General features: G+C 39.5%; 2 protein-coding genes across 6 annotated transcripts in view; one reads left to right on the top strand and one right to left on the bottom strand.

The window, feature by feature from the left end:
• Positions 1-22,951: 22,951 nt before the first annotated feature.
• Positions 22,952-53,037, bottom strand: HTR7 (5-hydroxytryptamine receptor 7). 5 transcript variants are annotated; one of them, XR_004418535.1, is made up of 4 exons: positions 52,422-53,037; positions 30,021-31,453; positions 28,328-28,421; positions 22,952-24,607 (listed from the first exon to the last, which is right to left on the bottom strand). XR_004418535.1 is itself a non-coding variant. In XM_033065527.1 (3 exons), exons 1-2 carry the CDS (start codon positions 52,946-52,948, stop codon positions 30,703-30,705), a joined length of 1,278 nt encoding a protein of 425 aa, XP_032921418.1. In that variant the 5' UTR covers positions 52,949-53,037; the 3' UTR covers positions 22,952-24,607; position 30,702. The 5 variants fall into 5 exon arrangements, 2 of the variants coding, with proteins under 2 accessions (XP_032921418.1, XP_032921416.1); XR_004418534.1 differs by having other exon boundaries at positions 30,707-31,453; XR_004418536.1 differs by lacking the exon at positions 28,328-28,421.
• A 6,851-nt stretch (positions 53,038-59,888) lies between these two features.
• The window catches only part of RPP30 (ribonuclease P/MRP subunit p30), a 17,835-nt gene continuing 5,634 nt past the window's right edge, over positions 59,889-72,089 (top strand). Inside the window, exons 1-7 of the mRNA XM_033065528.2 lie at positions 59,889-60,005; positions 60,973-61,028; positions 61,330-61,386; positions 62,068-62,142; positions 62,671-62,742; positions 67,323-67,412; positions 69,488-69,604. Of these exons, the coding sequence (XP_032921419.1) occupies positions 59,924-60,005; positions 60,973-61,028; positions 61,330-61,386; positions 62,068-62,142; positions 62,671-62,742; positions 67,323-67,412; positions 69,488-69,604 (549 nt within the window). The 5' untranslated portion in view covers positions 59,889-59,923. The remainder of the gene's footprint in view (positions 60,006-60,972; positions 61,029-61,329; positions 61,387-62,067; positions 62,143-62,670; positions 62,743-67,322; positions 67,413-69,487; positions 69,605-72,089) is intronic.

The raw sequence follows: 72,089 nt of genomic DNA, 5'->3' as shown, positions 1-72,089 counted from the left end.
ACTGTCCTTTTTCTTTAATGCTTATTTCCTCAAATCCACACTTGTGCTCATGTTCCAGCACTAGGACATGCTTTTCCCTCCTGTGAAATAAAACTTCCCTCCTAGAACCACTGGAAAGGAGCTGGTTCTGATTGAGCCCAGCTGCCCAGCCCTGTCAAGGCTGAAACATTTCTAGACACCCCCAGAAATAAAGTTTTAGTAAAGTGCAAATGAATATGCTAAAAGTTTAAAAGTCTTGCCTGAATCTGATAAAAATAAAATCGACATTTTCAGGTTTGCCATGTTGAAGTGGCTTGACTTGAATACATCTTCTGGATGGTAAAATTTCTTATGGCTTCATGTCCTAACTGCTGCTTGAAAAGTTGGAAATTAAGATTTAATCAGCCTATTCATTATTCTGCCTTTCCATCATTTCAGGTGGCTTTCAACGTATGGTGTAGCTGCAGTGTTTAAATTATCTTCATCATTTCCCTTCACTGTGTAAAACCATGGCTATTTCCCTTTCCACACACAGCAGGGTGTCATTATTTTTGACTGCAGTTTGCGTGCTCCTATGCTGCCTTTTTAATTCCTGGCTGAACTTATTTCTCTCCTGATTTATATTTGGCCTCTTCTTCCAAACAACAAGCAACAGGACAAGTGGAAATGATCCCAAGTTGCACCAGGGAGGTTTAGATTGGATACTACGAAGCATTTCTTCACCAAGGGGTTGTCAAGCACTGGAACATGGAAGCAGCTGATTCACTATCCCTGGAGGAATTTAAAAGCTCTGGAGCTGTGGACTTAGGGACAAGGTCTAGTGGTGGACATGGGGGTTTTAGGGTAGTGTTTGAACTCTTGGAGGTCTTCTCCAATTTAAATGATTCTGAGGACATGGAACTGTTGGGAAAAGTCCAGACCAAGGCCACAAGGTTGGCAAGATGACTGAAGCAGCTTCTGACAAAGACAGGCTGAGAAGGTTGGAGCTGCTCAGCCTGGAGAAGGAAAGGTTGCACAGAGACCTCACAGCACCTGCCAGTATCTGAAGGGCTCACAGGGAAGCCAGAGGGGGATTCTTCATCAGGAACTGCAGTGGCAGGACAAGGAGTAATGGGTACTCATTGAAAGAGGGGGAATTTAGATGCTAGGAAGAGATTCTTTACTGTGAGGGTGCTGAGGCTGGAAAAGGCTGCCCAGGGAGGTGGTGGATGCCCCAACCCTGTCAGTGCACGAGGCCTTGAGCACTCTGGTGTGGTGGGAGGTGTCCCTGCCTGTGCTGGGGGAAGGATGGGGCTGGATGACCTTTAAGGTCCATTCCAAACCCTTGACACTCTATGATGCTATGAACTTGGCAGAAATAATGCCATTACAATTTAGGGTTTCTCAGCTATTCTCAAAAGTCATGGATTAACAAAAATGAAAGCTTTGTTAGGCTAGTCTTCAGGTCTTAGATGAATTTTGACTTTACAAGGAAGCTGTTTTGATCCCTCTGAGACCACAGTATTTTCCAAGCATGCTTCTATGAAACTGCACAGTGCCACCTCAGGCATGTCACTGCTTTATAGGATATTGCTCCAAGCTCTTTGGATAAAAGAATCAATTGAGCAGTGGATTTTGAACAGGGAAAACTGTACTGCATGGGAGATTGAACAAGGTCTGTATGATAGTTCTTCTGGCTTTAAAGTCTTTAGAGCTATAGAATCTATTTGAATGTGTGGTACAACTTAAATGTAATACTTAAAACTGCAATTTAACTCTCTTATGGGTACCATGCATAAAACCATTGAGTGAAATATTCACTAATGTTACAGTATATAATAACAGCATAACAGGGTACGTGCTCTATGGGCTTGTTTGAATGCTTTGTGCTACTGAAGCACAGCAAAAAGGATCCATTCTCTGCCAGGTGATACCAGGAGGAAACAGCACCTCTCTGGTCATGTTGAAACTGTTTCAGGATAATGTAGTATGTGACCTACAGCTTCATTTCACTGAGACAATTCACAGTGATAAAATAGGAAAGTAGCTAGTGTAATGATTTTTTGTCTTGGGGCCTGTGATAGTCATATGAATCTAGATCTGTGTAGTACTTAATTTAAGTAGATAATTAAGGGGTGAAGTATTATGGAAGCCATTAAAAAAACCCTGAATACTAGATTTGAATGTGAACAGGCTTGTTTCTGCCAAGATAGAAATTAGTAAGTATTTTAGGAAGATCCTGTAATGGTGAAAGAATTGGTTTCTGACTATCAAGTTTCAGGCACGTGACCAGCTAGTCAAGCTCTGACTTTTCTTGCCTTGTTCCCTGCTCTGTTGGTTTCTCACAGCTTTTCTTAAAGTATTGGTTTATTTACTTCATAACCAGGATAGCAAAAATTATCATAATTGTGTTTTCTGCACCCAGAAATGCTCATTTTTCAGTGAAGAATGAGCAGTCATATAGCAAGTACATTCTTGATATTTTCAATGTCAGATGCTGTTCTAAGATGACTTGGGAAAGGTGTATTCCGAACTACTTTATTCCAGCTCATAAAATGTCATTAGGAGAACAATATGCTCATGTTACTGCTAGGTTTCCTGGGAATTCTATTCCAATAATGAATACTTAAAAATATATTAAGAGTTACTGAACAAATGTGTTTGACTATTCAACTAAGTGGAATACTGATTTCTAATTACTGAATGCAGATTGGGAAAAGAATGCCTTTGTTTTACTGATTACCAAACAATGTTTGCTGCTTCCAGTTAGCCTGGTGGTTTGTGAGCTCCTTGCACAGGAAAGCAATGAAATAACATAGTGCAAGAGTTTGGTGTATCTCCTGAGTTGTCTACTGTGATGTTTATTTTTGGTCATGTGGGTGGTGGCCTTGTGTAGGTAAAATGTATGCATGCAATACTTGAGAGGAAAACAGGTAGGATTTAATGTGTGCCTTTGTTTGCACCTCTCTTAGGTGAAGCAGGCTCTTGTCTCTCACATCTGCAGGATTCATCCCTGTGTGGATCTAGAGCTGTGGAATGGCCTAGCCTGGCCCTTACAGCAAGGGTTTTCCTTCAGAGGAAATTCCATTCCAGGGGCAGAAACACTGGCGTTGGTACAGATGTACAGACCTAGGGAGGTGGATGTGCCCAGCATGGAAAACCTCTAGCTCTCTGCCCAGAGAAGGAATTTTGGCTGCTCCTCCTCACTATGTGGAGTATTCAGAGTATTCAGAAGAACCATGTGTCTGAGAACTCAAAAATTTAAACACAAAAACCTTACCAAGAAAGATATTAATGTTTCTCAGTATAGCCTAAAATTTTAATTTTATTTAATATCAGAGAGGTAACAACATTTTCTAGGGACAGTGGATTACTTGCTGCTGTGGAAATATGTTAGTGACATAAGTATTTAACACAATTTCTAAAGAGGTATTCCCTAAAACCAAAAAAGCCCTCTGAATAATTATTTTTATCCTTTACCTGCTAAATAACAAAAAGCTCAGATATAATTTATAACTATAGAGGGGGAAAATAAAATTAAATTTGAAGACCCCTTTTCCATTAAAAAAAAAAAAAATAGTTTTGACTAATTTGGGACCATCCCATGACATGTAGTAGGTAATATCTAGAAGGGTTATTTTTTTGCCCAGAGTACAGTCAGAATTCAATAGTCCAACTTCCTGATCCTTTAGAGATATGAACCTGCTCTTGCCAGTTTCCCATAAAAGAAATGTCTGTGCCTCAAAATGATTTGTGGTCAATTCATGTCAGGAAATTGTCATGAATGCATGAAGAGACTGTTAATCTGTAGCACACTTTTAAATTTTACACTACTCTAAGGTTGTTTTTACAGATGATATGCTAAGTTCAGAAAGCTGTAAAACAAATACTTCTGCAGAGCATATCACTGCTACTGAAACTGAACTGAAGGAGGGGAAATGCTTGCTTATTTGAAAACTTGCATCGTTTTCCAAGTACAGTAATTTCACAATTATAAGCCGCACCATTTGGACTAAAATTTTGGTCCAAACCCAAAGTCCGGCTTATACTCAGGTGCGGCTTATATACGGACAAAGAACAAAAAGTTGCTGTTTTAGTTTGGAGGACAGGTGTCTGCTGAGAAAGGCAGGAGCTTCTCTTTGAAATGGAGAATGTAAACCCCTTCCCTCCAAATTATTATAATTTTGAAATCAAGGGGCTTTCAGGCAAAGATATGGGAATTAGGAATAACAGTTCTTTACTAGGGAAATTAAAATAGAAATACAGTGCTACAAAGAAACAAACTCCAAACCCTGACAAAGTCAGAGTACAACCTGACACCCTGTCAGGCAGGGTGTTGGCAGCAGTCCCATTAAATGGTGGCTGCATCCTCTTTCAGTGACAGATGTGGCTCAGTTGAAGCAGTGCTCCTGTAGAAGGTGACGTTTCCCTCTGGAGGTCCAGTGGTGATGTGGAGAAATCCAGTTTTCCTCTGGAGTCCAGTGGAGAAAGGGGCTCTCTTAGTGTCCCAAAACCTCTGTTTTTATCTTGGTAAGAAATATTGGGCTCTTCCCCCTGGCTGGAGCAACTTCCAATGGGATGCAGTAATTTTATCCGTCACACAGTGGGACTCAATGGGCCATTAGCAGAAAATGACTGGCTGGAGGAAGGATGGGTTGTGAAAAGATAAAGAACAATGCCCTGCCTGGTTTCAATGGATGGCCCATTAGCAGAATATCTACCACGGAGATAAGGATCAGTGCCCCCACCCTCAACAGATGGTGATAGAATAGATACCTTTTATCACACTCTGTATTGTAACATGTGGTTTATAATCAGGTGCGGCTTATAATCGTGAAATTACTGTAAATGAATACTGACACTGTTCAATATCTGCTTCAGCTAGGGTAACGATTCAGTAAAGCTTTCTAATTGGTAGGGAAATTCTAACTTCATTTTAGAATCTAGGGATATTTATTTTTTTAATCAACATTTATATAATTTTTCAACTGACCAATATTTTGGTCAAGTATTTCTAGTAGGAATTGGGAACCTGATATAAAGAGGTTGATTAGAAACGAATGGTGCATTGGCAGATGCATTGGTATCTGCAACAGCGGGCAAATAAGATCTCCAATTCAATTCCTTTAAAAGATTTGCTGTTTTAATCTCACTGCTGAAGGAATAATCTGAGTGAGCTGTTCAGGTGTGTTAAATCAATGTGTGCTTCTGAGCTCGAGTGAATTCTGTTACCCTGGAGTTCTGTTTAATTATGCACTTCCTTGATTTATGCTCTTGACTCCTGTAAATACCTGCTAGATAGCTACACTGCTATTTAGCAACTTGCCCATGTTTATGAAACCCAGCTTGGTTGCAGTTAGCTTGTTTCTTGCAAATTGTGTAATGGTAAAACTTATCACTTTGGCAATAAGAGGGGTTTTGTTTCTTAGGAGAGAAACAAACTGATTACCTGATTTTTTTGAGACCAGATTATTTGTAGTAATCCTCACCTTGTTGTACAACTGATGAAAGGAACCAGACAGAAATGACAGTGTAAACAATACCTGTTGTTTCTATGACTCTGGTGCAATTAAGCATAGGGATACCTTGCCTAAGAGAGATGGAGAAACCTCAAAATTAGGCGCTTTAAAAAACAAGAAGAACAAAAATCTGTAGGGAACAAGGCAAGCAGAATTCATGCAACGCTTTAGTACTTTTGCCTGCAATTTTGTAATTCTGTGATTAAATGACTAATAGATCAATGGGAGCAACTGGAAACATAGCTCTTCAATAAAAGTAAAAGCAGTTTTTGCTTTACACAAAGATAAGGATACATTTCTTCTATAAATTGCAGTGAAATGAACTATACTTTACTTGCAATATTAATAACTAGCTTTTTTTCCTTCTTACAGCAGAGAGTACTGTAGTTCTTCCTTCCTTCAAAGGCTGAGCCCTAGGTTTCACACTCTAATCAGAAGTAATACAGGCATTTGCAATTTCCTGTGAAGGAAAAAATCTCTTCTGTAATAGTTTGTTCTGCTGACATTTTGGTGGAAAATGTTCTGGCCTCATCAGATTTGTAATGCACGAACGACATGAATTGGTGCAGCTCATAACAGAGAGCACAGAAAACTGCAGGGAAGAGCAGTGTCTGACACAGTTAATGAGAGCCTTTCTGGGAGGGTGTCCTCAAGGGATTGTTTTCTCCCTTCCCTTTTGGCATCGTGCATAACTGTCCTGGTGTCCTGCTCTGCACCTAGACCAGCTCACTCAGGAGCACCTGTGGATCTGGGCTGCTCCACCGTGCCCCACTGCCTGGACTGCTGGCCAAAAGCAGGAGAGTTTCAGGGGTGGATGCAGAAGGTCTGAGTAATGTGCTTGTTCAGCAGTTAAACTCTGCCCTTCAGTGTCCCTGTGCAGTGCTAAATGCTGGGACTCCTGCTATGCAAAAACTAGAAATGGTCAGTCAGAAATGGTCTCCTTCAGTGTGTTTCTTACGTGAGAAAATCAGCAACTCTACTTGTTAGTGCACTGAACAGCTCATTCAGAACAGCTTAAACTGAAAATCTGCTTGAGTCATACCTTAATACCCTTTAATTAATGTATGAAACCAAAGGTATTGTTAGCAACCATAAGAAAATAGCTCAGTTGTTATGTAGGAATTGAGAAGAACTGCACCAAAGCAGGAACCTTGTAATATATAACCTTATTGTAATCCAGAGGTGACAGGGAGATACATATCTCTCTATTATATGTAACGTGAACTCTATGGAAGAAGGAAGGAAATGGCTTCTACTGTCTTTTAAAATACAATAGGCAGTAAACCTGGATGCTGGGAATGATTCAGTGCATGTTTTACAGAGTGTGTGTGGGAAGTCTGAAATTATGAGCAGATTGACAGTTGTATGCACAGTAATTCCCTTCTGACAGATAGCCAGAATGCTAATAGTGGCAGGCATGCACGAAGAAATACATGAAGAATGGGCCAAGAAAATGTTCTTTTCCTGGAGCTGATCCCTGTAACCAGGCAAGCTTTGTGAGTTACTTCCTATAATTAAAGCATTCATCGATTCAAATTTTCTCCAATGGCTCTGGAATATTTTCATTTCTTTTAAAATTAGTCTTTTTCAACATCAATTCTATGATTAATTTTTAATATATACCCTATAAAATATATGTGGGTATGAACTTTCAAGGCTCGTGAATTGCTGGGCCAGAATTGGCAACGCTGAAATTCTGTTCTTTCACTTGGCCACAAAATCTTTATATCCTAGTTGTCACCAGTTTAAAGAGATGATTTAAAAGCAGTCAATTGGCCTTTAAATGCCTTCAGAGATCCCACATAATTACATAGATGCCAAGCTCTACCCACAGGCAATCTGCAAAATTTCCTAGCACTCATAAATTGCCTTCATCTAGGCTAAAAAAGAAACTATTATCCTTGTTAATGGATCTGTTTTCATAATGACCTGTATCTCATGATAAATAAGTATTAACTTCCCTTCTTTGCTAATATTTAAAATGAGAAAATTTTGGAAGTATTTAAGATCTTAATATAATTTATCTGCTAAGGTAGTTTATTTGAAATGGACGCCAACTTTACATTATAAATGGCTCTTTATCATTTGAGAAGGAATTCTTGGGCAATGAGGAGGGCAGTAAAAACGCATTATGCCAAGTGATTTCATTAGCTTTGTATGGAGCAGATGGGCTTTTCTATTACAGGAATATCTGTGGAGAATGTTTTGAAACCTCCTGCAAGAGCATTTGCTCTAAATTTCCTATTTCTTCTTGCTTGCTTTTTCAGATCCATGGGTGAGGTGTTGCCAGTTTTACTGTTATTTTAGAAATCCTTTATCTGCAGGCTGAATGAATGATGGTTATCACTAACAGTTTAAAGGATGCAAGTCTATTGCTGATTAGTAAAGAGTAAAGCTCAGCCCTCATTCCCAAAGGGAGCAGGAGTGAAAAATGGAGCAGAGAAGGTATTTGGCACAGTGCCTAAGGCATGCAGAAAAGTCTTCTGCACTTATTTGTCAGTATAGAGACACTTACACTTGTCTGCATTTGTAAAACCTAAATATTTTAAATCATGGCTATGGAAGGAAAGACTCCTATAGGTACATTTTCCACATGTTAGTGTATCTGGCTTGCTAAGAAACTGTTGTGTAGAAAAAGCACAAATCATACAACACCTCTCTGATTTGTCACTGCTGAACAAAAGCATTAGAGGACTACACATTGCCAACTGTGCCTTGAGGTTTGAGTTTTTGTTTCCTAATGATGTGGGCATTCTGGGTGGTTGGTTGGGGTTTTTTTACTAAAAAAAGTAAGAACAGAAAGGGAAAATAGTCACTATGTGTTGGTTTAGTTGAAAGTTTCAAGTTATTAAAAGGAATGATACAGCTATTATATTTTTTCATAAAGTTAAACAAAGACAAATTTTTTTCAGCGCTTCAGAATTTTTAAAAAATAATTTCCTAATAATATCTAAACATTCTCTTGTATCTACTTCCACACTGTGGGATTTATTTAGTCACCTATTTATATGTAGGGTTACAAGATCTGTGATTACATAGTCAAGCTAACTCTCAGTAGCACCTGAATTGTGACTTTTATGGTAACCTTTTTTCCAAGAGCTGGATTCCCTTTGGATGTAGAGCTGTCAAACAGGAACTTCAGATTGGTGAACATGTTTTGGTTGGTTCTCAAGGGCTGTGTTAGGGCTCTGCTGGTTCACGGGTCTTTGATGAATTCAGAGCCTGGGAAAAGCCAGAGCTGTTCCCAGGATTTCATTTGTTTGGGTGGTGTTTTGTTTTTTATGAATATGTGCTCGTTCCTTTCCAATAAGCAGATAACAATATCTAATTCAACCATGTGGCACATCCCAGAGCAAGACTTTATTCTGTTTGCTCACCTCAAATTACCCAAACTCATCTTGGCATTAAGCTAAAGGAATTTTCTCTGGTTGACCCTTTCACATGAGAGCAGGATTTGAGACTCATGATTAACCATGATTTCAGCTATGAGTCTCCAAGCCCTGTGTTACCAGGCCAAAAAATAAACTAATAAAAATAAACTGGTTTTTTTTCTTTTCCTTATTGACTCTCTGAATAAGCCTTTGTCTGGGGGTTGACATAACTTGTGGATGTGGAAGAAATACAAATAATTTGATTGCAACATTTCTGTAGTTTGTAGAAAGTTAACCTGGGTATGTAAGCTACTTTCCACACCCCCACACACATATCCCCAACCACAGAATAAATAGAGACAATAAAACATATTGTGTCTTCTGAAACTCAAGGCTACTAATCTCCATTCCTCCAGAAACAGAGGCATCCAAGACACACAAATAAACTCCAAATCTTTTTCTGAGTTCATGAGGTCTCATTAGTTGCTGTTATAGCACAGTGCATATGGAATTTAAGCAGGTTAAATTGTCTGCTTCTGGAGTAGCTCAGTTTGGTTCCTGAGCTGCTCTGGCATGAAGGCACTCCTGTTTTCTGCTCCTATGGATGCTCAGGTGTGGAGGCTGCGGGCTCCAGGCACCCCAGGGACTGACTTGCCTTACCTGGAGCCACAGGGAACATAGGGCAACTGATAAAACTTGTAAGAGTTTTGGGTGAATTACACAGGAAACAGAGAGAATTGTGTGATTTCAGATTGTTTTGAAGGACTTGGATGTGGATGATGTGTAATATGGATACAGATTAGCTTTTCTGCATTTGTCTCCCACGTGGATTGATTGCTTGAGCTTATTCTTGTAAATATTCTTTAAGTTCAGCTTAAAATAACATTTTTGTCGTTTCTTACATAAATGTATAGTTTTCTCTTTGGTTGCTACCCCCAAGAACATCTGATTACCAGTGTTCACTGCAATCTCTGTGGGAATAAAATCACAACCAGCATTGTGCTCTGACTGAGCTCATTCTCTTGATTGCCGTCTTTGACTCCTGATTGCAAATGAGCTTTTAACAATAAAACCATACAAAAGAAATTAGAAAAATGTCAGGGCCAGACCTACTAGTCCCCCCCTGAGGACTGCAGGATTGAAAGAAATACTCAGTACAGCTGATGAAATGAGAAAAATAATAGCTCATCTTTGAGCTCTGAGCTATAAACCTTCCCATTTATAGAGCTCACATTTACTAGAGTTGTTTGTTAAAGCATCTCTTATCTCTGATCTGTCTCTCAAATGCAGTTTAATCACATTTATCTACTTAATATTTTAGGAAGAGAAGTTCTGAACCTTAGGGAAAAGTGATGCATTGACTTTTATTTGACAGTTCAGTATATTGCAAAGGACATTGCATTTCATGGGAAGCTGACCCAGGGACATCAACAAGTGCCTCTGAGTGCTAATTTAATGCTTGGAAGCTTCTCTGTAAGTGGAACTTTTCTAGCAGTGTTTTGATTCATTAACAGCAATTCCATGCATGTCTCATCGAACTCCCCCTTCCCAAATCAAATTGCCTTACAAGTCATTAACATTTTTACCTGAATTTTTAAAGTGTTTTAAATGTAGAGTGTAGTTTTCAGGTCTTACAAATCTCTCTATGCATCATTCTCAGAAAATTCTTCAAACTCTGCTGGCAGAACTGATCTTCTCTCGAAACAGTATGGAATAGCATCTCCCTTCTTGCCTGCCAATAACAAAATCCATCAATGTGGCATTACAGAACCTTCATGTGGGAAAGAGAAGTCCAATTTTTAAATAAATCTGAGAGAATTAAAATCCTCTTTTTCAATCTCTGAATCTCTGATGAATAGGTCAAATTTCTACTTACATAATGCATGTGGTTTTGCATTAAGGCAGTCTAAATTAATTTCAATCATCTTTACCACATTTGTTTTCTATGGAGAGAGGTTTAAGCTGGAAATACCATTATGATATCAGAACACCTTTTTCTATGCAACTTCATTTTGCAGACAAAGAAGTTGTTTTATTGCAGATTGTTGAACTCTTTCTAAAAGAACTTATTTTGGAAATAATTTAATGCCAACTTCTCAGATTCAACAGGTCAGGATTTAGATAATAACATTTCTTAATTGTCTTGTCTTGTCTGTGTTTGAGGGCTGGTACTCATTTCATAGATACAGCCTTGAAAGGCATTTGGAAATGCTGCAATTTTCAGTTAAAATTTTGGACATGATAGACCACATGGAAAAATGTAGCTTTTTTTAAAGATGTCAATCTAAAGAAGTGGTCATAGATTTTGAGCAGAATACCTGCTTTTAAAAAAATTATTATAATTATTATTTGCTTAAATGAAACATTTTTATCCAAAGAAGGTTGCTTGAAAAACATTTCTTGCAACAATTTAGAAACAGAACCATTTGGTAGAAATGTGTTCCACAGTCTCTGTTTGGAGGCAAAAAGATGATGAGCAGATCTGCAAAAGTAGGATGACAGTCCCTTAAATAAACTTTTATATTTTGTCCAAACATTCCTGAAGCTTCCAACTTTCATTTTGTCCATTAATGTTTTATTCTGATAGTGTCTGTTGTTTTGGTTTGCCCTGAGATTAAAGTCAAATTGCTATTGCCTGGGCAAATACCTGTAGGGATGATTTAGAAATCTTTACAAAATCAAACTAATTGCAGAATGATAAATTAATTAAGTTCCTCAACATTTATTCACTTGGAATAATTCCCAGATAATAAAATATAGTAAAACAAGTCATTTTGCTAGAATAATTTTCTTTTGCTGAGTGTAAAAATATCAGTGTAGTTTCTTACTGTTGGAGTATCTTGAACATAATAGTGCAGATCATTGTAAATGAGCTTTGTTTTGAAATTTTAGTGATTCACAACATTTGAGGTCAGGCTTTCTGTGGAGAGCAGAGGTCTCTAAGATAAGCAGACTGTTGCCTGTGAAAAATATGTTCAAACTACATATGGCTCACTGTGGGTGTGTATGGTACCTGTAGGCCATGTAGTGATTCATGATTTATACACCAGCACTAGTCATAATAAAGAAGCACAAAAGGAAAACAAATTATTCAATTGCAGCCTTTTCATATTAACTTCGGTTGCAACTGCTAACAAATTATTCAGTCTAGCAATATATATGCAAATAGAGATGGGATTTAGGAATATACATATTGAGAAGGACTCTGCTTGCTTAAGGAATTAGGCTCCAGCTGAATTTCCCAAGCATGAAGGAGATGAAGTACAGCCAAAATTACTCAGTTCCTCTCAAGTTCAGGACTTCTTGGTCAAACATAATACAATGCAAGAGTGGATGGCAGCCTCCCTGAAAGACACCACAACCTTACTCTGCACTTTCCAAGCTAGAGAGAAACAAGCTGCTCCCCTCTTGCTCTCTTCCTGTGTGGCAGAGGACCTCCAGTAAGTGGACAGCTCTTTCTGTGTAGTGCTGGAAAAATTGTGTTTTTCTGGCTATCATTTTCCCCAGCAAGTGCTACTTGTTGTGCATGCAAAAGGCTCCTCTGGTTCTGCAAGTGGAGTGTGCTGAGGTAACACCTCACAGGAGCTGTATTTTACTTTCTTCACATCTCAGGGGTTTCTGTGGCCCCACGTAGCTGACAAATGCTCAGATAGGCATTCCCAGGTGTGCCTCACTTCCCTTGCCATGTGCATAGAAACATCATGTGCAAAAGGGCTTGGCACAGTCAGGAGATCAGAAGGCAGGATCCCATCAGAAGGCATCCAGCTGTATTGCTCAGGAGGTACCACAGCAGCATTGCAGAATTCAAATGTTGAACAAGCAGGTGTAATGTTAAGGAATCATGGAGAAGAGCAAAAGGTAGCTCTTGTTCCTTCCTGTCAGGCTTAGCACATACAAGTTCTCCTCACATTCAGATTATGGAAAGGGATTGAGGGGTAAGTGGAGCAGAGCTTGCTTGTGCTGTTGGGCTTAGTGGGTGATGGTGCCACTGCAGGTTTGCACTGGTCTGAGCTGCAGCTGGGCTGGTCACAAAGGAGAGCATGGTTTGTTCTGTTCTGCTGGGCTCAGAGGGGCTTGGGGCATGGAAGTGCTTGGCCTGGGTTTCAGAATGAGCTTCTGGGAAAAGGGTGTGAAAGAGAAATCTTTGCACATGTAGACCATTGTAAACTTTGTGATATTCTTTAATGTATGTGTGTTCTCTAATGTTTCCTCATGGAATAAGCAGTAAGTGCAAAGTTTGTTACTCTTACCTTTGTAACCTTCTGCCATTCTCTCAATTTTTGCGTCTCATTTCCAGTACAATTATTTTGCACCTGGTTGAGATTTTTTCCAGTTGTGTTTCTTTGCATGATTTATCCTGGCTTTGCAGTGAAACTCTAATGTATTAAATAAATGTATGCTCTAAGCATTGTGTCAATTTGATGTGGTGCCTGACAAATAACCAATATTTTCTATGTCTTGCATGGATTTAAGATAGAGGGACAATCATGTAATTCTCTCACTGTCTCTGCAAACCTCTCACATTTTTTACTTCCCAAAGCAGCAGTTGAAAGGTTGGCTGAGCAGACCAGGACAGAACTAGTGCTTGGTATGGTCTCAAATTTCCCAACATTTTAGTATATATCAGAAAAAAAGAGTTTGGAAGCAGAAGTGTTCCTCTGCTTTCTAAACCAAAGCTGTAGCACGTTACATACTTGCTGTTTTAGTGGAGCACCTTCCCCAGGGGGAATCCAGCAATGTGTTCTGCACTGAAAAACCATGGCTTTCCACCTTTATCACATTGCAGCAGGTTCAGATTGTGCCTGAAAATGTTTTCCAATTAAAAGAGACAGGAGGACTTTTTTTTTCACAAAGTACTGATATTCTTCTGAAAGCTGTCAGTATCAGAATAGCAACAGTTGGGCCCTTTCCATCTGTACTTTTTGTTGCTGGATTAATTTTAGATATGCTGCATATGGATTATCCATAAAACGCCGCCTCCCTGCTTTTGTTGTTGCTACAATTAACTCCACAGTAAGCCATTCTTGTGGATTTTGTGGTCCAGCACGTGAGCCTCTCTGACAGGGCTGCTGGCTCCAGGAGCAGACACCTACTGACACCTTAGAAGTAGTTCTAGGTGCCTTGAAAAAAAATACTGGTGGTTCTAGAGCTCCCTGTGGCAGTGAACTGCAGAGGCACAGCCCTCAGCAGAGATTCCATCAGCCATGGGCTCTGTCCAGAGCTGGGTGTTTGCTGGTTATTAGGGATGTGCTGGGTGTTACTTATTAGGGATGTGCAAGGTGTTTGTTATCACGGATGCGTTGGTTATTAGGGATGTCCCGGGTGTTTGTTATTAGGGATGTGATGGGTGTTGGTTATTAGGGATGTGTTATTTACTAGGGATGTGATGGGTATTTGCTATTACAGATGCGTTGGTTATTAGGGATGTGCCAGGTGTTGGTTATTAGGGATGTGCTGGGTGTTATTAGGGATGTGCTGGGCATCCCTTCCTCCACCTGCAGAGCTCTTGAAGTTTTCACGCTCTGGAACTCAAATTACTTTTGATGCAAATAGCATATCTAGTTTGATTTGTTACATTTTCTCCCTCAAATAGTGGCATCAGGGAAAGAGAAGCTATTGGTTATATGATAAAAATATGTCGTCTGCTGACTGTCATCTAGCTTTTCAATGTAGATATCCTCTGTTCAACAGCTTCTGGTTGTTTAAGTAGTAATGGGGAGTATATTGCTATTTGCATTAGTCAGTAATTCCTGAAAATACATCTAGCACAGGGTAACAGGGTTATTGTGTTCTTTTGATTGAAAAAGTTGAAGAAAAGCATCCCTTGGTGCTACTCATGTAAAGTCATGTGAATGAAGCTAAAGAACCAGATGTAGCCCTTTTAAACTTGGCACCTTTACTAGCACAGCATTATTCTTGTAAAATATGTACCAGGATAAATACTACTGTTTTATTTAAAGCTTTTAACTAAAACTTCAAGCTTCTTAAATATTGTCTTTTTTATTTTTTTAACTGAATGTAACAAGAATAAATGGTTTTAAATGGTTGTTTAATTAGTGGACTAAGATTGGTATTAAAGTTTCTCTTCTGCACTCTTTTATTTTCAGCATCACATCCATTGCAAGTGCATTATTTTTCTCCTTAGGCTTGTCAGTGTTCAGGTGCTGCCAGTGAGTATTGGCATTTCAGCATAGATCAATACAGCACAGAAGAATCACAAGCAAGAATTAAGTTTTAGTACAATGGAAAAAATGTTTATTCTGTGCAACTTTTTCTATGCAACTAAATTTTTTTATTTCAAATCTAAATTCTAATTAAACGTTGTAAATAGGAACTTAAAGCCTCCATTGCAAGGTAACCATGCACTAAGCTGAATGACAATGAGAGGAGATAAACATGGAAGTAATCTCTCTGTAGTGTTTCCTATTAATTAACGTTAATGTGTCTCTTCAGACACTAGCATTACAGTTCCATTTATGTGCCTTTTTGGGACAACCAGCACAGGGATAAGATCAAGGAGCAAAGATGATCTACAAAAATTGTTTCAGTGGCATTGTAATGAATAGAGAGAAAAAAGTTGGTAGAGTCAAGGTTTAAAAAAGAGAAATTTAAACATGGTATGTTGAGGTCTTGGAGGTGTGGTTGGAGTGACAGAAAGAACTGAATTTTAGGTAAAGGAAAGCAGTAAAATCTCTAAAATAGCCTGAAGTGGGGTATTGCCTCCAGAGGGCTTGTCAAAATTAATAATTATGTGGAGAGTAATTTAGAAATTCCAGAACTTTTATGAAATATTTGGGACAATAGTGACGTTTTTCTTCATCTGAACTAGTGCACTTGGGTCACAAAATGCCCAGAGTTGATCATTCATGGCATGTATTCTCATGATCAGAAGAATTTTTTGTCTAAATCAACATTCTTAACATAGAAATTAATTTCAAAGAACTAGAGGCCTTTTATTTGAGCTAATCATTTACCAGTGAAATATCACTAAGACTTCTGTGAGAAGAGCAGACTGTACCTGCGATTGACAAAAACAAAAAAAGTAGTTTATCTGAAATACTTTGAGACTGTTTAATTTCAGTATCTGCAATTGCCTTCAAATATATCTAATGGTGAAACTTCAGTGGAAATGTGCTGAGTGATACAACAGCTTGTCACCTTGGTTAGAAACTGTTTCTTTACAGAAAAGCTTTCCTAGGAGAAATGCAAAAATCAGTTTCCCCAGTCATGGCTGTCTCCTGACAGCCAGTAAGTTGTGTCATTTCATACTCATTCCTGCCTAAATAGCTAAATATAATATGAACTTTCTGTTTTTTCTTTATATCTTCCTGCTTCTATATCCTTTCTCAAATATTCAAAAAATATTTCAAACTTTTATTATCACTTTTATTATAATTGTGCTGATAGGGTTCATGTATATGAATGAGTTCATTTTTAAACATTGGATTTTATTTAAGTTAATATTTAAAATAATTTAACTAGTAGTGAAATTCTATAAATGAATGTTATGCTGCAGGTTAAATGAGAAACTTGAATACTTAACACTTTGAGCTACGAGTGGAAGGTTTTCTAAAGTGAACTGATGCATGTAAAAACATTACAGAGAATGAAAAAAAATTATGAAAAAAAAAGATAAAACAAGGTTACAACATATTTTTTGGCCTCAAAAAAAAAAAAAAAGTTGCTTCCTGAAAAATCCACTGATCTAGGATCAAAGCTCAAAGGGTCATATTATTGATTTAGTTGAAGTATCAAACTATACATCTGACTCCACCATGGTTTAAACTGCCAGGCCAGCTTTTAGTAAATATGATCTCAGATAAGGTGCCCTGCTTTTGGTGTTCTCAGCTGAATTCACTGTAAAACTAGGAAAGCTTCTTTTCTTCTTTGAACCCATAGATAAAGTGTGCAATTATTTTTTACTAATCATTTCTGAAACACCGAGGAACAGACAGAACGAGAAAATTTTCATTCAGCTCATTCAAATAAGGGTTCTGTTACCATAGATTATTAAATGTTTTATTATTGAATAAAAGTTTTTGAAATCAAAAACACCCAAAACCCCTTTTCCTTTGTGTTACTTAACAAGTCAATTATACTTTTTTTTTTTAATCCATTAAGTTTCATTTGCCATTCTAAAAACAGCTGGGTGCATACCAACAGATAAAACAAACAGATTTAATCTGTAGCTTGGATCTGTTAATATTTAATTAGAATTTTCATTCACCTGTTACAAAACTTAAATTTTTAGATTCTGAGTATACGTGCATTAAATTATATAATTTCTTGAACATCTGCATCATATCCTTTTGGTGAGCAAAGGCAAGTATCAAGTTTACTGTAAAGGCTTACCTAAAGCAAATTTATCTGTGAATCTGTTATATAGCAATAATTTCTCATTAATGAGAATTAGTCCTTTTCAAACACAGCAGGAAGTGCAAATGTAAAGACCAAAACTGGTCTGTTACCTTTGTGTTTATTTTTTGCTGGCTTAAATCATGAGTTAAAAGACTTTTAGAGACTTTTGGTTTACCAGTATTGTACAACAGCTAAAAACTGGTCTAGCTGCTGATTTTTACAACAATTCAAAAGAGAAAGCAACCTTATGAAAGTTTTGGTTTGTTTTGGTTTTTTGCCCTGAATAATTATCATGGAAGACCAAGAAAGTAAAGTAAAAGAAACTTTTCTGACTTTTGTGACCTTTCAGTGAGACTACACTAAAATTTACTAATTACTGACCTGGTGTAAAGGATACAGGTGCACCCAGAGTCAACTGTGCAACCCACAGGATGTTTTATTAATCAGTTTGATTTGGCTGTGGGCTGGGAGAAAATCCGTGTTAAAAAAAAAAAGTTCTGTTTTCTCTTCCTATAGGGAAAAAATTAATCCTCCATCTTCTAATAAGCAACAACTGGAAAAAATTTGCTTCATGGGACCTCATGGATCCAAATTAGCCAATGATCTTAATTTGGCACCAGCTAGAGGCAGAACTGCTTGCTTCCACTACAATCCACAAAGGTTCAATGTTTTCTGGTTCCTTTCAAAGCTTTTGGTAGCCCAGAAGCAAAATCTGTACTATAAATTAGAAAAGCTGAAATGTTATCAAATGTCAGTTGGAGGACAGAGATACCCATATGAGTTTGTGTCCCAAGTAATCTCAGGACCATTTTCTCCAATAAAGGCTTAATCTTTCTCTGTGTTTTATCAGAACTAGTCAGTCTTTTCTACAACTTTGTTCACTAAATCACAGTTTAGGCTCTACAGACTGTAACATGAAGATAAGAGTTTGAAGTCCAAATGGAAAAAGATTTATCTACGTGAGCTGCAGTTTGTGGAACTATAATAGATAAAGAGAAATATATTTTTGGAGCTCATTCAGGTTATTTTTCTTCTGCAATTTGCTGTCTTTTTTAACCAGTAAATTAGGTAAGCCAATTCATGGAAATAGAGAGAATTTTATAATCTACTCACCACCTCTTCTAGGTGATAGTTTAACAAACTACAATTTTGCCCTGCTAATTATCTGTGACAATTCTAAAGGGAGCATTATAAATACTAGAATGTACCTTTGTGGCAACCAAGGAGATGGCCAGTGACATTCAGAGCTCTGGTTCTGCTGGATGCTCAGTCCAGGTGGATTGGCAGCCTGGATAGCTGATCCCATGGGCTGGCTCTGGCTCTGCAGACCCCTGTGCCTTGCAGGAGCTTAGAGCCAAACAGGAGTGGCTGTTCAGAGGCACCCATCCCTTGATGGCAGCTAGGTACGGCTTTATTGCATCACAATTCCAGAAATATTTCATTCAATCCCATGAAATTTCTGCCTCAGGGTAACTTTTTGTTAGTTATGTCATATTTCTGCTCAAAAATTGCTGTTTTCTGTCATATGTACCTAAGACAAGAGCTTTGCTTCACTTTATCACGTTCAAATTTGAAAGCAAGTTTTACTAACATCAGAGATCTTAGTGATTTGAAACAGGCAACTATTTTTCTATTGCTTTTGTCTTTGCTTGCTTCTTTTCCTTTTCAAGCAAATGATCACTCACCATATCTTTATCTTCATAATGTTTTAGATGAGAGATAAGCTTTTTGTTGGGGGTTTGTCTCTAATGGTTCATCTAAAATCATGAAAATTAGTAAAATAATTGTATTTAGTTAATTGCCAATCAGTTGTAAGTTGTTATTAAGATTTAGTTTCCTACCAGCAATTACTCCTCAGAAGTTGTATTTTATTCACTCTGTGAATCTATTGCACTGTTCACAGTGCTATTATACCTGTGACATTGTAATAGCAACAGTGAAAATCAAGTCATCTTTCTGCTGACAGAATAAGAGCAGTAAATGTCAAACTAATGAATATAGAGTGGGCATATGTAAATGACCTAGGAGAGCAGAGAGGTTCTTAAAGTTTCTCATTTTAAGCATAGATCAAGCTGGGTTTCCCCATGCGAAGGATTTTTACATGGTTAACCTGCACTGTCTGGAACTTCATCGGAAATAATTTTAGAAATGGCTTCATATTCTTGCTAAAAATTAAGTAATGTTCAGTAGAAATCCAGCTTGAGAAGAATCAAGCTTAGTGAGCTCCTGGTGAGTGTGAGCTCTGGGGACAGCTGTGCCCAGAGCAGGGCTGTGCTGGTGGGTGCCAGTGTCACCCCCAGCCCTGCACTGCTCCTGCCCCAGGTCACAGGGAGTGCTGCTGGGGAGGGAGCACCTGTGGCACATCCCCACGGGGACATCTGCATCCAGCACTGGGGAGCAGCCCCAGGCTGAGAACACAGGTACAACCTGCTTGTTTGCTTTGCCTTTGCTCTGCAGAACTGCAGTGCACGCTCAGTGTCTCAAACACAGCTTTTCTCTGATGTGAGTTCCCATCACAGCTCGTGCTGCTGTTTGTGCCTTTCGTCTTTCCTGAATCTGGTAATTGAAACCGTAAGAGCTGAGATTTGCTCAGAACAACTGAAAAGGTTACATGAAAAACTGATTTTTTGAGAGCAGTTTAAAACACTCTGTCTTCTAAAAATCTCTTTCATAATATGTTGGGAAAAAAAATCTAAATATCATCTCCAGCTTTCTTGCAAATTAAAGAGCATTATTGCCTTTTTTGATTCAGCTGGAAATAATTTCTGTTTATTTGGGTAAATACCCGACTTATATAAGTGGTATTTTTAACAAAATAATTCATATAGGTAGTGAACTACAGGAAAAGATTCTGGCTAAAGTCATAAGCATTGATTTAACAGATTTAAAAATAATTTTTAAAAAGCCACTAGCACGAATGAAATCCATTATAAAACACCTGAATAGCATTTTCTGAGGATGCCCCAAAATGGATGCCCTCTGTGTATTGAAAAGATTATCACAGACAAGAGGTTAGATGATATAATTCAAGCAATTGGACAAAATATGCTGGCTAGTCTGAGTAGTCGTCTCTGGACTGAAATGCCAATAAAATTATTTTTGTATTCATTCTTCCCTGAAAAGGTTTGAATAGATGAAATCAGCTTTTCTTTAGGAGCAATCAGTCTCAACCTGCTCTGTAAGGCCCTGCCAGTGCTCTTTGTAGCAGCGCTTGTGTTGAGCAACCAAAGCAGGTTTTCTTCAGGAGAGTCATTAAAAATCTCATTCTTTCAGTTCAGCATCATCCAACAAGAGCAGGTACTTTCTTCAACATTGAATTTAATACAGTAAGGGTTTTACATTAGTGGAGCTGAAAAAACCCAGACATTTTTGTAGATGATAATGTCTTCCATGTATCTAAATTAAAATCACTTAAACAAATGGAGTCTCTATTTAATGTAGCATTAGCTCAAAAAAAGCACATGACACAGGGATTAGTATTCAGTAGACTTCTTACTTTATTGTATAAAAGTAATTACCTTTTAAATACTATCCAAATTAACATTTTAATATTCCTCTAGGCTTATACATTTTAAAAGCATAATGTAACTCAGTACCTGATACAGAAGAACCCTATTTCCCTTTCTGCTAAATTAGTCTGCTGTATAAATTTGAATAATTTGCAATGCAAGTGGTAGCTTCTTCTTATTAGGCATAAGACTCATATTACAACAAAAGATACTCAATGTTTTCAGCACAGGCCACTTAGAACATGAAGAGCTTAATTTTGTCATATTTGTATTTCTTGGTAAGCTATTTAGGGAAAAGAGTCTCTTATGTTACCATCTTTATGTTTTACCAGACCTTGTCAAGGTAAAATATATGACCTAAAATGGAGTTCCATCTCAAGCCTCTGGTGAATTTTGCACATTGGAAGCTCCAGCTGGCTGAAATAATACATAGAACTCACTTTTATCTATTAAAATTGAGACCATCAGTCTGTTTATAGTGTATATATAAGTATGACTTTTTGTGTTTTCATATAACTTATCAGTGTATATTGTGATAATAAGAACTTCCTTGTTTTATCACTAAATTTATTTTTTTTCTCAGTCTCCAGCAAATTAATCACTTTGTCATATTGATAAAGCTACATAATTTAGTAAGAACTTTACGGTAGAATCAAGGGGACAGGTGAGAAAAGGTTTTAAGTTTGTACAATAAAAGATTAATCTGGAAAAAAACAGATTATAAGGGAAGTGCAGGAGAGATATAGTAAAGATGTAGTAGGCTTGTCCACCAAATATTGCAGTGGTCTGCTCACCACAAGAGTGTATGGGAAAAAGACAGGACTGGGTGGGTAGTGAAAGACAAAGGGCTATGCAAATTTTTAGTCACTTATTTTATTAAATGACAATGGTAACTGATAAATGCATTGGTAACTTCCATAAGGCAGCCCTGTGAAAATGCAAGCTGCCCACTGTAACATCCCCAAACAGGGTTTAGTGACAGAGGCATCCTCTGCAGATCCAGAACAGTTCTGAGCCTGGTTCCTGGCATCATCCCTCCCCTGTGCTGTCATTATAGCCACAGCCTGGGGGCTTGGATTAGCCCAGTGTGAGGCAGGTCCTTTACTCTGGCTACAGGAGCTGCTGAAAGCTGCACTCCTTATCCCAGCAGGCTGTCTCATCTCCTGACCTTTTGATCAGCCCTGTTTCCTTCCCAGCCCTCTAAAACACTGTGTGCATTATTTGCTGGTACTGGGCACGCACTTACCTTGGGCACTCTCCTCGCTGCTGTGTGGGTTTGTGATTGGATTGAGAGGTGACAGACCTGAGTTGCAGCAGGGAAAAAAGTGAGCTTGATCTTGTATGGCAGAGTATCAGAAATGTGCAGTTCCTAAAGTTCTCTGTGTTGTTTGTGTGCCTGAAAACTCCTGGGTGAAAAATTTTTCGTGCAAAAACAGGAAGAACTGCAACTTTATAGGTCTGTGATGCCACAACCTATCCTAAAATATCCTCATAATTTCTATGAGATTCTGGGAATGTAAAATAAACCAGAAATACTAAAATAGTAAATAGTCTAATAAAGTAGTAAAATAAACCAGTGTTTATCAGGTAATAAGGAATTCACCACCTCCTTTTCATGAGGTAATACCACCCTATCCATGTATAGATATATCTGCCTAGAACTGTAGCTCCCTAGCAGCTAAAAGCTCTTTCTCTTTTGCCCTCTACTAAGTTTCTCTTAAAACACACATTTTCCCTGAAGCTTAAAATAATGACATTAAAAAACCCATAAATTTTAAAAGTAAAATTTTACTGGTAGCTGGTTTTTATTTGGGTATTTTTATTTATCCTTTAAATATTCATATAACATGTAATTTTTCCATTTCACTTCAAGTTAAGGTTTTGACACAGCATCAAGGAACAAGGAAAACGACAGTATAATTCATCAAAGTAAAATAGTTTCATTGCCTTTGCGAAGGGCCACTGCCCTTCATTTTAAGACTTGAGTATTTTTTTAAAAAAGTAAACCCTTCCCCCCATTTTTTTCATTTTTATTGTTACATTTATGAACCTATCATCTCCTTTTCTCACTAGGTTCTGTTATAATATTGTCTGCCAATGTAGTTCTGCCTTCAGCTGAGTTCCTCTGAATGTATTCTCATATAATGCAACCAGAGCTGGTCCACTGGCCATTGGCAATAACTGTCCTGTTTCCTGTTAAATACTTCAGGCCAACCGAGTACAAAGCATTCCTGTGTCATTCCCTTTGGAAAAAAAAATAAACTGTAAAACTCATTTTGTTTCAGATGCAGAGTTCACAGTGAGTACTTTTATCAGTAAAATGCTGAAATGAGCCTTGCTGCCCAGTGCAATGAAAATCTGCCACTCTGATGCTCTCAGGTAACCACAGGAGTATCTTAGGGTGCCAGGATTGTGTATAAAGGAAGGATTAGGCTCTCTGTTCTAGGTTTTACATAGGCTCAATGTATATTTGATTTGTTTCCCATGCTAATCCCCTAATAAGAAATTAATTGGCCTGTTCTGCTATGTCTGACTCCTTATTTAGGCAGCTATGGTGAAATTTTGTATTAATTTAAACAAAGGAAATTGAAGCCCCAATGGTAAATGTAGCCACTGGGTGATTTACCAGCAGCATTTTGGTTGAACTGCAAGTAAGGGATTAAGTTACCATAAAGAATACAGCTATGGAAATAAGGCAAGTGCTCATCAAGGTGTACCTTTGAAACTTTGGGAATGGGATATGCTTCTGCATTGTGCATTGTATAACTGCATAGTCTGGAAACTCTGAAGGGAAATTAATATTACAAGCTTAAAAAAAAAAAGTTAAGAGCTATGCTTAAGGATCAATGCCTTGAGTCAGTTTTCCCTGGGAAAAATGGTCATTTATACTCACCTATACAGGTTTTGTCAAGCCAAAGGGATCTGTTTTAATTATAACAAATCATTGGCAGGAATAACACCTCTTAAACACATTAAAAAAAAAAAATCCCACATAATTCTCTTTCTAGCTAAAAGTAAGACAAAAAGCAAGGTGTTGCAGAAGTTCTCCAGCCTTTTATACAGATTTGAGTTGAAATGACAGAAATTTATAAATTGGTAGGTCATGAAAATGGCATTAAAGCAAAGCAATCATATTTGTAAATTAGCTGTGGTGTAACAAATGTGCACTCTAATTTTGTCCCTTAACTTTTGTCACTGTGTAACTGAAAGCAGCTTTTTTACAAAAGTCTGGGAGAACCAACCACATCTATGTTAACAAGTAACAGACTTTTACTTAATACAACAGATGTCTTTAACAAAAATTGGTCTTTTATTGTCATTTTCAGTCCCATTGCAGGTGTACAGCATTTCTTGAACACAAGCTCTGAAAGCATTCACAGAGACAGCATTTGCCTGAAAACCTCCTTTTTTTAGTACAGCAAAATACATTCAGTATCACTGGCAATCCCTGAATATGAATACCAATGTTAGGATCCACAAGTATGGTAAACATACAAATGCTCTCCTACATAGTTTAATGTGCTGGAAATCTGTACAATGCTTTAGCTTTGAGTTCTAGTGGCATTCTCCCCACCCCACATACTTATTGCTGAAATAATTTGGCTTTCTCAGGCAGAAAACTATTTTCATTTGTATGTAACAGGACTTTCCTCCATAACAAATAGGATGTGAGTACTTCCAATAGAAATATATTTAATGTAATGTATTGAGTTCATGGAATATTTTTAGCACATTCCCATCAAAGGAAGATGAAGTACATTTCAGAAATCTATTCACTTCTTTGGAAGCCAACTCTTCATTTTTCTTCTTCCTGTTCTGGCTTGACTTTTTCTGGCTGCTTTGAAGCACATTTGGTCATGACTCTTTTTCCCTGGAGAAATCAGGACTTCTCCTGTTTTTAAAAAAGGGACTGAATTAGATGAGAAATATCCTGGAGCAACTAAAAGCTCTGACCAAATATACCACTGAAATAAATGGAAACATTTCTCAAGAGGCAATTAGATCATGTCTATTGAGGTAATTCTCTAAAACCCCATACAAATGGGAAAGCTGGGGGAAAGTGGAGCACTCTGGGGGCTTTCAGTCCTTTGTACTCACCATATTTCAGGTTGTTGTGAGAACTGAAGGAGTTCTCAGTCTGTTTTACACAATTCAGTGGCAAAAGCCCTAAATTTATTAAATATAGGTGACTTTGAGAGCCCTGCATTTGGTCCAGCCCTCCAAGCTCTGGTGGCAGCACGAAGGTCCAGGTGCCACTGCTCCTGGAGACCTCACCAGAGAGAGAAAGGAGCCAGAGCAATAATGAGAACTTCTTCCTTGTTTCCATAAAACTGTTTATAGACTAATTACTGCAAAATCTTTGCATGGAACATACAAATTCCTGCCTCTCTCCCCAAGCTGAGTGAGGGGCAGAGCCACTCTTGTATAGCAAGGCTGAAATGTTCTAACAAGAACATCTGCAAGATGATAAGACAGGCTTTCAGGGCATCCCTCTTGCAGCAAGGCACTGTTTTGTCTTGTTATGGCCTTTCTGTTGAAACCATGGAATTATCCATATCTCTAATTGTATCAGGAGCAGGCATTTTTACAGGTAAACCTGCATTCTCACTTCTTTCAAGTATTATATTACATGAAAACATATCCTAGCAAAAAAATGATCCAGATTAAAGGAAGGCTGGTAATTTTATCCAAGTTCAAAACTAGATATAAGGGAAAGATAAAGATATTTTAAATCCTATGTTTCAGGCAATTGAAGATTTTCTTTTAAAGCCAGATATAAAACTGAAAAATAAATAAAATTCTGGATTTTATATAATTTGCCCTAGAGAATGTTGTTTTTCTGTTTTCTGGGCTGAAAGGAGATTATTTCAGAAAGAGTGTACTAATATTAAAAAAATGTATTGTTATTTTGCAGCATTAACTTTATGTGCCTAATTGAACTTCTAATTTGTTGGTTTTTTTCTTGTAATGACAAGTGAAAGGTCCTTAGCATGATTTTCATTTGCTGCATTTACTGCTTTCTTGGAAGACAAATAAAATTCATGGATTTTTCAGTTTTTGTAACTATTGTTGGGAAGTAAATCTTCATTTAATTTGCCTAATTTTGTATTTTCCTTGCAACTATCTTCAGCATGGTAGATTTGACTGAGGAATCCCTGGTTTTTTAACACAGATCTAGTTTAGTTTAGCCAAAGATGCCAAGTTTTCTGAGGCAATAATGAGTTTATCCAGATGCATTCTTTTATATTTTTCCATTCTTTAAAAGAGATTTTTCAAAAGGGCTGTACTAAGTATACTTCAGTGGCTTGCTTTCTCTTCCCTTACAAAAGGTAAAAATAAGTATACTCTAAACACAATTTTCTGGAACTAGTAAGACCACACAACTACAGAATTAATGAAATTTCATTGGTTTTGACTGAGTAGACAGAAAACTAAAGGCAAAATATTTATTCAGTCTGGTATGTTGGTTTATAAAACTGTATGATGTCTTCTGGAAACTTTGATACATTTGTAGGCATTTTTTTTCCTGAAGTAACTTGACTAGCTCTATGTGAAAGATAACAAATGAGAGAAATTAGAATTTCAATCAGTAAAGTCCCAAAGTTACACAAATCATGAAAATATTATCCTCAGCAATCACCATGTATTAATATCTTTTAGAAATAGCTCAATGGGGTTTTTTAGCTTGCAGCACTGAGAAATGAGTCTGGGAATCATAAGCATCTTTTCAGTTTTCAGCAAATAAAAGCCATTCTGTCCTTTTGGAGCTATCCCTACATGAGAAGGGATTTGGCAAAATCTGAATTTTGGGTGTGGGAAATGACAGACCCATTTGACAAAATGTTTAGAAAGTGGATATAGAAAATACAATTCACTTCATACTCATACTGAACTCATTCTTTAGTGGCAATAACAACCTTAGAAGATTTAAAACCATGAAGAGGGATCTAAGTTTGTATTTCTTGCAAATTTTTAAGATTACTCCTCTGATTCAATATTTCTCAAGCTATTTTAAATTTTACTTACTTCAGTCCTTCTCTTAAAAAAAAAATAAATCTAGTCCTCACAATCCCTATCTCCTCAGCATGAAACAAGAGGTCTCTTCTATTCCAGGATATTAATAACTGTGCATATTAAAACCATTCCCCAACCTCTCTATTTTCTCCTTTCTCTTTCTCTGCGTCTTCCTGGGAAACATTTTAAAAGACAAGAACTACTTAAGCAAACTGTGAAGAGAATTTGATGACACATTGATCTTGCATTTTTTCTGAGAACACTGTAATTGAAATAGTTTTTTCCCTTAAAGATTAGAAAAATCATATGAAAAATAATAGCTAGAGGAAATCACAAAAAACCAATGGCATTGCTTCCAACATCTTCCAGTTCTGTAACTGCAGCATCTTAGTCAGTAACCCAAAAACTTAACTAAATAATGTTCTTTTAATAATGCTGCACTGTTTGCAGCAATGGTTGCCTGGAAATCTGTTTTCCTGACAGGAAGCAGAGGCAAAAGAGTGAGTGGATTTTGTCTGCATTATTTGTTGGTAAATAATTCCCTTCTTTATGTCTCATTGCAGTAGATTTATTTGCAACTCTGACATTCTTTCTGCAGGTACTGCTAGCTCTGAACAGAGCATCAAAGACATTGCTTTTCTTTTTATGAAACTGAAATGTGAGGCAATAGATGCATAACAATACTAAGATATTATCATCAAGTCACACATTTTACTACTCTGCTATTCCTATTACTACCTCTTGCTAAACAGAGGAGTTTGGCAAGTGCCAATACTGTGTTTCAGTATTAGATGTACAGGCTGGTAGGTGGTGGGAGCTGGGAAAAGTGTTGGAAATGAGGTTCCTACCACAGACAGTCTCCCTCTAAAAAACAGTGCTGAGCTGGCAGGGGGAGTGCAATTCTCACTTTCTCCCTCTTCACTTAGTCAGTGTTATGATGGCCTGCCTGTGCTCTGGAGTCTTTTATTTCCATTTTTTTCACAACCCCATCTATCTGATTCACCCTTCTGGTTTTCCTTTGGAAACACATGTAAGAACACAGAGACCACAAGTGCAGTCTCCTCTTGGCTTTGATAAAAGCACATGTTGGCAGAGACTTTTCATTACCTATTCTTGTATTACTCCCTTGTCAGATGTGTAGTGAATTATCTAAGTTAAAAAATGCTACTGCTGCAGTTAGATGTTGTGGTGCAGTTCTATTTATTTATCTTTTTAAAAAGTGAAATGTCCTATTCATGAACCCAAACAATCATTTCCTCCTTGTGCATTATAATTCTCTCTGAAAACATTCTCTTCTCAACTCCTTTTCTTTTCTGAGTGCTTGGGCAATGGGACATTCTTCCAATCTTTACAACTCCTTTACATTTCCCCTCAAATAGAGCTCTGCCTGAAAACACCTTCCATTTGTCTATAGTTTGGTTTAGTGTATGAAGAAACTTTGTATTAGTTTGTGTTTTGTTTCGGTTTACTTTTTTTCTTTTGTTTGTCTTTTCTTTCTAAACATATCCAGAGATCAAATATGGATGTTTATCTCAAAAAAATTCAAGGATTGGTATACACACCCATAACAACTCATTCTTTCCTGGGCTCTCATTACCTGAAACAGATGGCAGAGGAAAGCTGGACTCCTGCAGGATGTTTTCCCAGAGGAAAGCAATTGCCTTTAGTGACAGCTGGGCAAATGTCAATTTCTGACTCACAAGACACATATTTCATTTAGGGGAAAAAAAAAAAAAAAAACGGAAAATCTTATTTGGAGGAAACACAGCTTCTCAGGCTTTCCTGCAGAATAAAAACATTGAAACTTCTGTCCAGAATTCTAAAATCACCTCCAGAGTTTGACAGTCCTACTTGGAGTCTTCCCAGATACATCTTTTAGTATATTTCCATGTATATCCTTACATGAAACAAAAAAAAAAGCTTACAGAAGGCCTTGAAAACTTCACACAAATAAAAAAAGCTACTCTGATAAGTAATAAAGAACAGTAATTTCATGTTGAATATGAAAAATACACTTGATAAAAATACATGAGCTCTCCTCCACACTCCAGAGCTTGTGGCTGTTCTGGGTCCAAATCTCTTCTTGTCCCTGTACATGACATTGGAACATTTAAAAGAAATAGAACTGTCCCAAATAAATTTGAAACTTCTTTAGAAAACCATTTTGAAGCTGGAATACAGCCTCTTACTCTACAATTCTGTTCTGAAAATGAGGCCAAAATGTACTCCCTACTGTAGTGTATGAATGCATCTAAAATCACTCAGGCATGTTCCAGCACACATGGCTCAGCACATCAGTGCAGGTCCTGTCTATGTGCCAGTTAGAGGCTCGAGTGTTTGCAATTACGTCTGTGTGCTTGGAACAAGGGATCTGGCACAGACTGCTCCCTACTTAGCCCAAATTAACATCACTGAACTCATTTAAGTCATTTTGGTTTCAGACTTGAGAAAGCAGGGACAGAAGTCAGCCTGAAGTGTGATCTGATGCTGAGGCAATTCGATAATGAACGTGTCTCTTCACTGATGTGCTGATAGCTGAAAAAGTAGCTCAGGCTCTGAAGCAGTCTTTGTTCACTTGTGCCCTCGCCCTCTGCTTCAGCTGGAACATAGTGTGCAGTGCAAACTTGGGCCAAAGAACTCATCTTGATCTTATGAGGCATTTTATTATTATTTTCTGTTATTCTAGAAGTATCTTAATCACTGTGTGTTATATTAATACATTTCTACTAATATATTAATATAATCAATAGGTTAATTATCAATTTTTAATAGAAACATTGTTACACTATTTGGCCCTGCTACACTGACCAAAGAGATCTGTTACCGAAGTCAGAAGAAGTAGGATTACATACTTGGACAAACTGCAATGGTGGTAGAAAAAGCTAGAACCAGAAAAAGTAAATTATCTTTATTGGTACATACAGCAAGGCTTTAAATCACTGTAAGCACAACTGAGGGTTAGAATCAGTTTTTAAGGATAAAGTCCAGATGTCTCTGAAGTCATAAGGTCTATATGTATTTTTTTCTTACTGACTTCAGAAGAGAAAGGAATCCCAAAAAGTAGAAGAGCTCTCAAATAGACAGTAAATTAACTACTGAAGTGGAGCAAGGACCAGCCATACATCAACAGAAATTATTGAGCACAGACAGTCTCCATCTAGATTAGAGAAGTGCTCAGCTCAGAAAGCCAGGAGAATTAAATGATTAAGAGATGGACAAAGACCAGAGAGATCCTAAAATGAACTGCAATCAGACACATTTGTTATGTTAGAAATATAGTACAAGGTTACCTGGTGTGATTTGCACAGCAGCACTGCAGCTAACTGTGCTGCATGGCTGTATGCAGTGAAGATGCTGGTCCATGTGACTTTACTCAAACTCTTATAACCACATTGGAAGTGCAACATATTCTTTCAGTGCCAGAGTTGCTGTGCAAAGGCCATATTCAATTTCACAACATAGTTCATTTCTAGGCAATCCAGTAAATTAATATTTAATGAATGTATGGGGTTTTACAATAAAGAATATTTCTAAGCAATAGAAGTTCTTTGATTCAGCTTCTTTAATGATTTATTTTTGTAATACTAAAGTGGAAGGAAATGAACTTTTCACCATTTTCAGGTCTTTATTACAGCAATGAATCTCTGCAAGGTGCATCCAACATTCAGACCTGCTAAACATCTTTTGTGCCGAACAAATGGGTTAGGCCAACTTTGCCTTTTCCTGACTAACAGCTCAAACATCCTTCACTACACTTTACTTTCATCCTTCACTCCTCTTACACCCAAATTCTTTGGGTGGTGGTGCTGTTTTTCCAGGCTGGTTAGGACTGGTGGGTTCTACCTTGTTCCTTGATGCCTGCATTGACACTGCTCAAGCAGCCTGGTTCTTCCTACAACACTTCTTTCGAACCTGTGGGGGAAAAGCTAGTGTGACAAAACAACAAACGATCACAGCAGAGGATGAGTGACCTTACAGGACGAATTCTGGCTTTTCTGCAAGCTTCAGAGCCTCGTGCATCCCTGCGGCCGAGAGTTTGCGGTTGATGTTCCTGTATCTGCACTGCAGCAGGTTGCGATAGGTTGTCCTCAGGTCCCGGTTGAAGAAGGCATAGATAAAAGGGTTAATGAGAGAGTTTGCATAGCCCAGCCATAGAAATGTTCTCTCCACCCACAGTGGGATGCAGCTGCATGCTGTACCACAGATGAAGGGCCTTGCAGTAGAGAGGAGGAAAAAGGGCAGCCAGCAGACTGTGAAAGCCCCAACAATAATCCCAAGGGTGGTGGCAGCTTTCTGTTCTCTTTTAAAGATGGAAATGTTTTTCTTGTCATGCTTTAGGAGTCGTGAAAAGTTAGTACATTCCTCGGATTCCTTGTGCAGTTTTACAAGTCCATTCACAGAAATCCCTTCCATTTCTTCCAGACGGGGAAAACCAGTAAACTTGTGTTTAGCAGCACTCCTCCTGGCAGCTTTATAAATCTGATAGTACATGAAAAGCATCACTGACATTGGAATATAAAATGCAACTGCAGTGGAGTAAATGGTGTAGCCAAAATCTTGACTGATGAGACAGACCTTTTCATCATTTACATTCTGGGCCCAGCCGAAGAGCGGGGGTATGGTGATAGAGGCAGATAAAAGCCAGACACACAGGATCATTTTGGCCATACACTTCCCATTCTGCCTTACAGGATAGGTGAGAGGTCTGGTTATTCCCAGGTACCTGGAACAATAACACACAATTACTACAGAGGGCAGGGGTTAGCTGTTTAAAGTTATGTCAGGTCTGCCCTAGACCAAAATCTTTGGCTAAGTTTTCTGTTTCATAATTTTCAATCCTCTCTTTGCATGTACTTCCAACTTGTAATTTCATGTATCTTTCATGCTAAAATGTATAGTGTTAGCATTCTGTATAAAGGTCTTTTATTCCAGAAGGAAATCTCCCATTGGCCATAACAGGCTGTGGTTTCTATGCATTTGTTCAATCCTCATGCACGTAAAGCATATTTCAGCTTTTAAGGAAATTCTGAAACCTAAATTTTATTTTTCTGCCTTAAGGAATCTTGGAGTATAGAAGAATGCTAATTCCACAAAGTCTATCACTTTTTGTATTAAGTGGATGGTTATAATAAGCAAACATTTATCTTCACTTCCATGTATTCAACAATTGGCAAGAGCCCTTCCACTAAGCTGATGAGTTGTCTTTCTTTCCTTCATTTTTCAGACAGGAACAACAAACTGCGCATCTATACCAACAGTAGACTATTTCAGTACTAAAATAATTCTTTTTATCATCACTAAATTAGAAAGAAAATACATTTTTTCAATGTCCAAACTTCTACTGAACAAAATAAAAATCCGTCCCAGTTCAAAAAGACCTGGGAAGAAAACACAGTTTTACAGACTAGAATAATGTTTATAATGGGTCAATTTTTAATAGAAAAAAAAAAAAATTAGGTCTGTTGACAACTTTAATTTATGGTGCTTTAAAGTATATTTTTCTAATTACAAAATTATTACTACGGCTCATATAGCTGGGTAAGAATATCCTAAGTCTAAATTTACTTTCAACTATAGAAAATTCTTGTATTTCCTCTCTAGTAATGGGATTTTTCCCTTACATGGAACCAGATGCCTTTATTCAGACCTAAGATTTTTCATTTCAATTTTGGCTTCTGCTTAACTGGAAATTACCTATGAGTTACTGTCAGCTTCTCAAATTGTTCTTTTTCACTTCCTTCTAAAGAATTTAGAAAAAATCTGTGTGATTTGTTTTGTTACTTGCAGAAGAAATTATTTCAAATCAAGTTTCTCAATAATATTTTGGTTTCAAGAGCTACCAGTGCTTACTCCTATAGTGAAGGTTCTGTAGTGTTACAAACAAGAATTATACCAATGTGATTAAAAATATTTTTGGGGAGCAAGTTTTCTTTGTCTATACACTTAGCACATCAAATTTGAGATTTGCCTGGCTCTGTGGAATGCTGCATTGTTGATTTTACTGCAGCGCAGTAAATCATGGCCAGTGCTCTTGCTTTATCCAAGCACTCGGGTATGCTACAGCTATGGAAGTAAAAGAAGCATCATTTAATGATCTGTTCTGATGAGTATCAACAATCCTGTTCAACCATGTCATTGGTTTTATACTGCTGTTATGAAAAGAGTTACACAAAGGACAGACTGGTTTATTGTGCCCTATTCTTGACAGGATGCACAAGTAAATTACAGCAGGTCAGTATTTTGCCAGTGGATCTGTGCCTGGAGGGGCCATGAATTAAGAATTCTTGTTGGAACTGTCTGAGATCAGAGCAGTGCAATCCAGGGACTGTGCTGTTACGAAGGGCTGCTTCTTGTACCCCTCACCATCAGCATTAGAATATAGTCATTGGCCCAGCAGCCATGGCCATCAGGTTCCAGACCATGGAGATTTCTGTTCTATAGTACCATGGCTAAAACCATTTTCATTCCCAAGGTGCACCAAGATATGGAAGAGTTAGTGCAGTGAAATTTCAGTTTAACTAATTAAAGTATACATCACACTGCTTTCAGCAATGCAACTGCAGCAAGGGCGAGCTTTCAGATTCAGACTTTGGGGACCTGCCCTTAGAAGAGTGACCTACCCTTAAAATTTGCCTAAGAATAGCTCAATTTAGTTACAAAACAGTTAAACACATCCTTTGTGCACGAAGACTTCTTGTCATTTACAATGTGTTGTTTTTAAAGAAGTCCTTATCTGCCTTCCTGAAGTATGAACTTCTACAGCTATTACCCAACTGGTCACTGAAAATAACTCACTTGGGAGGTGAACTTTATTATGTAGCTAAAAAAGTTAAGCTGGATTTCTGTAAAAATCACATCTGTAGGCTGCATACTCTGAGTGCCTACTGATGCATTCTTATGCACCAGAATATAACAAAAAGAATTCATGAAAGCATAAGTATACTGAAAAGAATGAAAATTCATTAGTTTTGCCCTGGCATCACTTTTTCGGGAGTGTATCTTTTCTTCAGAAAGCTATTTGAAATTTAAATAGGCTAATTAACATAAAAATATACCAGCATCCTTTCTGCCTTATTCATTTTGCTAAATGTAGTATGATAGGGGGAAAGAAGTCAGCAGGCACAAATGAAGGAATGCTATGTTTTAATCTCTCTATATGAAATCCATTACCCTTGAAAACTCATTTGCAACGTCAAAATAATGTAAATCACTACTACTGTCTAATACACTAGAGAGTGTTCAGGGCTTAATAGTTTCATGAATTTCAAAAATATTGTGTCAAATTCAGTGGAAAAATAGGCTTTGTAATGCTTAATCTTAAACTAGTATTTTAATTAAAAATACTTAAGGTAAATCAGCTGAACTTAACATATTCAAGTGTAACACCTTGCGGTCTTATTACTGGGAAAGAATGAAGTCAGAGTCCCTAAAAAGCCCATTTTATGTGTCTCAGCTATCCCCCACATGAAAGAAGTGTCTCAGACTTGATATTCTGAGATTTATTTCTTTCACATGCCTCAGATGCTCATTTTGATTTTGGTGGAGAAGAAACTGTGCCTCAGTTCTCACATTTAAAAGAAGGGCAATGCTATTTTGTATTCTTCCTGCTCTGAATTTCTTGACTCTCTGGTTCTGCCAGACAGGGCATGTCTCCATGTTACACCCAGCACAATGAGGTCTGTATCCAGGTTACTCCCCAAAGGCAGATGAATGCCCTTCATTTCTCCTAAACTGGCCATGGCATTTTCCATTCGGCACTGCCTGATGCTGTGTGCAGAAGACTGAAGTGCAGGATGCTGTACCAGCTGGGCAGCCCTACAAGAGGCACAACACACACACCTCTCACATCCTGTTGCCATTCCAAGGATGCTAGTTGAGTTCAAAACACTGAGAAGGAAGAATATGGTACTACTGTTTAATGGACACAGCAAAAAAGGATGATGAGAACACTTTTCTACTGCATCACGTATGTAGAAAACAGACCCTGGCTTGGAGAACTCAAATAAACAGCAGAGACCAAAAAGATGGCAAATGGTGAAGGGCAGAGCAAACTTCTTGTTATGTATGTGTATAAACCTGAGCACATCCCTTTTCTGGGCTGGTTTCTTATAATTTCTTCAGTGTCTCCTCACTGAGGGTTTGGAAGCTGGTTCTTCTGCTGCAGTCTCGTTCAGGGGTGAGGCACACATGGTGTGCCCAGCTCTGGGGAGAAAAAATTACCCCATCCTCTTTCTCGAGCTCTGTTTAGACCCTGGAGTGGGTAAAGAATTCCCTCCTTTTACCAGCCACTGTACACAATTGCCATTTGCCCCAGACAATGAACACAAACAGCAGAAATCCTTTCCTTTTACTTTACAAATATCTGATTCCCTGTGACACAGAATTCTTCCCCTGTATCTCTAAATGGTTAGCATTTAATGACAAGAAATTGTAGTAGACAATTTAATGTAAAACCATTATAACTATATAGGTCTGCTCCTGAGATTATTCAGTTTGTGGGCTTTTTCATTCTGGCTTTTCTGCTATGAACCCATTACAATGACCACATAGAATAGTTTTTATCCTACAGGGCTAAAAAAATCTCTGTTATCACTTTAACTGTAGATCAGATAGTCAGATGGGTCTAGTCTTTCACATTTTGAAATATCCAGCAAAAGACCTGAGACTTAACAGCTACATTGACTTAAACAATAGAAAGAAAATAGTAACGGGATGGTCCAATTTGTGATCATGTGTCCTAAATCTTTCTTTCCTGCCTCCATTATATGGCCAAAAGATAAAGAGTAAAAAGCCTGACATTGTAAGCAAAGTCATAGAGCAACCAGAAATTGTACAGTTAAAAGATTTAAAATAGTTTTGAAGCATCCTGCCCAATGCAATAATAAATTGAATGCATCATGACATTAGCAGCACTTATGCAACTGTTTTACCACACATGTAATTCCTTTGTCTCGGGTCTCCATGTACTTTATAGGCAGATCGAATTCCATTCTAGTTAGTCCACAGTTATGTCTCAGAATACACTGACTTGATCTAACAGATTCCAGAATCAAACCAGATCTTTCACTGCCTGACTATGCTTTTATGAAGCAGACTGGATTGCTATGGAATGAGACTAGAAACACTGGAAATGATACATTTGTGTATTACAGCTATTTCTGCCAGGAATTGCAACATATTGTTGTGTTGTTATCACTCACCATTTGATTAGGAGTTGTGCTTAATATGAGGTTCTCTCAGTTCTCCTACTGTTTTGTTTTAAGGGTCATAAAACTGCTTTATTCCAAATACACAACAATGCTTCCTCTCTGTCTCTAGCACAGAAGCTTTCTGTCTTCAATGTGTATCTCCATGCAGGATTTCTTTGCAAACCAACATTCTATAGAATTCCATCCTGTATTTCACCTGCAATAATAACTTATTCTGAAGAATTACGCTGATCTACTGTTTTTCTTCATTGGCTATGATTCTCTCATCATCTCTCATAATTTTTTTCTATTTGGTTCAGCTCAACATTGAGACACTTCACAACAATAGAGACAAGATGCCATTCCTAAAATCTATCCAGCATTCAAGAATATCCTCCCTAGTATAGTAATGCATCTAGATAAATTCTTTCCTTTCCTTCAAATGTAAATGTAATAAGTTGAAACAAATACCAAATCTATTCTCTCTGTTATGGCTACGTCAGAACACCTAGCATATACTGTTTTCTTTTCAAAGATGATGTGTTTGCACAATGCAAGAGATGCTCTGTCCCCCAGACTTCCTTTTAAATAAAGCAAGGTATACAAACATACAAACTCATCAGGGAAATTCTATTCCCACCACATACTTAAGTAATTGAGACAGAAGTAAAAGAAGAGAAACCTAAAAAGACCTAAATGAGGGACATGAGCATTGCAGTGCACAGCTATGGTGATATAATGTGACAATTATCTTGTTAATTATTGTACAACAGTACTTTACCTTTCTGCAATACAGACTGGCCTCATAATCACACCATGGTCACTGCCAGTTTATTGCCTGGGAAGAGGAGGATATTTCAGAGGCAGTAAAATACTTTTCTTCTTAGCAGAAATTATCAAAGTTACTAATTTCAATGTGTATGAGAAACCTTTGAGAATATTAATTGGGTCACTTGGTAGAGTGAGACTGTAGAACTAACAAAATCAAAACACTACTCAGTGGAGAGAAAAAGATTTTTATTAGTTCTGTGCTCTACCTAGCTAAATGTTGCATCTTTCCTATGCTGTGAATTAGTACACAGCTTATAAAAGTCAACACAGTGGTCAGCTTCCACATCTTAATTGCTAGAAATCCTAGAAAGCTCTGCTTCATCCTTCTCAGCTGATTGAGAGTGAACAAATATAAAAGATCCTAAATGTATGTTTTGATGTCTATTCTTCTAGATGCTTATGCTTCACATTTCATAAAATGTCAACATTATTCTTAACATTTAAATGGTGATGTGTTAGCTTTGTTATTGGGAAGAATGAAAATGAAATACTTTTTTTGCTTTCAGTGAGATTACCATTTCACATTATTCCCCTTTCTCTTCTTAATGAAATGTACTTTCTTAAATTCTAATTTCTTCATTCCCACTGCTACAATGGATACATATTGAATTTATTCTACATAGTAAAAGTTCTGGCTTGATTCTTCTTTTTCTCAAAAATCTTTGTAGGGGATTATTTTTTTATGAACTCAAGAAGTGTAGGCTTTCCTGGCAGTGGGGGAGGACTAAATCAATCAAAATTAAATATCTTCATTCTAAAGGAATGTAATTTGCATAGTAGAAGGCTGCTTTCTCCACTCTTACATTTCTTTCAGTTTCTCTTTGCTTTCCTGGGCTTTCTCCCTTTCATATTATATAACTTTGCAGCTTCATATTTTTCTTATTTATTTTAGCTCATTTTTGTTTAACTCATTTTTATTTCACCTTCTTGCTGTCTTATTTCTCCTTCTCAGTTAGCTCTGTATTTTTCCTTCTTCATTTTTGCCTACTAATCTTAAACACCCATCCCATAGATAGGGGGATGCATTCTGCTCTCTTTCTAAGAAATACATAACACCCATGTGGCCAGATTATGTGTAACATTTTTCCATTCAACTTCTGTTACCTCATTTGTAATTCTGAAACCATATTGCTCTTTACTTTCAGATCCTTGAAAAATTCTTTCACCTGCACTCACCTTTTGCCTTTCATTTTCACCCTGCATGGATGTTAAAGCATTTATCACCTGTCACATCTTGTTCTCATCTTCCTGACAAACCAGCTCAGTAGCCTTTCATTTTCCACTGCAAATTACACACTGCTTGGAAGGAAAGGTGCCAACGTGTAGTTGCTGTAGTTGATGATGTTTACCTTGCAGCACTGCCTGAATATTAGATAATATGCATCTCCTATCCAATATTTTGCAATTACCCTTATAAATATTCTAAATTATAAACTACACGCTTTTATTACCTCTCTTTGAAGAAAACTGTACCTGTATATTTTCCCTTTTCTACCATCACCAGAGGCATTAATGTAGGCGATCTAAGGAGGGAGGTGGATTTCAGCCCCTTTAATCCTTCACCAGGCTCCTAGAAACCAGATACATTTGAAAACTGAAAAGGTTTTGGATACAAATTATTTAGAATTAAGTTACATTCTGTAATGGAAGACTTACTGATTTTAATTTTTTTCAAAATGCCTGAACTCCAACTTTATGGGTTTCATCATCACTTGTTTCATGTATACAAGTGTGGTTTGCTTACTGAGAGCAACAGGATTCATTATACACAGAGCTCAAAAGTGCTTTTCACCCCACTTCTTGATAGATAATTTGTAACACTTCAAAAGCTCTCCGAATCCAGGCAAGTCACACATAGGAAGAATCATTTTTCTTTGCACTGTTCAACAACGTGGAAGGATGAGGGAAAATAAAAAATAATTCAATGTTTTTTCTAAAATAAAATGAGTAAGTGTGTCAGGGACATACTACCCACTTCTGCCTTTTCACACACACACACCCTCCTAGATTTGCAAGCTCCTTTATTTAATACAGATATATTTATTTTTGTGGAAGAAGTGAGAAGAGAGTCAAAAGGTTTCTTTTAAATTTTTCTTTCATTTTTTTTTCCTATGTGAAAAGTTACATTAATCAAAATATAGAATAAAGTATGATTTACAATACATACTTGTAACATTTTAGGAATAGTCCCTAGAGAAAGACTTCTCAGGCTTTTTAAGAAATACCTAATTTACTGAAAATTTCTTCATGAAATTCATCACAGTTGACACACAAGCTGCTTCACAAGTGCAGAAGCTTGTGAATACAGCTTCATACCCCATAGTATCATTCAGAGTAGTTGTTAAGTCATTTTATCAATCAAGGAGAAAAAGGAGAATCAAAACATCTTCAAAGATGGCAGTTTTTTGCTATCTTCAATAAGGGGATTTATATCAGAAAACACTATTTCTATTAAAATTCAGATTTCAACTTATTCCACATGGAGACCCTTTTATTATCCTAAAATATTGTAGACCCATAGAAACAAATGCAGTGCATTTGCATCATGTCAACTGTTATACCTGAGTATCTAATTACATGGGTCTTTTACATTCTTTTTCATCTTGATGTGTATGACGCAGCATTCCATCTTATTAAGTTATTACAACATGCCTGGCCTCTGTTTGAGAGGTCAGAGAAGATATTTAACCTTCTGATACTATGTGGGAGACTAAGATAGGAAAAGTTCTTTTCTAGAAAAAGAATTAAAGAGGAATTGCATTCTTTTTGTTTATTGTTAATTTCTGTCTGGTTGTGATGCAACATTCATTAGCAATTGAACACACAGGAAAATAGGTTGGAAGAAGATAGGGAAAGAGGTTCTATCTCTCTGTAGAGGAGAACTGGGTAATTCTGAAAAGGTAAAAGGAATCTGAGTAATCCTGTGGCATGACTGGAGGGAGGTGGTGCTGTCAGTGAGCTCGAGGAGCAGCAGAGACCTTGAGCATGAATGCACACAGCCCAAAAGAGGCTGAGATATTGCTTAATAGTGTTACAGGGGACTTATGCTGCCCTTTAAAGGTCTGGTTTCTCGAAGCAACAGCCCAGATGAAATCCCTGCTATTCTCACCAGAGGCAATTTCTCAGTTTCTGAAGAAACAACAACCAAAAAAAAAATATGTTTTGTAAATAAGAACTTGAAAATCCTCATTTTCCTTTTGTGTTCTCCCCATCTTAACCCTCTTGTCCCTCACCTCCTTCACGCCCAGGGGAATTGTCAGAGAATGTGTGGAGGCTCGATTTCAGAGCTATGAAAAACTGTCTTTTGTTTTTAATCAGTCATCAGACTACCATAAAGCAGAAATGGCTAAGGTGATTTTCTCCAACTTCACTACATGAGTCACTCTTGGGTTGACACTAAACATCAGCTTAAAAGGAATTATTTTGAAAGTTATAATAGTATTTCAAAATGAAAGCCTCCCACAACTTTAACTAGAAAATCATGACTGATGTCTTCAGTACATTATATTCAACACTTCAGAAATCTCCATAGTATAAGTGATGAATGAAATGAAAAACCACAGCCCACTATATTAGAACCAAGTATCCTCAGGGAATAGCTATTTCAATGTGCTGATATTTATGTCCCTTCTCTTCCTTCCTTGAATACAAACAGTTTAAACATAATATCTCCAGATAAAGCACTTAAGGAACAACTCCCTCTAGAATACTTCTTCCCTCCTCCCCCTTCTTTCTCTTCCTCTCTCTGAAGAGACAGGAAAAATGCTGGAAAGACCAGGTTTAAACTCTACTCTTTGCTTCTTCATGACAGTGATTTTGCAACAGCCCCAAGGAACACCTGTACAGTCATTATGGGTGAATCTCAGCGCAGACCTAACCTACTTGGACATTTTTGGTTTTGTTCATTGGTTGTACTGGCCTGAAGGCAGATCTGATTTTTTTTTTTAAATCACATAAAAGTTTTGGTGGGTTCCACTGGATCAACTATGTGAAAATTACAAATGTTGGCCTCAAGTTTTACTTGTTTGCCTGAGCTTGGCCAGACAAAAAAACAAACTATATCAATAAACTGTTAGATACACAGGAAAACCCAAGTGTAAAGCAGGTTTAATTAAGAATATTCTTTCAAAAACTTTGGGATATACAAAGCATCTTGTGTAGTGTTTATCTAGCTCCTTTTTAAAGATGCACACTGGAGTTGCTTTCCCTGCAGTAGTAAAATAATTTCTCTTTTCCTAGTCCGAGTAAGTCTTAACACAGGAAAAATCATATCCAGTTTTGGAAGCAGAGGCTGCGGGCTGGAGAGAGCACAGCATGAGGGGAAGCTATCAAGGAAGGAAGGCAGGAGGTTAGATCAAATTGTGAGTCTACAATTCAAGAACCTTTTAGAAAACTGCTGTTCACAGTCCTTTCCAGCAGAAACTTTTGGTTCAGTGACTTATCATTAGATAAGAAGGTGATTCCTCCCCTGGCACTTATATAAACAGCTATTTTGTGTAATTTCTTGATATTTTAGCAGTATCTTTTCTGCTCAGTATGTGGTACAGAATGAGGTTATCATGTCTTACCGTCTTTCATGCCAATGAATGTAAGGTTGTAGCTACCATATTTCTCTACCATATGTTATTTATTTCCTTAGCACTCATTTTAACTAACATATTCACTTACAGTATGCTTAAACACCCAGTCTCGAGTTCACCCTTCACATGTAACTCTCCTGCCTGCTGTCATTTTCCTCACAAAATATCTCATTAAGTGCTATTTTGGAATTTAGTATCAATACATAAATCGGTCAGGTTGAGCTCTCCTATATAAATGGGAAATAGAAAACTTTCAGGAATTTAATATTATTTCATAAATATTTCTTCTCTTTGCAGTCATTCAGAATCCCTAAATACAGAGACCAGGTGCCCTTTAACTGAAGGAGAGAAAGATCTAGTGATGAGAAATAACTGCAGCAAAACCCAAACTGCAGTCAGTAAAACTGTAAGTTCAGCCTTTCCCAACCTCAGTATTTAGTGCTTCATTTGTCACAATATGTATTCACTTCTGAAGGCCAGCAGCCGTCAGAATGAAGAAAGTAATGGCCAAATGGACACTATTTCTCTCTAGCTAACAAATCCTCCACTCTAATGAACTTTGAACCTCCTGGATCTTGCTCAGACCTGCCATGCTGTGGTTCCACATGGGTGGATTTTTTCAGCTTGCACCAGCAACATTTAATCCAAATCCAGAAGTGCATACTCCCCATTTAATATGCCACCAGCTCTGCCTTTGTAAAGGTAGCTGCAAGTAAGCTTAGAGCACTAGACAGGAAAGCTGGGGAAAGCCAGGACAATTTGTCCTCTTTGTCCAGATGAACATAGGCCTGCCCACAATAAATTTCCACTACATTCTTTTTTTTCAGCAACATCATGCACATTTTTCATTCATTTTTTTAAATCATGCAAAATCTGCAACACTAAATATTTTTAAAATACAGAATACATTTCAACACAAACTGCTACCACCAACTTCACAGGCATGAAAACATAGTACATTCAATCTACAAAATGAACCTCTTGCTTTTTTCTTGTCAAAAAAGGAGTTTCTGGCTCTCTTCCCCTGAGCTTTCATTGTAGAATGATGAAATCTGAGGACAGATTCAGCTATTGATTTTTCACAAATACCCATTTTTCCAGCTGAATGTGTGATTGTGTGGTCACAATACCTTCATAACACCATTTCATGCTCCTCGGAATTTAGAATTACACATTTATGCTAAAACAGAAATACAGCTGATGATAGATCATCTCCTCCTCCACAACCTTTAAAGATAGCAGGATGTGAAGATTATCAAGGATCACAGAACTCTCTTTTATATTCATTTTACAGATGCTACACCACACACAAAAGCAGTGGAACAAGTGGGATCAGCAGAAAGAAGCCCTTCTTCCCACCTCTCAGTGAGTGTGTCTTTCCTTTGCTTTTTTTTTTATCTCAGCAACAAGTTGGCAACTCTAAGGCTTTTCTGAAATATGGTGGCATCAACTCCATGTGGATAAAAAGTAAAATACCTAAGGTTTGTTTGTGTGACTACAGCTTCCAATGATATCAGCTTTTACTGCCAGGCTGAGAACTCCAAACATCCACTTGAATTCAGGAGCAGAACGCTGGCATCAGCGTGAGCTCAACCAGCACAGCTGGCCTATGGACATCGCAGGTAGCTCACTGTAAGCTGCAGGGGTTTGAGAAATTCCACAAGATCTTTCCTTTATTTCAGCAACTCAGTAGCAGTGCAGAAGCTTCATGTTACAGGCTTTGGAAATGTTAAGGTCCTTCTTGTGTTGTTTAATTTATAGACAAATGGTCCACTATGCTATTATATTCTCAGTTATTTTTTTAAATAATATTGTGTTCTTTTAATGACCATATTCATTTTGCAAAAATAGCTTTCTCATATGAGACAATACCCTTTTGAGCCACAACAATCAGTATTGTTTCTAAAACTGCTTGTGATAAGAAGTGGGTCTTCAAATGCAGATATTTTGAGTAAAAAGGAAACTGCAGTAAGTAACAATTCAGAAGTTAAGTCTTTTGAGCCAAAGCTGTGCCACTTTTAGCATCAAAACATCTTATTAGACCATTAAAGAAAAGCTCTGCATCTTGTCAGCAGCTCCTTTGGGTCATGGGTATAAATATTTCCAAGTAATTTCTGGCCAGACAACAAACTCTTTGTTCAGGGATTTAAGATTTCAACTATTTGCTAAATGTCAACTTGTACAGCAAATAAACAAAATTTAACAACCCACATGGAGAACTGCTTACAGAAAATTATTCCACCAAATGGTACTGTATATCTGAAATATTTCATGGCAACCACATGTTTTCATGGCTTATATTCATGATGACAGTTACATTGTGAATTCTACCATAAGTGTAGATAATAGCATATACCTGTTATCTGTACTCATGCCTTCCCTTTTTACCTTCTCATATTCATATTGATTGACAATTTCTGAATGGACACCTGTTATCAGAGTAAATCTTCCAGGGCACTATTCTTTACTTTGATCTAAAAAATCCTTTATTTTCTCACATGGGAACAGTCCTATAGTGAACAGTCACTGATTTGGAATTTTTTCAGTTACTTTTTGTGTCCCTCTCCAGAGATCAACAACCATATATTGAAATACATTGTCCCCGGTCTCCAAAACATCTCATGAAAAGCAGTTTATAAATAAGGTACTTAAAGATCTTTATTGGTGGCCCAATTTCACTTGCAGCAGCAATAGACCATTTCTGATTACAGATACTTGTATGGTTGACAAGAAATTATGACTGGAATGCCACCAAGGACATCAGTGTTATTCAGTGGCAGTGAAGGTGGCACAGCTCCATGCCAGGTTAATTGGAAGAAACCTCCCGATGTGTTTGCCTGGATCTCCAAACACAATCTCTTCCCAAAAGACTGGAGAGTTTTCAGCCAAAAAATAAAATGTCTGTACACAAGTCTGCCACAAAAACTGTGTTCTTGAAGGCAAGCCTTTGCAGCCGGTTCTGATTTTACCCAACATGGTGAATGTCTGAGACACAACAAGCTCTGTCCATTCTCCCCCGGTCTCTGACCAGTTTTACCACCACTGTCAATACGTGGCAAGGTGCAGCTTGGCTCTCAACCTGCCATGTATTGTGCAGGACAAATAATTTCCAGTGTGAGAAAAATGTTACCCTTCATATGGCTCTGCCTCCACTTCCCAACATCTCCTTAAGAGACATAACAACTGTGCACAAAAAATGCATTTTTGTCAGATTACAAACTTTCCTTGTGGTTACGCTTTAAACTTCTTCAACCTAAAAAACTGGGGTTTAGGTGTTCAACTGTACCAAAATCCCACCCTTTTCCTTGATACATCTCAGGAAAAAACTCTGCTGCCAATTTTCCCTTCAAGACACAATGTACCTCTAAGAATAGACTTCACCCTTTAAAATGTTATTTTTATAGTATCCCTCTTGGCTTTGTGTTTTGGTTTGTTTTTAAACCATTACGACAATTAGCAGTGAAAGAGCTATCAGTGATGAAATAAACCCCCTTCGGTGGTATCTTGTGATAGCTCCCATTTGACAGCAAAGGCCACAATAGACAGAATATGCTCAGTACTGATTTGATTTCCACACACATCTCTGTTCAGCACTACTAGAGAATTCATTCTTGTCTGTGCACCACCCAAAAGCCATGTTTGTAGTAGAGGTGAATCACTACCAGATTTGCACACATGCTGGTATGTACAGAACCACACAGATGTATCAGATAATCTAGGTTGCTATACAAGGCCTTGAATAAACAGCAAAGTACAAAAAGAAAATCAGTGACACTCACTCTTTAATTTTGCTATGTTAGTTCAAACAGAATAAACACAAATTTTCACCATGATATATTTAATCCATGAAAATTTGCTCTAAGAGATTGTTTTAAAAAATTGAGCTGTTTTTTGCCTCTTTTTAGTATATATAGGAAGAATTAGACTATTCAATCCTTTAGAAATAGATGGCAATTTGGTACAATAAGAAAAACCAAAGCTTACAAGCTTTCCAGGTGAAAGAAATCATCCTCACCTTGCAGACAGTAGTGACCATTAGAACAAAACTGCAGTGAGCATTGCTTCATGATACTTGTGCTTTGGACATGCAGCTATCAGAACTTGTGATTTTGCTCCCAAGTCTTTCTTCTGACAGCTGCACCTGAGCCAACTCAACTCTTTCTCTAGTTCTTTACTTTCATACAAGACCTACAATGGCCAGCTTTCTTCAGACTTTCTGGTCCACAGAGGAAGGACCAGATCTGTGTGTTATATATTGAGAGAAAAAAAAAAAGAGGTGTTTGTAGCTGACAGACAGTGCCATATGTACTTATCAACTGCAGATGAAGAAAGTTTCAAAAGTTGCCACAAATATTTCCAATTAAATATTTCTAACTCAATGACAATATCAAAAAATAATACTGTGTTTCTTTAAAAGGAATAAAATACTTTATAAAATTTTCAGTAAGTTTTAGAAATAATTTTCAGGGAAAATTAATTCAGGAAAGCGAAAACATTCCCTGACTAATTTCTGTTCTTCTAGACTCTTGTATGAGCATGCTACTACTGATACAGTAATCTTGTTTTAGTATACAAAACTACAAAAGCTTTGATGTTTCATTCTATGATTCAGTTCAAGAAAAACACTAGGAAAATGTATTTTGATACCAGTGTAATTAGGTTACGCTACACATCATGCCAGTGTTATATGCATTTGCAGTTTTGTGATTTATATTAAGATATATTTTTGAAAGCTCCCTAAAAAACTAAGAGAAGTGTTTCTAAAATTGCATTTTTGCTGTCAATCTTGAAGCAAATCCAACCTTACTTACAGAAACTATTTTTGTGACCTTGATAGGAAAGAAATCACTTCTTAAATATGTCCAGAGTGCCCTGCTTAGCAAAAATGCAAATTAATGTTCCCTTACCTCTGACTTATCAGGCTCCTTTGAAATGTCTGGATGAACCCCCAAGAATTAAGAGACCCCAAAATCACTTCTGAAAACTCATCCAGTGTTAAACCCTGGTAGGAGCAAACAGAAGATAGTTTCAAATGTAGGGGGGAAATACAACATCCAGTTGCAAGAAAAGGCATTCAGGTAAATCTGATTTAATCTCAAATCTCCTGCTACTCACTGAACTATAACTGCCCATTCATGCTCCTTGAAAAATTGCCAATTGCATTTCCCTTGGCACTGCCACCTCTAGCTTATCTTGTATCTCCACACTCTGTGACTCCCTTGCAGCAACACTGCTTAAATGTATCCAGCATAAAACAGCAAGAGAATAGAGATTTCTTTTCTGTAACATCCTTTAGCTTCCCAAACTTTATCAGCCTCTACTGTGCAGACACAAGACACACCCAGCAAACTTCAGATCTCATGCCTTTTCCCTCTGCAAAAGGACAAAATTCCACTCATTTTGATGTTAAAACCTTTTTCCTGTGTCAAGTTTTCACAGAATAGTCCATCTGTTTTATAAAATATCATTTATTTGTTATTTCCCACGTGCTTATTGTGCATCTGGCAGTGTGTTCATGAAGCATAATGTCTCTGCAAAGACATAATGAAACAATACTTGGGGCTAAAACCTGGTTACTCTGTAAGTAACTGCATCCATTTCAGGCTGCCTGTCACACAGAAAACAATACCCACACTAAGCTACCTAAAGAAATGGGATCATTTTAATGCAATAAAACCCCCCAGATTAATCAGCTCTTTTGGAGTGGGTTCTCAGTGACAAATAAACATTGCACTGCCTTATACTACTTAATGCATCCAACTTCCAATGGAACTTCTGCATCTCTGAATTTTGCACCAAAAATTGATACTGTACATTGTTTTTCAACATAAATAATGAAATGGAGATTTCATTAGTGCTCAGCCATAAATTCTCTGCAAAAAAGAAACTACATCAGCTTAAGGAACCTTTTTTAAACAGACTGCATTAGAAAAGCTACATGGAAGGAAGTAAGACCAAATCTGTTCTTTTTCACTTTAGTTTAGTTTACCAATGCTGTCTGTGTCTTTCACAAGCTAGACAAGTTGTTTATCAGGCTAAACAATGAAAAAAATGCCTCTTGTGAGAGTGGCTGTTGTTAGCAATTAGCTTCCATACTGATCCCAAAACTTTCTTCTGCAATATAAACCTTAACTGCAATAACTTTATCACACACTTTTCCTATAGTTTCTTTTAGGTTTTTCCTCATTTCTCAGTTATTTCTGTGTAAATACATATAAATTGAAAAAAATCTCATGAGTGGTGCTACTGGTAACTGTTTATGCTTATTCTAGATACAAAACATATTACATAAAGGATTTTTTCATAGCTATTTCTGCATGTATATTCTACATGGATTTTGTGAATGAATTGGCAGAACAGACTGTTGTCTTTTCCACCCATGGCACTGAGAAGTCTTCATATCAAATAGGAAGCTGCACAGGACTGCTAGCTACCCTTAGGTTTAGCAAATTGCTGACATTGTTATCAGTTTGGGATGTAGGTAGAATTTAGATATCTGGATTCTACTGAAAGTGCTTCAATCTTTATTTAAATTTTGTTCCAAATTCTTCTTTTGAGGAAATTTGAAGTCTGCACAATTCCTAGACATGGAATGAGGACGCAAGAAGCCAGTGAACTTTTGAGACTGACACATTCTAAAGGGAAGCATGAGTATTCATACTTGGAGCATGGCAACACACGTGGGGAGCGAGAGCTGATCCTTGTGTAGAAAAATCTCAGGATCAACAAAAAGGCATAGAAATTCTAAATCCTCATCAATTTAATGGAAGCCTGGAATACTCATGAATTGTTGGCCAAGATACAGACTGGAAAAGTTCCTAAAAAAGTGTTTCATTACTTGTGTGGGTGTGGGGAAAGTGTTATAATTCTTCAACTGTATCTGAGTAGTTATGGTTCTTTATCACTTTCTAAGCCAAAGAACTATTTTTAAATTGAATTAAAAATTGCTACTTATGCAGTTATCCTGTGGATACTCTCCAAAACAGCATTTCTGTAGCTATCTTGGGTCAGAACAGCATGATGAATCAGCATGAAAACACCACCAGTTCAAATACAATTAATTCTCTTTATTTGTTCATTCCCCATAAGATGTGGTTTGTATCCATCCCTCATAATTCACTCTTAATGTTCTCTTAGTCTTAAATGTAAAGAATATAAAGGAATTGTATGTATTCTATTTAATTCAAAACCAGAAAAGGGGAGCCTTAAGAGCAAAAGAAAAAAAAATCCAAACACACTAATAGAAAATTTTTTAAGAAGACCCCTGTTCAATTATGCTGTGAAAGTCTCTGCAGCTCCTACCTTTCTACAGAATTAATTCTCATATCATGGATGGAGAGAATAGCAAAGGTAATAATTGACTGAGTATCAAATTGTCTTGCCTGTCTAATCCTTACAAAATCTGAAAAGTCAGAAATATTCTTGTCTCTCCATCATATCTGTTTTAGTTTTGACAGAGCTGCCTGTAAGCAGATAGTCTTCTTAAAAAGTGGGGGCTTAAACAAAATAGAGATGTCTAAAAAATATGTTAATCTCAGGTCACCCTAGCTGCTTCCTTATGCACTCTGTGCAAAGTTAGATATCCCCATAATAGCACACTAATATTTACTTTGCACCCTTATCATTTATATAACTCAGAATAGAAGCAACTTTAGAAATGCAAGAGGAGCTTGGTGTGTCTAACTAGAAAAAAAATAAGGTTTTCCAACAGAATGAAACCAATCCATTTGGATACCCCATGCTAATATGCTTCTTTCAGAAGCTGATAAAAACTAACAAACAGCTAACACACACATCCACCACCGAGGGTTGTGCAGCAAAATCTCTCTGTGAGCAATAGGCTCGCCAGCTGCTGGCATTTCAGAGCTCTCATGACATAAGCTGAGTAGCACATATTTGTGCAAGAGAGACAAATCAAAAAGCTTTTTCAATTTACTTATTTTATCCTTCGTGGTAGCTCCTCAAAGCCTCTGTTTTACTAACTTAATTGTTTGTTTAATAAAAGGTATTATTTCTCTTTACAAACCCTGGCTAACAATTTGTAACAAATTTGGTTCTTTGAAATTAATTCAGTAGTAATATTCTTTCAACTATTTACCTGATTCTCGTATCTGCTTTAGGAAGAACCTAGAGAGATTTAACAAATTTGAAAACAGTCAATTTATTTGTTCTCTCTGCACTGCCTGCATCAGCCTCATCTTTTAGCTGAGGAGAGATGTTACTGGATCACAACAAAGGCTTTCTAAAGTGCCCTAAAGAGCCATGTGACAGTGGAAAACTAATTATATTTCAGAAGTGTTTCTTTGTCCTGTCTTAACCCTTCTTCTAAACAAAGGTCTCCCATGTAACCTCAGGATCTTCAAGATTTAAGTACATCTAAATGTCCCTGGGGATAGTGGCCAACTTGAAGGACAGTGAATTTCATTCACTTTCTCTGCTTCTGGAATTTCTGATTGAAATTTCCTGGTCCTGTATTTGTACTATTTACCCTGAGGCAGTAAGACTAGTAAGGGAGGTATCATTAGTAATCTCCTACATACCTGAAAATGTGGAAGTGCTTTCACCAAAGCCTTTGAGAAATGGACCTTGTGAAAAAGTCTGACTCTCTAATGCACTGCATACATCGTGGTTTGCAGCTCCTGTAGCACGAACAATACTTACACTGGAGATACGTGTTTTCAGAGAGAAATTTTCCTCAGTGATCATTCAAGGATTTCCTAACTACATACACGTAAGAGCAACTGCTGGTACGACAGCAGCATTACCATCAATGCTATACTGGCAACATTTCATCATTCACATTTGATTTTCATAATGCCTCCCTGGTTTGTATATTTTGTACATATGTACTATTCAGAGATTTCTTAATATCCAAAACTAATTTTTGGCCTGGCTTAGCAGTGTTACAGTATAAGATTAATTGTTTTTAAATAGGATTACAAATCATGGAGATTTTTTAATTCTTTGTTGCTGAGACATTTTGTTAATGAATTGCTGGCTTGTCTCCTTTGATTAAAGATATCTCAACTATTTATGACATTTCTACTATCTCAAGTCTATAATGGATTTGGGTGACAGAGGTTAAGCATCATAAGTCACAGAATTTTAATTTCAAGTACGTAGTAGACAACAGTATAATGAATTATGAAGAGATGGTGTTCAATAAACATTCAGTGAAAGAAGTGAGAACACAAAGACAAGAGAATAATCCTAGTTTAAATCAGCACTAGCTGGTGAAAATCAGTCATTTACAAGAGGTTACATTCTTTCTCAATACAGAGATATATCTCTTGTTAGTATTTTAGGGAGAGAGGGGAGTGGAGGGAGAACTGAGAGAAGACAACAAGTGAAGCAGTCATCAGTGTGATCAGTTCTGTAAAAGCCCTGTTCAGCACACAGCAGTGACCTCAACTGTTAAACTAAGAAATAGAAAAGTGTAAAAGCCCAGTGCTAGAATGTGAATCATCATACAACCTTAAGAAAGCTTAATTATGTTAACCTGTTCTCAAAAGATTAGTAGAAATGGAAATGGAGAGCTCGGAGATGGAGATAAAAACAATCATACTGTAGAAATACTTTACGGGGAGAGAGTGTAGAAATGAAATCACCTATCTTAAAAATAGTACAGAAAAGCAGGAATAACATTGAGAAGGAATTTCCCCAATACCTTTGGAATTGGAAGCCTATTCATATTCTCTTGCAATACAGGAATTAAGTTTAAAAATTAACTTATCTAAGTTAAAATTAAGCAAATGTCAATGTAACAGCAAATTTTAAAAAACAAAACCCATCAAAATCACGAACTGTTTGACACGTCAAAGTCTGTGTGTGGATTTCACTGCTACAAAATGCTTTGCAGCATTCAGATAACTGCTGGCCAATATAGAAGTCACCAAATAAAGAGTACTAGAGCAGAGGATGCTTGTAGAGAAACTGAAGTTCTGAAATTAATACAAACTGTGATGCTCCCTGGTACGAAACAACCTCCATTTACTGTAAGAATCTCTTTTTGAAAGACTGTTGCTTTGCAGAAGCCTAATGCAGAGCTCTTCTTAAAACTTTCTCAAGTAAACAGTCAAGGCTGCTGCTGAATATCAGAGTGGGTAAACTACTTCTAAAATCTAGCTATGAAGTTTTTCAATTTCAGCCAATTGTGTGGAAAAATGAAAAGTTACCTTCTAGCTGTTAAAATTCTTGGCATAGAATTTAGGCTGTGGAAAAGGGAAGCTAAAGGCTGCAACTTACTTTAGAACAGAACTTGCATGGAATAAAGGAATCTCTCAGCCTTTCTTTGCAGAGAACTGACACAGACAAATGTGGGCTCTTCAGTATGGTTTTTACATCAGAACTGAGAACCTCAGACATCCTGTGTACACCCCGCCTTGCTGCCCCAGTGACTGTATCTTTCGAAAGAAGCTAAATGTCAATGAGTATAACTTGTTTTTTAGGACAGTAGATAAAAATTTTCAAAAAGCAAAAGTTTGAAAGTAATTTTTCCTACAAATAAAACACTATTTGTCAAAAATTAAATTGAGCTGTTTTGGGATTGTCCTAGAATAAAAATAGAACCTTAGTAAGCTGTAATTACTGCACTTTCCCTGGTCTGGTCTGGTAAAACTCCACTCGAGTCAGGTTGCACTATCACCAGCTTCGAAAGAATCAGTTCAAATCTACCTGCGGTATAAAGCAGTTTAAAGACACATGTTCCAAATTGTAAAGCAGCTGGAAATGCCCTATTACTTGCACAGAGCCACGGTAAACGCTGACAGCTTAGGTCCTGTTTCGCTTTGGCACCCTGGCCCCCGAGCGAGAGCAGGGAAGTTACCCAGAGGGATAACCGGGCACCGGGGCTGGCAGAGGGCAGCTCACCCTGCTCCGGCGGGCTCCTTCCAACAGAGAGGCTGCGGGCTGGCACTCGCCTCGCTCCCTGCTCCGAGCACGGCTCATTTCCGAGCGAGCCGGCGGAGGAGGCAGCAGAGCGCAGGTGGGCCCGCCCCGAGCCGGGACAGCCCGTCCGGGAGCCCGGGCAGCGCGGCCGGTCCCGCGGAGCGGCGGGAGCCAGGACGAGCCTCGGGCCGCCGGGCGGTCTCACCTGTCGATACTTATCACACACAGGGTCATGATGGAGGCCGTGCAGCACATGACATCCATGGCGATGAAGACGTTGCAGAAGAGGCGGCCGAAGATCCACTCGCCGCCGATAAGGTCGGTGACGCTGACGAAGGGCATGACGGCCAGGGCCACCGAGAGATCGGCCAGGGCCAGCGAGACGATGAGATAGTTGGAGGGCTGCCGCAGCTTCTTCACGAAGCAGACGGAGATCACCACCAGGCAGTTGCCGGCGATGGTCAGCAGGGTGATGAGGCAGAGCACGGCCCCGATGAGAACTTTCTCCGCGCTGCCGTAGCTGAGGATCTGCTCCCCGCACTGGGAGTCGTTGGCGGGGAGGGGGCTCGCCGTGGGCAGCGCCGACGGGGGGGGCGACGGGCCGAGCTTGGCCAGGCTGCGCGGGGGCCAGGAGCCCGCGATCATCCTGCCGCCGCCCAGCGCCCGCGGCTCCTCCAGGACCAGGGGCCGCAGGTTACCGTAGAGGTGGCTGCCGTTGAGGGCGAGCACCATGTTGGCGTGAGCAGCCCATGAAGCCTCGCCGCCCGTTCTCCGGCTGTCTCCGGCGCCGGGATGCTCGGGCTCCTCCTCGGGCTCCCGGCGCCGCCCGCCCCCTCGCAGCCGGCCGAGCGGCCCGTGGGGGCCCAGCCTTCAAGTTCCCCCGGGGCGGCCGGGCTCGCCCCCGGCGCATCCCGGGTGGCCGCGGGGTGGGCACGGCGCTATCGCCCCCAGCCCGCGGGCGGAGGGGCGGGCGGGGGTGGCGGCCGCTCCCTCCCACCCGCGCCCATCGCCCGCTCTACCCGCGGCTGCTTTCCGAAGCGACGGGCGGCGGGATGGGAACCGCTCCGCCTCCCTCTCCCTCCTGCCCTCTGAGCTGCAGGTGGGGGTGCGCCCCTTCCCTGCAGTCCAGGGAGCCGCTGCCTCCTGCGGCTTCTCCTTCGCGGCCGCCCCAAGCGAGGGGCGCTCTGGGAGCCCCTGTATGTGTGTATATAACGTGTATATAATGTGCATATATACATGTGTGTCTGTGTGTACGCGTGCAGCCGGGGCTCACCCGGGAAGCTGCGGGCGGGTGGCCGCGTGGCGCAGAGGCGGCCGCAGGCTGAGCTGCCCCGGCCGGAGCGGGGGGCGAGCTCTCGGTTTGCCGGCTCTGCACAGTCCTGCACAGCGATTCGGGCCGGCAGGACACCGGCTGCTGCTTGGACAGTGGCCGCTCTTTACAAATCTATCTCACACGGCTAGCACCGATGCACTTCTCTGTGTATCCAAGCTTGCACATTCTTCTTCATATTGCTATGAATACCATCACCTATATTTTCTCTTTTATTAATATTTTTGTCCCTTGGTTTTGAATTTACTCATGTGTTCCATGTGTAATTCCTTAAGGAAAGCTAAACCCCACAAACTCCCATTGTTTGAATTACCTGCTTTTCTTGTAGGTTCCCTGAACTCTTAGATACAAGCCAATTTCTGGGACTCGCCAGCTTTCTCATTCTTTAAGCCCTATCCTTGCCTCCAAGTGGGGTGAAAATTAACAGTTTGAATTGTGAGTTACCCAAGAGATGCCAGCAGAAGATCACACCCCTTGTTATAGTAACATGCCAGACAGTAAGGACTAAAAACAAGAAACAACTGCTCCTCAGTGTTCCTCGCATTTTCAGCATGAGACAGAAGCCAGATGAACCAAAGAAGGAGATGAAATGAAGAGCGTTGGTCCCAGATCTATCAATAACCATGAGGTTTAAATGAGGGGAGACCTTGCAACAATAAAGCAAGTTATATTTAAGTGTGCAGGAGACAGGGAAGGACTGTTTGTGCGGCTCAGTAGTGAGAAAGGCTGCAGGGTGGTCACACATTATACTGACTTAAAAGACAAACCTAGTAAGTTCCACCTGTGGGGGAAATAACCCCAAAGCCATCAGCTGACAATCCCGTGGACTAGAGAAACACAAATCCATAGCAACCAAGGCTTCCATACTTGACTCACAGAATATCTTGGTTTTAATAAAATCTTCCCTTCTGTCAGCATCTCCTGTTTTCTCCATCTTCTTCCTGTTGGAAGATGGGCTTTCCAACATGCAGGACTCTGCATTGTCCCCTATGTACATATGAGCATGTGCGGGACTGAGAGGTCGGGCTCAGCTGTGCCTGATGCAGACTGAGCACTGGCAGAGCCTCCTGGGGTCAGAAATTCAGGGTTTGGTAGTTCAATTGCTGTCCTTCCCTACCACCCCCACATCTTGATTGGACTAAGATTCTAAAATAAGCAATGATAGGGATGAAATCTTGTTGGGTAGCTCCTTGACCATTACCAACTTGAAAGCATTTTCCTGTTCAGTCAAGTGTTTTCCTACAGTTTGTTAGCAAAAGCAATAAAATCACAAAATAAAAATCCCTATTTAACCACCCAAAACGTGTTCATGAGCCTTGAGCTTCAGGTGAGTTACCCCACCAGATGATAAATCAAGTCTTTTGTCCTCCTCAGTTAAACAACTATTAGGAAGAAAAAGGTCTTTAGAAATGGCAAGGATATATCTAAGTTATAACATTAAGGCAAAACTTGGAGAGAGAATGTTTCCTTATTGGTTGAATATATTTTTTTTAAATAGTATCTGAAGTACAGGTAAGGAGTTAGGAACTCAGTAAATTTTGTTCAAAATAGATTCTTACCACAAAAGATGATAAATTTGTGCAGTTTAATACTCCCAGTAAAAGCAATTTTTCAATTGCTTAAAATGTCACTGAGGCAGAGCAAATTATAATCTGGTGCTTCCTGCAAATGTGTTAACACAGTTCATTAAATCAGTCATTCTTCTTGACAGCTTTTCAATACAATTCTGGGATGTGACTCTCTAAATGTTCTCAGTGGATGATACACAGGATCGTTTGTGTGTACTACCCATTCCAACCCAAAAGTAGGATTGAACCTTGTCTTTTGTTCTGTTTCTTAAATTCCCTTAAATTTCATTCCAAGTTAATCACCTGATTTCTTTCCTTCTCAAAGGCTATGTTACCATTCTTTGAATTTGTTGTAATCTTACCTTTGAAGAAACAAAGCAATTTAAGTCAATTTATGTACCATTATAGAAAGGGATTTATGTACTCTTGCAGAGAAGATGTGAAAAACCCTGGCAAGACAAAGCAGCTGACACCTCTCCAAAATATCTTCCTTGAAAGCTTTTTACTAGGACACACCTAAAACAACTTCCAGTTTCCCAGGTTGGGCTGAATCTGGTGAGATGCTTTCTGTGAGGGTTTAGAGAGTTTCATATGGCCATTGTCTGGAAGAGCACAGAGAATCCATCATTCCATGAGACGACATCTATTCTAGGTACTTAAAATAACAATACATGAAAGTCGGACTCGATCTTTCCAAGGGACTTTCGTCTTCAGTGATCTTATTTAAAAATTCTAACATGTTGTTCCAGACAGCATAGAGAAGTGAAACAAATGTCCAATTAGGTGTCAAGAATAACTAGCTGATATTTATTCTCTACCCAAGAAATTACTTTTTCACCTTCTATTAGGCTTCGAAAAATACATGAAATCATTTTTCTGGCTGGGATTAGTAAAATCCTGTCCTTTGAGTAATTTAGGCTCTCCATGCATAAAAGCCTCTTAATATATCCATATACCTCCAATTCTGTGCTAAGTCCTTTGTCCCCCATTCTTTGTACACTTAGAGAAGTTAAACTATTTTGTTAATATTTAATAATGTACTTTATTTGTAAATCTCACCTTTAGTACTTTATTATTGTTATATAGAAAAAATTCAGATTATAAAAAGAAAAAAAAGCAAGATAACTTTGATTTTTTTTCCCTCTCCCAAAGTAGTTAACTCCTTTGTTTAATTTTTTCCCCTCCTCCAGAAACAGTGCTAATCACATAACATCTTCAGCATTTGTTATTCATACTAAGCATATACTATAGCAGTAGGTATTGGTATTCTTTGCCCCGCCCTGTTACTGAGATAAAGTAAAACAGGTCATTAGTGCTAGCCAAGGAAATACAGTGTCCTAAGCACATGCTGATTTAGTGGGACCAGACTGTATCTATCAAAGTGTTTATGTTGGAAAACCTTGCTCTAAATCCTGGATCCTTCATTTCTCCCTGGAGGACTTAACACTTGTAGACAGCAGGTCTGTGCTAACTTGGAGGATCCTGACTGAAATGGGTCAAGGAATGCAGTGCAAGAGCTTCAGCAGCAGAGGAGAAAACGCTGACAGCCCAGCATGGTAACACCTTCCCTCACACAGCTGCCTCTAGAAAACAATAGCCCTGCTCACCTTAGCTTAAAAAGTTGAAGGCACTGCTACATTCCCCTGCTTGAGCCATTCAATATTGTATACATGGCAGGAAGGTAACATGAGTATGCAATGCAATAAATAAACACACCAGAATTTTTTCTTGTTCTTTTGCTCTTTCTTATCATCCACTTTTTTGTCCTTCCTTACTTGAGAGACCTTATCTCCTGTTGTTTTCATTTGTCTTTCCTTTCCTTTCCTTTCCTTTCCTTTCCTTTCCTTTCCTTTCCTTTCCTTTCCTTTCCTTTCCTTTCCTTTCCTTTCCTTTCCTTTCCTTTCCTTTCCTTTCCTTTCCTTTCCTTTCCTTTCCTTTCCTTTCCTTTCCTTTCCTTTCCTTTCCTTTCCTTTCCTTTCCTTTCCTTTCCTTTCCTTTCCTTTCCTTTCCTTTCCTTTCCTTTCCTTTCCTTTCCTTTCCTTTCCTTTCCTTTCCTTTCCTTTCCTTTCCTTTCCTTTCCCTTTCCCTTTCCCTTTCCTTTCCCTTTCCTTTCCCTTCCCTTTCCCTTCCCTTTCCCTTCCCTTTCCCTTCCCTTTCCCTTTCCCTTTCCTTAGAAACCAATATAAGATTGTTTGGAACAATAAATAAAGTATAGGTATCTATTTCTTCCGCCTCAGGAAAATATGTTGTCAAAACATTCAGAATATTTTATCAGAGACTGGCTAGAGGTATTACTGAAACCTCGATTTTTATTCCCAGCATGTACTGTTTAGCAAATAACACTCTTGTCTAACTGCTAGCAAATATGTTGCAGCTGCACTTTTCTTTTCTGCCTTTTCTTGTCTTTGTGAAGATAAATCATCATCACTCTGTGCCACTAAAACAGAGAGGTAACTATTCCCATATTTGGCATTTCTTATCATTGTCAAAATAAATACTTGCATCTGTGCAACTTAAATATGAAATTATGTCTTCCCTTTTTTGGAACCAGCAAATACTAACAACAGCAAGCTGGCATCTAAAAAGAAAATGAGCAATTAAGGTTACATTTATGCTTAAAATTCTGTATCACTCAAAATGAGAGCTCCCAACTGAAAACTCCATCTGTACCTTTACATAGGATCTTATTGAGGTTATGAGGTTATGATAAAAGTGACTGTGACATTCATGTTACTGAGTTGCTAGGCAGATAGTAATAAATAAAATCTTAGCACCCAGAAGTACCAAATGCAGAACTAAAGCAAAAAAGTCTAACAGTTGCTACCATGGGCTGGCCACTGAAAACCTATTAGAAGAATTGTGACGGTTTCTGCATTAAAATTTACTGAAAGGATGTCTTGAGGTCTAAATGTATTTAAAAAGAAACACTTGGAGTGAGGAGATCTCTTTGCACTGAGGGAAACTTCAGGACAGCATGAAACAAAGCATGTTAGAAGCTTGCAGCTGAACAGTGAGGACCATAAGGAAGTTCTAGGCAGACCACTGGGGCTGGTGTAAATAAAAGCAGTAATATCTAAATAACATCAGAAACAAGGCTCTGCACTCTTCTGAGCACATGACTCGTGATATACTCAGATTCTTACACCATTACAGCAAATAGGGTTCTGCAGATCTTCTGCATGATGATCTGTTTAAATGTCCTTCATTTTAAGCTCTTGAAAGAAAGGTTTATTTCGCTTTTGTATTGCCAAACACAAGGCTGCTTAATCCTCTGGTACCTCTGAACACTGCTGAAGTAGGGCCATTCAGAAATAACTGATACATGCTTCTGGATCGCTTTTTACGTTCGTTAAGACAAATTAAGTTACATCAAACACTGAGCCAAAGAAAACCTGGAATAATATCTCGAGCTGTTCCGTTTTCACATACATCGAAGAAAAACCTTGGCAATACCATTCAGGCTATGCTGTTTGTTCAAATAGCTGGCAGAGGAGCAGTATTGGCTGATCTGATGTAACAGGCAAGCACCTCACAGAGGCAGATGGACTAAAACAGAGCTTCTTTATTGAAATATCTTGACCTAATATTGTCAAGAAAAAAATGCTGCCATAGATGTGCCATGGAAAAAGATGTTTTATCAGCTGGGGGTTTTTACCCCTTTCAGAGTGATGTGGTTTTTCCCTGCCATACAGGTGTGGGAGCTGTTTTCTACTGACCCTCAAAGCTGCTTCAACTCCTAGTCTAGTGTCTGCAGCACACAAGTATCTTCTCTGCTACCACCATCCCAGGTATCTCTAACTCATCAGACTGGAAGTCCAGAAACACGCCAAGAGCACACGGTTATTTCTCAGCCATACTTTGTTAACCAAGCGATCTCTTTGGTAGAAATGAGTCCCAGGTCCTCACCAGTCCTGTGTGCACAGCTGGCACCAGCTGCACCAAGGTCAGGCCCTGTAAGGGGGGATGTTCAGGCTTTGGCAGCAGCCTTGGCCTTGGTTAGAAGCATTTTTGCTTTATTAAGAATTCAGGGCTCCAGATACTGCACAGACTTCCCCTGGTGAGCATTTAGCCTAGTCTGAAGATAGAAAAAGTGAAGGTCCCTGGTCTGGCCACCTGAAGTTGGACAGGAACTGCAGACCTGCTGTCTTCAGCAGCTGCTCTAAGCCACCAAAAACCTCCTACTGAGAATCTCCACTTGTATTTTACATATTCTATTGGTATTTATCAGCGGTAGAGCAATATTTGTACTGTTTTTTTGTGTCAGTGCTACATCAGTGCTACACAGTGAACTTGTATCTGGTTATTGGTCTGTGAGAATTCCTCAATCCTTTTCCGTGTCAGGAAATATCATTGACATGGCAGCTCGGGGCTTTGTAGGAAAGAGAATAACTACAAAACTATAAATAGAAAATATTGGTTTTTATTTTTATTGGCAACCTTCAGACGGAGCTGAACCGGTTTAACAGGGGATAAGCACGCCATGGAGCAGGGCTACCGCTCCACCTGGTGGGCACCCGGCGGCTCGGAGCCTCGGCCGGGAGCGGCAGAGCCGGGGATGCCCCTCAGAGCCCGGGGTGATCTGCCCGAGAACGAACCCCGGGGACTCCGTCAGGGTCGCCGCCTGAGACCCAAGCGATCACCCGGCAGAGAGGCAGCTAGGGCCATGCGGAGCACCGCCCCCGGCCCGGCTCGCCGGGGCCCGGGCAGGACTACGGGGCCCGGGCGGGACTACAGGGCCCAGGCTGCCGCGGGCGGGAGGGGCGGAGCTGCTGCCAGGCCCGGGCTGGGCCCGCCCGCCGCGGCGTGAGCATGGCCGGCTTCGCCGACCTGAACCTGCCGCACGGGCCGGACAAGAAGTCCCTGCAGAGCCTGCTGGAGGCCGCGGCGCACCGTGAGTCCTGCGAGCGGGGAGAGCGGTGGGGCTGAGCCGGGGAGGGCGGGCCGGCCCCGGCCGGGAGGGCAGCGGGACGCCAGCGGCGGCTCCCCTGGCTCGGGAGGCACAGCCGGAGCCTGCGGGTGGGGGTGGGCAGGGCCGGACTCCCGGGATGAGCCTTCCCTTCCCTCCGGGCAGGCCGGCCCTCGCCCCGCTGTGGGCTCATTTCCCCGGAGCTCTCCGCTCTGTCCGCTCAGCCCGCAGCTTTGTGCGAGCCCAGTGCCCGGGGCTGGGTCTGCCGGGACTGGATGGCAGGGGAAGCTCCTGCTGTGCCTTGCAGCTCTGTCTCTGCCTGCTCACCCCGGTGTAAGAGTTGGCTTTTCCCCGTCGTGGACACGTTTTTCCGGCAGCGGTTTAGTTCGGGCCGGATGTTTTCCTGCAGAGCTGTTGTAGCCGCGTGCTGCCTGCACGCAGTTTGGGGCGGGAGGTTTAAATGGCCCTGGCGAGTCTCTCATCCTGCCCTGAGCCCTCTGAACGACAGCTTCTCCTCCGTGCTGTCGGCATCGCTTTGAGTTGCTCGCTTTGCCTTCTCCGAGAGCTGGGTCTGTCCCAGCTCTGCGTTGTCTGCAGTTTTATCGACTGTCCTGAATATCCTTAGCAGTTTTCCATATAGAAAGTCATAAACAGGGCCTAACTAGGCCAGACCTTTGGGGATACCAAGCTCAAGTATTCGTGTTCATAAAGCTCTGCCATTAGGAGTTGTCAGGCCTGGGCTGTGTTAAAAACCAAACTGTTTTGGTTTGTTTTCTCCCTATTTTAAAGCACTTTTGGGGGAACCAGTCATCTTAAAAAATACTGTGAAATCTAAACATGCACAAGATTATTTACTTTAAGACATTTAAGTAATGAGTATTTTACAGTTTTCTCATTGGATTTGTTTCCTTTTTGTTTACTAGACAAAATATTCTTACTGTGTGTTTTTCAGTGGGATATTCTGTAGTTGCACTTAATCATGTCATCGATTTTAAAGAAAAGAAACAGGTAATTTTTCTTAACTGTGTTTTCTTTAATAAACCTGCTGCCTTATTGCATGTTTCCAGAGAGTTTAGCTGCAGAATGCACATCCAGACACAAGTACAAATCTCTCTATTTGTAACAAAACTCCCATTTTATATTTCTGTAGAACTGCCCTGGGATTAATTTTTGATATGTTCATGTACTGTCCCACAAAAATAGTTTTCTTAGCGTGGTAAATTTCTTCTTAAGATTGGAACACAGTTTTTGTTTGCATGTAAACCTAACCCAAGACATTTTTAATAATTTTGTTCTATTCTCTTTCAAGGAAATCATCAAGCCAGTATCCCCTTCAGAGTTGTTTCCATCTTTACCTATTGTACAAGTACGTATAGCTACATTCTATATATATATAGTTATTCTGAGTTTCCTTTTTTTACCTTTGTGTGTTTGTATATGTGATTTTGTGTTAATCATAAAAGATGAATTTGTCCATTATTTAATGGTTAAAACACCAAGCATTGGAAGAATAGTACACTCACATCAGGGTAGGCTCTAGCTGTTATTTTAGAAATTATTAAAGAAATTGCATTATATGAATTTTGAATCTGCTTGTAGTTGAAAAATTACAGTACAATTCTTGAAGTTTTGGAAATAACTTCATGGTTTTGATGGGGCAAAATTTGGGTATAAAGAAATAAAAGACTGTGTTTCGGATCACTGACATTGATTAATTCACAAACTGCTTTTTCTTGCAGTTGTGCCCTGCCTGGGGAATCATAGCAGTAAAAGATACTCAGTTTTTCTGCATTATTGTTTTTCTTAATTTTTTTTCCTTTCTATTCATTCTTCCCCAGAGAAACACAGTAAGTCATTCTTTGTAAGGACAGATATAATATCAAAGAGATAATGTAAATTAGGGAAGTGTAACTACAGACTGTAGAAACTTAGTATAGCAAGACTATAAGCATTACACCATTTTCTTTTTATAGTAGACTGGGTGGAAATTACCACAAATTTTTGCTTTGGGTTTTTAAAATTTGTAATATTATTCCTTTTTCTGTAGGGGACATCTAAAAAAATTAAAGTCTTGACCCGGCTCACACTTATTGTTTCTGATCCTTCCCATTGTAATCTCTTGGTAAGTATACTCAGCAATCAGTTTAGCAACTTTTATTTCCTTTTCTCAATGAATGAATGAAATGTCAAAATCCTATGGGGTCAACATCCTGGAATTTATAGGGCACTCAGCAGCGATTCCTGAGATTGCGTCTTTCACAAATAATATGATCATGAGGAGATGCAGACTTGCAAGACTGGATATGGCTTCTGATGATCATTTGTCAATATGGAACAACAGTTCTGTTCCTTGGTCCTGGACTACTGTGCATAAAGTAGAAGGCCATAAGCAAGCCTTGGGTCTGGTTATGCTTTCATGCAACAAGATCAAAGCAAAAAGTGTGTCTTAGTAGATGGGCGGGACAAGCCTCAAACTGAGAATGGATGATTTTACTGTAGAAACCTGCTGTGTAATTGGATGGTTATTTGCTTTGTTTTAGTACTTGACAGGAAAAAAGGATTTTTCTTGTCATTGTTTTGGTTGTATTTATTGTGCATAGCTTTGACATGTCTCATAATTCAAGGTAGTAATTGTTTGCTCCTTTTATAGAGATCAACATCTGCAAATATAAGGTTATATGACATCATAGCAGTATTTCCAAAAACTGAGAAACTGTTCCATGTAAGTACAATCATCTCATCAGTAATGCTCATTCAGTAACTTTAGGGCCTTGTGCCAGTTTAAGTACATGCTTTGCTTTGATTTTATTTCCTATTTTATAAAGACCTCATGGAGTTAATCAAAAGTATAGGCTGCCTGGTCAGTTGATCGGCTGAGGGCTTTGGGAGGATTTGTAGGAGGCTGCAAGACTGAGGTTACAGGTTGAGGTCTGCAACCTCTATCTCATCTACCTGATGAATGGACTGGTATGCCCATACTCTGTGGTTGCCTTTGTGTGCCTTGTACTCTAGTAAGAAGAGAAAACTCCTTTTTTCCCCCTCAGTATATGTGTACTATCATCATGTAGAAAACTTCTGTCTTCTTTAGCTTCTCAGACTCTTGACAACTTCCCTAAAATGTGCTTGTGATCTTCTGTTTGAACTGATTATTCCTGGTCTCTAAAATAATAGGGATGATTTTAAAGTAGAACTAATGTAGTTCTGTGAGTTACCTGATAGCTGTTCATCTCCATATCCTTCATATTTTTATTTAAATTGTTCTCAAATATTTGATAACAGCTGATGTTGATGTTCTGATTGGTGGAGCACCTTAAAGCAAGTTATGTTTTTCTCATATTTTTTTCTTACAAAACCCACAATTGTGATGTCTGACCTGTTGTAAGCTCATAAATAATGACATTAAGTCTGAATTGGGTGAGTGGGTGGAAGTGTTCAATCTCTGTTAACCTAGACAGGCAGCAGGCAGGCATGCAGTTTAAAGCAGTGTCAAGGAGGGACAGGGAGAGTGGAAAAAAAGTGAGTTTCTTTGAAGAATTTACTTTCAAAGGGAGTTTCTCAGTTTAAAACTGAGTCTGGTGATTGTTTATTTAAAAGAAATTAAAGCACTTTTTACTACTGCTGAGTACCTGTTTTGCCACATTAAAATTTTATTCTTCTGTTTTGTTTTTCTACATTATTTCCCCTCCTATTTCAAGACTTGTCCAAGTAAAGTACAAAGCAAGAGGCTGTTGAAGAACGTGAACTTTAAAGACTATTTCAGCAGAATTCAAGCATTAATTTTAAGAGTTACAGCTAAATGAAACTAGTTTCTGAATTTTATTTCCCTGCAAGATTTTAGGACTCTTGGGGGTATGACAGAGGCAAATGGTTTCAAATATTTTTTGAGGGCCACTGTCTTTCTTTTGATCTGTGGCAGTAGTATAAAAACTTCTCAAGTGAGTTCAATCAGTTATCATGTGTTTAAACAAGCACCTGAAACTAGGTAATCAGCAGAGGTGTGCTGTGTTTTCTGGGAAAAAGGTGTTTTCTCACTTAAGGGTTATTACTGTTTGTTTTCAGCCATGTCATGACTCCTACTGGTGTTGGATGTCCAGCTGTGGTGGCATTTAAACTGGCGTTTACAGCCACTCTTTTCTGCTTTGCTGCTGAGGCTGCTTGCTTGCTTAGCTGCATGGCAGTTTGCTTTGAGCAGTCTGCTTTTGGCTGAGCAGTAACCAGAGGTTTTGCCAAGTTCTTTTTCAGGCAGATCCACTTTCCCAGTGTGATTCAGCACCCAGCCACGTGGAGAGTTGTGCCAGCGTGGAGCGAGTGGCTGTGCTCTGGCAGGCCAGTGCTGACAGTGCCTGGTTAAGCTGACACTCTGGCAGGTGATGGACAGGGTGTGAGGAAAGAAGCAGGATTGTCAGTGAGATTATCTTCATTGCTTCCATGCTGGCTGCACTTTGAGCTGGGGATGGAACCCAAGCGTGTTTCTTGCAAACTGCATGAGGTGAAAGACCTACCCTTACATTTTCACATTCAGGGCAGGTTTGTATGGTTGTCTTTTGTTTAGAGATTTTAGAATGTCTCACTCTGTGGAGAGCTGGTTCATTTTCACAGGGGTATCACACAGGGAGTCTGGTGAAAGGGACATTACACAGGGGATTTCAGCACATACAGTTTGGCTTTTACAACACATGGATATGTCATTATTAAGAATAAAGCCTCCAAGAGTGGGTCTTGCATGACAAATTGAGTTCCTATTGGCTTTTGGTAACTCAACATTACCTCAAGAGCATCATATTTCTCAACAATTTGACACTTGTATTTTCTCCATAGAACAAGATTTTTCATATTTTTGTGAAAAAATTACATGACCAGTGGAGGTGTACTCCAGTTTTAACATGGCCCAAAACTAGTCTGTGCCCTTTTGTCACAAGCCAGGGAAGCTCTTTTGTGACTGAGTGTGGCAGTGATATGTACTAAAACATGTGCTCAAATTCTTCAAAGAATTTATATCCTTAAGGGGATGAGGAAGCCATGTTTGCCAATTGTAGAACAGGCTTCTTGTTTAAGTCTCCCAAAAAGATTGTTTTGGCCTGCAGCAGGAATGCCCACTCCATGCAGGTAACAGGGTCTGCACTTGCCACTTTTAAAAAATTCTGCTTTCTAAGATTTGACTGTTTTAATGATACTAGTTAGCTCTGTCTGCTGTTCATAAGCACTTAGCACATCACCAGTATCTAAAATAACTTACATATGTAAGTCTGAAGATGTAGTGCAAAGTCAGATTTCAATGTTTATTCCTAAAACGTTTGCCAAAGCTTGCTTCAGAGCATCCAGACAGTGGCAGATGTATTTAATAATGGTTGGCTGGAGTTTCCCAGCAGATGGGGCTCTTGCCCACAGTGTTGCCAGGCAGCTGCTGGGCTGTGCAACTTGCTGCATGTCATTTTCTGGGTGAAGTTGTTGCACTTCAGATCTTTTCAGCAGGCAGGATAACCTTAACTTACCTGCATGTCTGGGAGCCAAAGCTAGGCTGAGCATGAGAGTTCTTGGAGAAATCTGCTCTCCAGTTTTCATACAATGCAGGAATTCTTCATGGGGAAGTATGACTCGCAGTTTGCTTTTCCTTGGTGTTATTTTCTGACAGGTTCATGTCTGGAATCCTGTAGATATCTTGGCTTTTGAGTCGTTCCCTCTCCCACTGTGCTTAATGTGCAAAATGGTAAAAAGTGTTCCAGTGTTTCTGGAGCTGATTAGGAAGGCTTGATTTCCCTTCACATAAGGCAACTTGCATGTGTCTGTCAATTCTTGCTTTCCTTAATTTTTTGTGTTATCTCTTCCTGAATTTTTTATGACCTCACTGATGTATTTTCTAGGCCATGATTCAGAGCTGTTCTGTGCGTGTTCCCATAAATCACCTCTGTGTAGCAGTTTGTGCCTCATGTAAGAAAAGGAGGGAAACTGGCTGTAGTAGGGCTGAACTTCTTCATGCAAGTCTAATTCTATGCCATAGATTCCATAGGCATCCCATGTCCTGCCTAATGGAGGATAAAGGTAGGGCATGAAGAAAAAGCTTAGTCTGAATGTGCTGGCAGAGACATTTCAACTTCAAAAACCTTGTGGTTTACCTGCATGTGTACTGTGGCTGTCTTGTCTGGGAGAGAGAGTGCTATCAACAGCTTAGAAACATTCCTAAAGCTGAGCCTCTGCTCTCATCTCCATCCAAATTCCATGTGAACAAACTGGTAGAAGACCAGTTTGCCAAGCAGTAGTGTGCCTTGTGTTAGAGCAGCCCTTACCCCTGGGGCTCCTCACAGCCCCCACTGCTTTTTGTGCTGGTGGGAGGAGGGATGAATGGTTGGCACCTGGCCCAGGTGTATTTGGAGCAGTTCCTGGCAAGTTTCTGAGTGCAGAGAGTTCCCCTACACAGAGAAAATTCCTTTTCAACTTCTCCAGTCTATCTTACCTTCTTTGTTACAACACTGCTTACAGACATTAGTCTGGCCCTGTGTAATCATCCTTACAGAGTAAGTGTATGTAATTCCTACCTTGGGTGCTTGAGATGAGTGTAAATCAAGGACTCCCTTTTTTAGGTGCCCTTAATTTTCCCTACATCTCAGTGTGATGAGCCTCTGCCCCTTGCTCATTCCCTCCATCTCTTAATACAACCTGTAAATTGTGGTGTGAATTCAAAACTAAATTCTTAAACTGTAGCCTTCAGTGCTGTTTCCAGACTCTGCCAGAGGTGTGGCTGTCAGGTGGAGCTGCATGTTCTCCACCCAGCCAGGAAAGGGAGGCTCTGAGGATTGGTTTCCAGTACTGGGCATGCAGCACCAACCAAAGCACATTCTGCTTTTTTTTCATTCTTTTCTCCATTGCTTCTGGTAAAAGTAATTAATCCTGAAAACAAACAGGTACTGCATTGGAAGCAGAGCATGGTGGGACAAGGGGCAGTTCCTGGGCTCTTGCCTTTGTAAACTGGGGTTGGCCTTTGTTATCTGTGAGTTTGTCAAAAGTCAGCATTGCTTCTGCATGTTGTCTGTCAGATAAAAACAAAGAAGTAGGTATTGCTTTGAGGTTGACAATTATTTTACTGGAAAATTAGTTCTCTAAGAAAGAAAGACTTGGGTTTAAAGTCTCAAATGTTACTGTTCTATTGGCATACCTGCAAAGCATAGTACCTCTTAATTTTAAAACTGAACTCACCCTGGAGAGATATTTATTGCATTAAGAAATGAAGGAGAATGTTAGTGCACCTTAAGTTAATTATGCATTTTTTGGCATGTCTAATAATCTGTTCCTATTTCTTTGCTGTAGATTGCTTGCACAACATTAGATGTGGATCTGGTCTGCATAAATGTAACTGAAAAGTTGCCATTCTACTTCCGAAGGCCCCCTGTGAATATGGTAAATTTACATCTAAATTGTTTTCTTGCTGTTAGACTGACATTAAATACAGAATTTGAGTCGAATTCCCTACTGCTTTCCTCCCACCACTCCTATCCACGTGGTTCTTTTATTTTCTTGCATAATGTATAGTGTTGTTTCAAATGTCCTTCACTTCAGCGCCTCCACTGCAGCATTTAATACACAGTGATGTATGTTCTTTCTTTTTCTCCTTCTGTCCCCCACTTAAGGAGGCAGAAGTGGTGTTCCCAAGGAGTGGAAATGAAACCTTGAGGTCACTGTGCTGCTAAGCAGGGAGATATGGTGTGATTGCTGACTAGGCTGCTTCCCAAATCAGAAATGGTATAGCTGTGTCAAAATAGATAAACAGCCCTTTGATTTAAAAGACAGGAAATATGAATGGCTGTGTTAATTTGGGAGAAGGATGTTGTGCTGGTTGCTTGAAAGACAACTGTATTAAATCCATACTTGGACAAAAGAATGTCTTGGTAAATTAACCAATTTAGCATTGCTAAATATGTGCTGTGGGACCCAAGATGGCTATCAGTGTGGATCAAATATAGTTCTGCTGTTGGTGGTTTGCCAGAAAACTTAATCTGAACATGCTCTTAGGGGAACTTGTTTTCTCCTCTGAATATATGTAAAGGTTCATTCCACATGGGCATTCTTGGCTGATGTAGAACTTAGTACTCAAAAATTTAAATTTGAAATTGTCTAGTAATACTACTTCCTTTTCTTAGAAAGTTTGACATAGAATAAAAATTCAAAATTAACTGGAATTAATTCTGAGACAGACTAAAAATAATACATTGTAATAAAATAATACATTTCACTTAGAATAACGATTTTGTATGAAACACTGTATGAAAGTACCCTAGCTGCCTAAAACCCCAGCAACTGGCCCAGATAAGGAGCTGTGTGGCTCTCATAGACCTGTGTTGGTAGACATTTTCCTTGCAAACTACTTCTCCTCTTCCACACTCCCAGCTTCAAGGCAGTCTGTCTGTTGGACTGGTCCGTGCATCCTGGGGCAGTCAGTTTTGGTTCTTACAATGCCAGACAGATTGGCAGGCAGCTGAAGTGGTAGGAATGAGGTTAAAAATCACCTTGACTGGAGGTTGGTGTATTGCCATCACCTGTTTGGTTTTGATAAATTCAGGCTTCTTTTGTTTGCAGCTATCAGTTATGTATCAAGAATTTCATGCATATATAGCTTCTGTTGTGCTTGCATGCAGAGGTCATGCATGGGTGGGAGCTGGATTAGTTCCAGTTACTGGACTCTCTTACAGTATTACCATTGCAGCATATTTTAATAGTATTTGTGTAAATATAGAGTATGATTTCAGGCAAATGTAGGATTGCCATGGAATAAAGAACTCCTGGCTTTACATTGTGTCTTTATCTCTAGCACACTGTGTGCAAGTTGCTTAACCTTTCTGTGTTTGCAAAAACAAGAATGCTAGGCTTTTGGTGAGGCACTTTGACAGATAGCAAAGGATGTCAAAGCAGCTGAAAATATAATCAGTATTACTGTTTGAAACCTATTCTGTGAGTCACTGTTATTTAACATTGTCACAAACACCAGAGTACACTTTTGAGACAGGAGAAGAAGGGTCCTCATTGCTGCTTTTGTGCAAGGAGGAATTCTTCATCTGCAGTACATGGCTACTGAGGGAAGTGGTGATCTTTCTTACAGCAGGGTGTGGGACTAGAGGAGTAGGGTCCTCAAAATTTCAAGACAGCAGATGACCAGCAGTGGTTATCTGTCTATTCAACTCTGTGATAGTGTGTATATATTAGTGACAGCCAATTACAACAAGTAAGTAGTTGGTATTTGTTTGTTAAACCTCATTTGCCTGTCATCCAAGATCTATGCACATGTATCTGGTGTACCGTGTAGCTTTCCCCCACTATCCTTTCGTGCTATGCTGTACTCTTACTGCAACAATTCTGCCTTAATTTTTTCATTTGTGACACAGTTAAACTGAGAATGAGCTACATCAATAATAGACAGCAGTTGTTAGAGAGTTAGGCTTCTCTCCTTTTGATTTTTGATCACTTTCTTTCATGTGAAGGCAATAGATCGAGGCATTTACTTTGAACTTCTTTACACGCCTGCCATCAAAGACTCTACAATGAGAAGATACACAATTTCAAATGCCATCAGCCTGATGCAGATCTGCAAAGGAAAGGTAAGCTCTCAAAGTGAAAACAAGGTAATTAAATCTGTTCAAATTCTTCTGGAGTTGTACAGACTGAGCCATTTTAATTGAGTTTGATGCTGGGACATCTAAAGCTGTGACTAAATCTTGGCCTACTAACACAAGGACACAATCATTGTAGCTCCAGATACTTCCAGTCTTGCATCACTGCATGTTTTCTTCTTAAGCTGTCGAGCTGTTAGATTCTTTTCCCAGAACAACCCATGTGTTATTATGGTATGCAATTCCCAAAACACGGGTGGGAGGTAAGGTTTGCACCAGAACTGAAATTAATGTATTTCTTTAAAATCCTCTATTTCATATTTCTCTTTGACCAAAAGCTCTTTTGACATATACTTTGTGTATGGGGGATAGAAAACAGTAAGAAAAGAAATGGAAACCTTGTTTTGTTAAAAGGTTAGTAAATTTTCTGTGTCCAAAATAGACCAACAGCTAGCTGGCTGTCAGCCAAGGCTTTGCTGCAGTCAGATGAACTGCATTCTTCCATGCTACTGAAACCCAAGGAAGAAGTAACTTTGATATGCCTGTAACCAATGGCTTTCATAACATACAGTAATTTCACGAATACAAGCCGCACCAATTTGACCAAAATTTTGGTGGAAACCCGGAAGTGCGGCTAATATTCCGGGGCGGCTAATCTATTAACAAAATTCTAAAAGCTGCCAACACGGAAGTGAGAGCCCGCGGCAGCCCCAAGCCAAGCTGGAGCCCGGCCGGCCCCGGCAGAGGTGGGAAAGCCTGGCAGAGGCGGGGCCAGCAGTGTTGGGGGCGGGCGGCAGAGCCTGAGCCAGCAGGGCGGGGGAGCCCGGGAGAACTGGGGCTAGCAGTGCAGGGGAGCATGGCAGAAGCAGGAAGGCCGGCGGGTGGGGCTGCCTGGCAGCGGGGGAAGCCCAGCAGAATCGGGGCCAGCAGCGTGGGGGAGCCCGGCGGTGCGGGGGCCTGCAGTGCCGGCCAGGGCGAGGAAACGCGGCGGCGGTGCAGACGGGAGGGGGCGGCCGGCGAGCCTGGTGGCGGCGGCGGCAGCCCGGCGGCGGGGCGAGCGAAAGCGCCGCCGCTCGCGACAGCGCCGCCGCTCGCGAAAGCGCCGCCGCTCGCGAAAGCGCCGCGGGGCGGGCGCGGCGCGGGGCGGGCGCGGCGCTCGGGAGGCGCGGCGCGGGGCGAGCGAAAGCGGCAGCGGGGCGAGCGAAAGCGGCAGCGGGGCGGGCGGCGAGCCCGGTGGCGGCAGCCCTGCCAGCCGGGCGAGCGAACGCGGCAGCGGGGTGGTGCTGACGGGAGAGGGGGGCCAGCGAGCCCGGCGGCGGCGGCAGCACCACCCGGCCAGCCCCGCCGAGCCGTGGCGCTGAGCTGGGCCACCCGGCCCCGTCGGCAACCATGAGCGGGCCGAGCCTGCCTGGCCCCGCCCCGAGCCAGTAAAGCCCGCTATGCCGCGATCCTGTTACTAATTGGCCAATTTGTGAAAGCTGCGCACGGATTCTCGCGACGAACGAAAGTGCGGCTAATATTCGGGGTGCGGCTTATCTATTGACAAAGACAGCAACATTGTCGAGGCACCGGGGGTGCGGCTTATAATCCGTGCGGCTTGTATTCGTGAAACTACTGTACCTCCTCTCAGGCTACAAGGTTAATCTGTCTGTTATGCTGTGTCCTCTCAGGCCATGCTTTTTCATAGGAGGTCATATTATAATACATATCAAAGTTTACAGAAATTGTAGCTCCCTCTTCTCTATTGTAAATTGCCTCTGCCACATGCAGCTAGTCCAGAGAAGCTGGATTTGGCATCTGAATGGCAGCTGGATTTGGAAAATCTGAAGTGGGATGTAGAGCTTGGAAGGTAAATTAAAAGTAGATTCATCATTGCCTCAGTTCTCCTCAAGCATGGCAGCTTTTATAGAACAGCAGAGTGTTTCCTTGGTCAGATTAGTTTCCTTGGTACTACAGAATAAATAAGTATTTGACCCTTTCATTTGGAATTCCTTTTTTGATGTTGCTCCTCTTTCCTCTGTGCTGTTCAGGATGTGCTTCTTACATGGTTGTTGATGAACTGGAGAGCACCAGTTGAGTTGATGTCATGGACAGGGCAAGCAGGATGTTCAGGCACTCAGTCTGTGCACAGTGTCCTTTCATTTCTGCATCTGTCAGTCTAGTGTTTAATCTGTGTCTGGAAGGTAAATCAGCTGGAGCTGCACATGACAAATTGTTGTTGGGCACTGGAAGAGGGCTGCTAGGTTGTCTTTGTTCTTTGCCTCCAGACTCAGTAGGTTGTGGACCAGCAGAGATGGTTATTACTGGGGTTTGCCTCTGTCAGTGAGGTAAAGGCCCTTGTTTAAATGAGACATGGGCTGGCTGGACCATAGGCTGCTTCCATTGGCACCTGGCATGCAACTCTCATGTTCTGTAGCATGTAGATGGTTAACCTGTGGTAGCTTTTGGATCCTTTTATTCCTCCTCTATTATA

Source organism: Catharus ustulatus, chromosome 8, assembly GCF_009819885.2.
Source record: "Catharus ustulatus isolate bCatUst1 chromosome 8, bCatUst1.pri.v2, whole genome shotgun sequence".
In the NCBI taxonomy this organism is placed as follows: domain Eukaryota; kingdom Metazoa; phylum Chordata; class Aves; order Passeriformes; family Turdidae; genus Catharus; species Catharus ustulatus.
Note: the sequence above shows the minus strand (reverse complement) of the source record. Positions and strands in the feature narration are given on the sequence as shown.

Coding starts and splice junctions, on each gene's coding strand:
- HTR7 (XM_033065525.1), bottom strand. CDS start 52,948: ATGGTGCTCGCCCTCAACGGCAGCCACCTCTACGGTAACCTGCGGCCC. Junction 31,454..52,421: donor TGTGTGATAAGTATCGACAG/GTGAGACCGCCC, acceptor TTATTGTTCCAG/GTACCTGGGAATAACCAGAC. Junction 24,608..30,706: donor GAAAAGCCAGAATTCGTCCT/GTAAGGTCACTC, acceptor TTTTAAAAACAG/GAGAAGTCCTGATTTCTCCA.